At 49.8% G+C, this 51,416-nt stretch overlaps 1 protein-coding gene across 2 annotated transcripts; it reads right to left on the reverse strand.

The window, feature by feature from the left end:
- Positions 1-20,908: 20,908 nt before the first annotated feature.
- CD2 (CD2 molecule) lies at positions 20,909-47,652 on the reverse strand. Of its 2 annotated transcripts, none has more exons than XM_063357950.1 (5): positions 47,547-47,652; positions 35,699-35,995; positions 32,383-32,625; positions 24,795-24,914; positions 20,909-22,828 (listed from the first exon to the last, which is right to left on the reverse strand). In XM_063357950.1, the coding sequence occupies exons 2-5, from the start codon at positions 35,970-35,972 to the stop codon at positions 22,620-22,622; spliced, it is 846 nt and encodes a 281-aa protein (XP_063214020.1). In that variant the 5' UTR covers positions 35,973-35,995; positions 47,547-47,652; the 3' UTR covers positions 20,909-22,619. The 2 variants fall into 2 exon arrangements, with proteins under 2 accessions (XP_063214020.1, XP_063213928.1); XM_063357858.1 differs by lacking the exon at positions 47,547-47,652 and adding an exon at positions 38,997-39,148.
- Between the last annotated feature and the right edge of the window lie 3,764 nt (positions 47,653-51,416).

Consider the following 51,416-nt stretch of genomic DNA (forward strand, 5'->3'; position numbering starts at 1 on the left):
TTCCTTGGAGGAAGTCATGCCCCCATCCCATGGTCCCCCCTTTTTCTACTGGTGACGGGCTGACGCTGCACCTGAATACAACTGGTAATGTTTTTTCAACATAGATTCGGATCTGATGGCACCAAAACCTTCATGGGCTCATCACAGCCTGCATAGCTGTTTATGTAAAAACAAAAAAAGAGTGACCGACCAACCAACTCTTCAGGCAGCCAAGGGTTTTCATTTCAGTAGTGCCAGAATGAAGCATTAGGAACAATTTTTCATTCCTTTGTAAGCCAAAGTCTCAAATCCTCGTAGATGGAATAAAGAAACTGAAGTACACGGCTTTTCATCTTTGCTTTGCCATCCTTTAAGTTAGTTGGTGTTTTCTTAATTTATCGTCCTGCCGGGGGGTTGCCAGCAATCCCCAGTGGTAGCAGGCTCTGCTCAGTTTCCAGTGCGGAGGAATGAGGCGCTCACAGCTTCCCTCCCCATGGGCTCTGCTGCAGTCCACACTGCCCCATCCAGGCAGCCCCCCAGCTCTGCCCAAGTGCTTCTGCCCAAAAAGTGCCATTCTCAATCTCCCGCGGATGCTCTCTGCATCACCAAGGTCCGGCCCCTGCGCGGGGAAGCCCTTTATCCTGTGCTGCGCCGCACGCATATCTCTTTCCTGGGCCGGGGTCCGAGCAATGCAGGCTTCTCTCCTGCACTTTACCAACGGGTCATTTCCACCAGAAGGCTATTCTAGCCGAGCAGCTTGCTTTGCTGGCCTTTTCCTCTGGAAACGACTAGCCATTTGGCAATACGGAGCTGGCCCTGGGATGCCTGGAGGGCACAGCGTCGTAGGTGCTGCCTCCAGGCGCGTGGTCCCTGGCCCAAGGCAGCGGAGTCCTCCTCTGGCCTCTCCGTTGCCCGTAATGGCCGAGCGCTGCTGCCAGCATCCGAGTTGCAAGTTTAGAGCCCGGCTAAATTGCCGTCTGCTCCCCACAGATCTCATTCAGCATTTCCGCTATCACTGGCTATCTGTTTCAGATTAATTGGCCCGAAGATGGGGCAGCCTGCATTTGTCTGGATTATTTCCTGCCCAAGCTGCTAACCTCGGTAGATATAATTTTTTTAAAGGGAACACGTTGGCAAAGCATCAGAAAGGAAAACTCCCTGACGGTGCAATTATAGTTTAATGCGTAATAGCCACCCGGGAGACGCCAGGGAAAGCCCAGGCGTTTTGGGGCGTACGAAATACAACTCGCTGCTGCACACGGAAAAAATGAAAAACCCATCGGAGAGGACTCTGCACCAGCCAGAGGTGAATGGACTCTGTGTGAACGGAGAGCTCATTTCCACGTCCAGCCTTCGATACCGTGGGCAGGGAAGGCTGCCGAAGAGGAATGTAGGCCAGCACAGGGAAGGTGGGGACACCTGGGGGCAGGGAGAGATGTTCCTCTCGGCCACGGGCTGAGCGAGAAAATAACACCAACTTGCCCTGATCTTCGGTTCGGTGACATTGACGGAGGGATTAATTCAAACTGATTGACCACAACTTTACACTTCGCATTGCTGTCACATATGATTAAAGCTGATCAAATTGCTCGGTGCAGATAAATCCTCTGACAAACGCAGCCCCGTTATCTGTCGCCGAATTATCAGCCAGCAGCCTGTCTACTTACAGACGGGATTGCTTTTCGGATGGCTGTGACAAGCGCTTTGCGCGAAGGCATTTTAACATATGGCTTAGTTGGGACCCTTTTGCTGAAAACATCCTACCCCTCGCTCGCCCTTTACGTTATGCCATTGGTCACGTAAGTCATCCTATATCGCTTCTTGCTAGGCGCCATGCTTCATCCGCGGGAGAAACATCCTCTCCTTGTCGCGAGTTATTTGCAATCATGCTGAATTGTTCCGTGAGCCTATTATGCAACTGATAGGGCTCTTCAAAATGGCTTTGAGAATAACGCATTCAATTATATTTATTCACATTACTCTAAAAGATAGCTTGCTTTCGTGAACATCTTTGTGGGTAGGAATTTTTTTTTCAACAGAGTGTTTGGGAATAAAATGGGTCACAATCGCTAAGGAAGACAGTCTGCATGTTTTATTCACAAGCACATTTTGTGAACGTTTATTGCTACATACGCCCAGCTCTAGTGAAGATGGACATCCCTAGTTTTCCTCCTCATTTGCCCTCCCTTGGTTCTTATTTTTGTCTTCATGTTTTAACTGCAACCTATTGACATTTTCAGCTATCAAGTGGAGGAAAAAAAAAAAAAGAGTTTCTGGGAAACTATGCAAAAGAAAAACTTTATTCTCTTCTAAATCTTTTCCTTAAATTCAATTATATTCCTCTCATCCGCAACAGGCTAATGGCCATTTCCAGAGTCCATATCAGATGCAGCCGCACAGTTTCTGCTGAGTGAAAATTTCTCTGGAAAAATGCCACTTCATTTACTGGCGAGTTGGTTTGCTCAGTGCACCTCAGCTTTGACAAATTTTCACCAGGCACCACGCAGGATGAGTCCCTGGCCCAGCAACAGTGCTGGCCCCATTCCTGCCTCCTGGGGGCGCTGCCAGGGGCCCTCTTTGGCACTGCTGACCCCAGGAGCTCTCCCAGCCATTTGGTTTCCCTGGCTGGGTAGCGGCCCCCAGGGTCTTGGGGACATTTCCTTTGTGTAGCATCCTCACACTTCCAGGTTTTTAGGCCATCCTGAAATGTTGGGAGGCAGAGTTTTGCCCTGACCAAACGCAAACATCGCTGGTCACAGTGCAGCTCAGCCACCCTGCTGCTCAGGTGGCACCAAGAGGACTTCTTACAACCCCTGCCATAGAAGACAGGAGAGGAATTCCTTTGTTATGGGAGCCCAGGCTTTTGCTCTTGAAAGGTCTTGAGCCTCAAGCTCGTCACATCAGTTTGTTGGGCCCAGCAAGAGAAAACAGACCAAGAAAATATCAGCCAAAATGTGTGTGTGTGTGTCTGTCTGTCTGTGTGTGTCTGTGTGTGTGTGTCAGAGTCCGTCAATCAGGAAAGAGGACTGAGACAATGCCCTCCTTCCCCAGAAACCAACGCCAAGAGCAAGGGATGGAGGGAGTGAGGACGCCGTGCCCTGGGTGAGGAGGAGGGAGGGGAGGGATTTCTGCCTTACCCAGCCCTCTTCTCTAAAGGCTGTTCTTTTCATGTGCCTCAGGAAGGTCAGTATGGAAAAGGAAATTTATTTTTTAAAAACAGCTCTAAGATAAAGGTAAGTACTGCTTTGCTTGAAGGCAAAATAAAAAGCCTCACTTTTTAAAAAAGGAGGTGGTGGAGGAGGAAAAAATAAATAAATGGTCCCTTGACTTTTACTTTCTGTTAGTATCTGGGGAAATATTCTTATCTGTGGGGACTGTTTTCAACGCACTGCTCTGGGAATCAGCATTTGATGTAGAGCATATGTGTGCAAGGGCAGCTGCAGTTTTCCATGCGCACACTGAGAAACAGATCCAGAAAGCTGCGGGGACAACAGGGCCAGAGAGACCATCCGACAGCCCCCCAAGTGGGACTGATCTCACCTCAGGTACTGTTGCCGCAAGGGCTGTGGTGTGGCCATCGCACAGATGGACACAGGTGGGTCATTCCACTGCCATGTCCCCATCTGGTACAGCAGGACCCCCAGAGGTCCCCGTGTGGTCAGGGGCCACCAAGCATGCTGAGCACCCTGTGCACCATGGCCTGTCCCTCAAACAGGCCACCCAGAATCTCAGTTCCATCGGGTGCAAGGGAAGGAGACAGACAAGCAATGCTCCTGCAATTAAAAACACAACACCCTCCTGCTGTCCCTTCTGGATGAGGGTCTGTGAGCATTTCACAAATCTTAATTTGTTAAGCAAGCTCCACAACTCTTCTTTGAGGTACTGAATTATTCTTTCCATTTTACAGGCAGGGAAACGAGGACGGAGTGAGTGAGGGTGTTTGCATGAGATCCCATATGTTCTCCATTACCAACCACGGCGCTTCCTGGCTGCAGCATGACCTGACTGAAGTGCTAAATAACATCCAGCATTTGTTCTCCTCATACATCCAGACCAACCAGTAGCAGGAAGCACAGTCGCAAACTCAACAAACCTGGGAGGTCTGGGGAAGGGTTTGGGCCCCTGAAAGCAAGGGCTCAGAGACCCAGAGAACTGAAACACTGGGCGCGTTAACCTTCTGCACGACAAGATACACCTCCTACCAAGGGTATAAGAGGGCATGACTGCTTCTAGCTAGCAGGAACATCTGCTTTTTAAAGAGGCAGGTTTTTAAACACCTTCATTTCTTCCCCTGGCTGCAGAAGGGTGGGAGGAGAGGTGCGTAGGACACCACCAGGAGAAGGGAGCACCAGCAGCAAGGCAAAACCACCAGCCACGTGAAGCTGCGGGACATCAAAGGTGGCCTCCTCCCAGCTGCTCTGCTTCTGGGTCCACGCGTGCCTGCCCCGCACACCACATGCCTACCATCCTTTCGTCAGGGGGTCAAAGCAACGTGTGAGGCACCCCTTGTGCTGTTTTCACTGCACTGCCCTATAGTCAATTCAGAGGGGGAAAGAGGCAATTATTTACCCAGCGAAAGCAAGGAGAGCACAACCACGATGACAGGGCGTGCTTTCCCAGCCAGATACGGCAGGGAACAGCGAAGGCAGCTGCGTTATCCATGATGAAGTGAGGGATTGTGCTTGGACCAGCCCCACCGCCCTTCTGGAGGGTGACATAGGCGTACAAGAGTCTGGATGTGATCCACAGCCAAGCCAAACCTCTGACCCCTCTTACATAACCACAAAAGTTCGGCTGAATCCCAATAAGCCAAGATTTATTTCCAAAGTTTCTCAGCTCAGCAGGACAACAATGCTTCACAAGCTGCCTGCTTCATTTGGGGGTTCATTGGCCTAGATGGCCTCCAAGGGGGTCTCTTCCAGCCTCAATTAAGCTTTGATCCTATGATTTTCCAATTTTGAGGGATGAGGTCCGAGCCAAAGCACCACTCGAGTGACAACACTTCTTCCAGCATAATCACTTTTATCCTCAGTGCATCTTTGAGGGAATTGTTCTTGGTTTCAGCTTGAAAAAACAACATCCCTGTGGAGACACAGCTGCAGCTGTGTTAATATGGCTGGTCATCCAGAAACTTCTGAGGAAAACTTGGACCATTTCAACTCACTTCACAAAGAGAATGCTGCCTCACCCTCTGCTTTGAGTCTCAAAGCCATGGCAGTGGTATGAGGGAGGGCTTTCAGTGTGTGAGTCCGGATTGCTCCCAACACGCACACGCAGAGCCTGACCAGATTTCATCAGGAGGCTAAAAAGCTGTGGCCTCCCCATTAGCACCAACAAATCACCCTGCTTATCACGTACATTTCACAGTATCCGTAGTCACATCCAGCCCGGACCCCAAAACATAGATTATGTTTGAAATGACCTTTTCGACCTGAATCACCTCCTCAGGATGCAAGGTGTTGTACAGAAGAGATTTTTCTCTCCTTGGGTAGTCTGGATGCTTATCTATTACACAATGTCAGTCCAGAAGCAACAAGGGAGGAGCTGTGCATCAGAAAGCACGTGCAACTGCCCGCTTATTGGGTTTATGTCTTTCACTGCAAAGATAAAACTGCAGGTGACAGTAAGCTTGTGTGAAGACCCAGTTAATGGTTACAAATAGAAATACACTGCACTATCAGCCTCCCGAGGCTGTGGGGTTTCCAACATCCTTTTTACAAGAGCTGACATCTATGGCTCTTTCAGCTTGCCTTGGAGGTCACTCCTCAAAACGTGGCTGAGCGCCATTCACCCACATCCAGCCCGAGCCACTCATCTTCTCAGCCACAAGACAAATAACGTGCTCCAGCTCTGGCTCGCCTTTCTCCTCCGCGTCATCTGGGCTAACCTCTCGCCTTCCCACGCAGAACAGCTGGCTCCATCCGGGCTCACATGTTTCCTAAGAACCTTCCGGGGGCTGCACCAATTTTCCACTAACACCGCACTTTGTTTATGCCCAGAGGCCTCCAGGTCAGCGAGCCGCTGGGGGTGGGAAGCTGGAGCCATTGCTCTACTGTACGCCAGATAGAGACTTGGCTCCTGTCTTTGGTTTGGCTGGGAACCCTGTGCAAGAGGCAAACCGAGTGGTGGAGCAAAATGAGCTGGAGATACTCCCCACCACGGCAGCACCGTCTGCCATCCATCCCCTGACTAAGCAGATGAGAGAGCTCGCTGAAAAAATAAAACAGCTTACACAAAACCTGCCTCTGTTAAGCATAAATAAAACTGTTGTGACTCACCACAAGGTTGAGATGAAGGGATGAAAAGAGTGAAGCAAGTGGAAGTAGCACTGGTGTCACTGCAGGTAGGAGGTAGGCTGTCCTGAGAAGACCATGCAGGACGGGCAGTACCTCTGCTGGACATTGCTTCCTGCCTCATGTCTCTGTTCTGAACAGAAAAGAATAAATAAGAAAGGGAAAAAAAGTGAAGGGCAGGTGGCTGATTTAGCACTCCAACCCAGCAGGCTGAGGCCGGTACAGGATGAAAACGGGTTCAGTATCAAGGGGGCTGCTGGCGCAGCACTGCAGGGACAAGCCAGTGGAGGCCAGCTTCTCAGAGAGACACCTTTGAATGCATTTCACGCACAGGTCTGCCACTAGTGTCACCCTCATGGTGAAAATACTGCTTAGCACAAGATGCGACCACCCTCAGGGGCACCACAGAGCCTGGCCATGCCTTCCCCAGTAGAGACAGAGGCATCCTCCAACACAGGATGGTCCTCCATCCTCCCTCACACACCACACCACATCCCTTTTTGGTGAGTTAGCATCCATTCATCCTGCTTCAGCGGAGCCTCCCACAACGCATGGATGCATTTAGGGTCAATGCAGACAAGGAAGAGGGAGAGAGGCCACTTGGCCCAGCTCCTTTTCCTGCACATGGCCTTAGCACCGGGACAGGACACCGCTAGCATTCAGGTGTGCAGAGCCAGAAGCTGTTTTCGTACCGGGCAAACCCCACAGAGCCAACAATTCTCAGTGTTGTCTCCACACCTCCTGACAGCCCTGGTCCCTCAGCCTGAGGTGATTCACTCTGAGCAGCAGGAAGCTCTTATTTAAATGCAGAACGCAGCTGGGAAAGCACCTGAAATATATCTGGGGCTAAATCCCTTTCCCCAGGGCTGCAGGGGCAGGGGTACGCCACCCTACCTCAACCCTTGCAAAAGCCCTAGCAAGGCTGGTCCTTGAGAGCACTGGACAAAGCAGGTGCAAGAAACCTCCGCAGGAATGGATGGAGAGCAGTGCTGAGCTCTCAGCATGGAGGTGAGGGGAGAACCTCATCACCTCACCTTCTCCGATGCTGCAGCACAGCACAGCCTGGCTGCCTGCTCCCCTTCCAGCAACAGGGACCCCCTACCATTAGCTGTGCCCTCCTAAAAGCCGCGAGCCTTGGCTGATGACAGCGAGCCACCCTGAAACCCCTCCTGGCCACCCAAGCATCAACATCATTCGCCACCACTGGTTGCACCCTGGCTTTCCGCTGCGCCCTCGACTCCGGCGTACAAGCAACCCATGTGTCAAATTAATGGAGCAGCAGCACATCACCTGGGGCCAAGGTGTGCGGGCGAGCCTAGGCAGGCTGGCTGCGGCCGCCCGGCCTGTCCTGGCACAGCAGGCTGTTTGCGAGAGTGGCTGTTCGGGGGTTTTGCTGTTGCAACAGCGACAGAAGAGATACTGCACCTCCCTGAGAAGGAGCCCGGTCCCTTTTCCCTACAAGATGGAGTGTCCCACCGGGGGGAAAACGTCTCCTCGAAATGCTGCATTTTGCATTTGTTACCCTAAAAACGGGGGCCGGGGTGGGGTTAACTGAGAGAGCACATGTGGAGCCCATTTTAACAAGCCTCATAACGCCCCTGGAAAAGGCCCTGGCCAAGCACCGTTTCAGGCGGCTCATCTGCAGCACCTCGCAGCTTAGCTGACATCCCACACACGCAGGAGAGACAAGCACGAGGGAAAACAGAGTCAGAAACAAGGAGGGTAAAAAGGACCAGAGGGGCAGAGACAGCCTTAGAACAACAGCTTTTTTGTTGCGGAAAAAGGAAAGTAAGCGTGCGCACGTGCGTCCACGCAAAGCAAACGAGTATATTTATACTTAAAGTTGTCTGGACTGTGTGGAAAAGGTGCCCGTATATACACAGTCTGTAGCATGAATTTATTACAGAGCAGTCAATGTCCCTGTGCTTAAAAAGTGGAGATGAACACGTAAGTGTGAGTTATACGTGGGCTCTCTGGGCACTGCTATAGAGCATGAAATGTTTATTGTGCGCACGCCTTGCCTAAGAGAGCGGGGCGCTCACCTGAGGAAGGCAGTTGCAGGGAAGTGATGCAATTAGAGCTTAAGTGTATACAGCAAAGCCACACAGCAGAGCGTGTAAAAAGCATTTGTTGGTAGAGATTTCATGCTTGAATATGCAGGCACCCATGAGAAGCGAGGAGGAAACAGCACGCGTTTTAGGGGCTAGGGAGTGAAAAGAGTGCATCTCCGCCGACGCGAGAGAGGCAGAGGCCACGGGACGCTCACGCTGGCAGAAGGGAAGTGTGGCAGGGATGCTGCGCTGTGACTGCCTGCGTTAAAATTCGCTCCGAACAAACCCCGGGAGCTTTATAATCCGGCTGATATTGGTGTTGCAGCCGGCCGCCCCTCAGCGCAGCTGGGCTCTGTACATTTCTCAGGCCTGACACCTTTGATTTGAAGTCTAATGTGCAAGATCTCTGGCTCAATGTTTCCAGCGTTCGGAAAAAACAGGCTTTTCAAGGAGCAACATTCAACCAGTATTAGCACAAAGAGGGCCAGCGTGCAGTGATGTCTCAAAAAGACAGTCGAGCCCGGCACTGCTTTCAGCTTGACGTTCTTGCTTGCTGAGGTGGCGTGCGTTTTTCCTTCCTCCAAAACCGTGGTTTGAACACAGGTGCTGTTTTAGTGAAATCTGCACGTTTCCGAGAGCTTTTCAAGAAAAAAAAATAATCCCGTTTTGGCCCCCGAATTGCTGTGTGGTTACAATACGCTCGCATGCCGCCCGTGTGCTCTGTAGAGGAGCAGGTTGCCGGGCGCGGGCACGGGCATGTGTCTGGAGCCGGGGGAGAGAATTTGGGGTAAGAGGGGAGGGGAGCGGTGGCTGGAGGCTGGCAGGAAGCGTGGGGGGGGGCGCAACCCGCTGCTGCCCGCACACCGAGGGGGGCTTTGTGCTCTCCTTTCATGCCACAAAGCGGAAAATTCCCAGGAAGATGAAAACGGCTACTCAGGGGTTTGTCCAAAGGAAAGGGGGGGGGGGGGGGGGGGAGAAAAAAGGAGAGGGGGAAAAAAAAAAAGAAAAATAAAAAAGAGGAGGAAAAGCCCAACGGCAGACACGGCCGTGCACAAAACAGTTGTTTGCAGGTGCCCTCTTCTGGCCTTGCTGGGCTTTCTCCTCGGATCGGGCCAGAGCCGCCGTCCGCGTCCGCTCCCGCTCCGCCCGGGCTGCCCCGGGGCAGGGGTGGCGCGGCCGGGGGCACAGGGGCAGCCCCGGACCCGGGCATCGGGCTCCCCTCTGGGGGCGGTGGGGGGGCTGAAATGGGGTCCTGGGCCGCGGGCAGGGGCAGGAGGAGGTGGTGGTGCCCTCACACGGTGTTCGTGGCTCAGTGCCGGCTGCTCTCTTTGGTACAGCACAGTCACGTTTTGGCAGCTTTCGCCAAAAGCAGTCATCTGGGCATGTTTAGCTTGGAGAAGAGGAGGCTGAGGGGAGACCTCATTGCCCCCTACAACTACCTGAAAGGAGGCTGAAGAGAGGTGGGTCTTGGCCTCTTCTCCCAGGTGAATAATGACAGGACCAGAGGAAATGGTCTGAAGTTGTGGCAGGGAAGGTTTAGGTTAGATATCAGGAAGAATTACTTTACTGAAAGAGTGGTCGGGCACTGGAACAGCCTGTCCGGGGAGGTGGTTGAGTCACCATCCCTAGAGGTATTTAAGAAACGTCTAGATGTGGCACTTCAGGGCATGCTCTAGTGACAGAGATTGTAGGGGTTTGGGGTTTTTTGTGTGTGTATGGTTGGACTCGATGATCTCAAAGGTCCCTTCCAACCGTGAAGATTCCATGATTCTATGATCTATGAGCAAATCTGTTTGTGGCTTTTTTTCCCTCTTTTTTTTTCTTCCTGACCCCCATTTCATCCCCATCTATGGAAAGGGAATCCCCCCAGGACCTTCCTCTACTTGCCATCAGCCTGCAACCCTGAGCTGCTGCAGCCACCATAGTTGACAGCATGAGCTGTAATAGTTCACCGCGGGGCAAGGAGTGCCTTACACGGCAGAAGAGAGTAAGAGAAATTAAGCTAGGAGCCCTTTAGAAACTGAATACTTACTGTACTTCAGCAGATGTAACCTGCAGGTTAATGCGCTTCCTGAAAAAGACTAGGAGAAGGGTAGGAAGGAAGGGTAGAAGGGTAGAAGTAAGGGTAGGAAGGAAGGGTAGGAAGGAAGGAATGGGGACCAACAGAGACACATACCTTCATAACTTCAGGACACCAGTTGAGATCATCCTCAATCACACATGAACAGAAGTGTTTCAGAGGTAGAAAGATGAAGGTTTTCAATCTAAACCACAAGGAAGCTACATGGAGAGGACAGGGGCCCATGGGTACAAATTGCACTGGGAGAGGTTTCATCTTGACATAAGAAATAAATTTTTTACAGTGAGAACAATCAATCACTGGCACAACCTCCCCAGGGACGTGGTGGAGTCCCCATCGTTGGAGGTTTTCAAGACACAACCGGACAGGGTGCCAGACAATCTCACCTAGGCTCCCCTTCCCACAAAAGGTTGGACCAGATGATCTCTGAGGTCCCTTCCAACCTGGCCTGTTCTACGGTTCTATTTAAAATACAGTTAAGAAATCCCTGCATCTTTAAAAACAAAAGCACGCCAGTGTTTCTCACTTGGGAGACTGCTTTCAGTTCCCTGTTACCCCCTGCCCAGGCTGCGGTTCGCGTTCCTGTTCCTCTGCCAGAATTAGCAGCATCAGCTTTTCCAGCACTCCCTCTGCTGCGTGCAGAACGAGGAGGCACTTACGGGACAAAGCCATTAGAGGCTGGGAAAGACGAAAGATGATCTGCAAGGCCCTACTCCCACCTCTGCCCTTCCGTTGCCACTCAGTCTTGAACACATCCCAAATCTGAGTCTCTGACATTGTTTTTTGTCTTCCGGAAGACAAGTCGTCTCAATATAACCTCTGGGAAAATTCGGGGCAGTTCACGGGGAGGTTTGCCACGTGTTGTGTAAGTGTCAGAACATGTCTGAGCGGCTGCAAGAGGAACAAAAACTTGAACCTGACTGCAGTGGAGATCACAAAGAGAAAGTAGTGACTGATGTTGTGTTTTGAATACAAATAACAGAAATCGCGTGTTTAAGAGAAGTCTCTACCCTTGACCATTCAGATCTTCTTGGATGCACAACAAGGTCTAAATTAGATGGGCAATTAACCGTTATTCTATTTGCACTGGGCTGATCCCTTTTACAAGCACAAAATACACTCTGCTGGGGGGAGGTACGTGAGGGCCATGAGTTTGGATGAGCTCCCTTCCAGCCCTGCCTGTGATACACAAGCCTGATAAAAACTGTGTACGAAGACTGTAACAATAACAGCTTTTCCGCTGCCTATTCTAGGGAAAAGCCTTACGGACCCAAAATACTCCCAGGCTTATTAGTCAGGATGTAAATTAGCGCAAGGGAGGAGTGAAAGGCATGGGAGGAAGGGCACAGGGCCATGGTCGGGCTGTGTGCATGTTGTCCCACTAGATGACAGCACCAACATGTTCTTGTGCACCCCGCGCTCACACCAGCACCAAGCAGGCTGCTGCAGGCAGGGAACCTGCTGCCGCCACTTCTTGTCGCTGGAGACAGCCCGTAGCGCAGCGGGACAAAGCACTTGGGCCAAATCCTGCAGGACAGGGCTTTGTACAGGAGCTGCTCGGTAGTTCTGGGCTGTAAACTGACTTCCCTGCCCAGAGGTGTGCACCAGAAGCTGGCTAACAGGTGCTGCACTTAAATGAAGCATCCCTAAATTGTTGTCATCGTTGTATGGCTGGCCCACAAATTCCCCTTCTCCTCCAGTGACACCAAGCAGCCACCAGTTCCCTGAGCAGCAATGGGCTGGCTGCCCCTCGAGCACGGGTCCGGCTTTGTGTCCCCTCCTCCAGCCATGCTGTTCACCACCCAAGGTAGAGATTTTAGGCCAGGACGCCTGGAAGGGGCCGGCTCTGGGTGTAAAACAGGCATAGCACAAAATTCCCATGCTTCATGCGCATGAGTTCCCCCAGGGAACACCTTCAGTGGCGTGTTTTAGAAAGGGCATCCACCCTGGCCCACTCTGGGTTGTACCTGGCTAAAGGCTGAGCCTGAAGTGGTGGTAGCCAAAGCTGCCAATAGACCTATGGCAGAGATCCATGGGCTGGGTTCCTGACTGGGAGCCGCACCATCTGCAGACAAGTTTCTGCTTCCAAGAGGCAACTGCTCCATGAGACCATCCACTTGCTCTTCAGACACCTGGATGACACTTTGAGCTGGGAGAAGGTGCAGAGCAGCCAGGTCCCACATGAGAGATGAGCCAAGTGTCTCAGGCACAGGTAGCCATGCCTGTCCCCAGGCTCAGCCCGCAGAGGGTATCATCGGTATCATGTCTTTCACACCACCTTCCTACAGCAGGTTTTTGGTTTTTTTTTTCAAAAGGACGCAGCGTCTTCTTTTTAAACCTTTGAGAAGCAGAGTTTTTTCTTCCCCTCTGATCAATCTATGCCTGTAAACCATTCTTCTGTACAATTTCTTATTAGGGCCTCAGAAGCACATGTCCTTCAAAATTTCAGGAGAGGGAGAAGACCAACAGTTCTCACTGCTTAACATGCATGTGCCTGTGTTGAGTCAGTAGAGACAGCTGCTTTGGTGCCCACTGGTAGTGGTACAGTTTTTCATCTCTAGATAAGACATCACACCTGGATTTGCCACAGGTGTTCTGTCACAGATGTTCTTCTCTAGCACAGATGCTTTGAGAGAAAGGAGATTCACAGCTACTTCCTCTACAGTTGCCATCTTGAAATGCCCTCTCCTCACTTGTCGACATCCCCTCTAACCCTGGCACCGTCTGTGGCTCTTCAGAGCTGCAGTTTGGCCTTTTTCCTAAAGCTGACCCAATTTTCCTGATGTGATGTTCCCGACATCAACAGAGAGGGCTACTGCAGGTAACATCTGATATTAAGAGATGTACATATCCAGCCTCTTTTCCCTAGAAGATATCCCAGGCAAGCCATCCCTGTAGTACAGGGATGCCAAGGAAGAGGGGTGGGACAGGCAAGAATGAGTCTGGTAAGAGTCTGGTAAAAGTGTACTTCAGCAGCAATAGCCAGGGACACATTTGCTGCCCTCAGCAGCATGAGACCAGGCAGCCCATGTGCGTCCTGAATTTCTAGGAAAGGTGAGATGTCTGATAAAGAGATAGGATGGGGACACCATTTATTTCCATCCTTTTTTCCTTATTAAACAGACCTTCCTTTGGAGACCTGGGATTCCAGACAACTCCTCCAAACAGTATTCAATTTCCACTACAGGGCCTAAAGGATCCTACAAGACACTTGCTGTGCAGACATGTTTCCTTCCTGTCAGCTCTTTTTAAAAAAATTCATGTTACTCAGTTCCTCTTTTGCAATGGCTAACTTTTGACTAAGCTTGTCTTTTTTTAAATGGCTAAAAGAAAAATAGAGTCTAATAGATCCCATAGAAACTGTAAACTCAGCAAAAAGGTGTTGGAAGTTTTGCTGGTTGCATTTTGGGTTTGAGATACAGACATTTCCCCTGCAATAGGAACCACATCCTCATTCTGCCATTCACTCACATTGGCCCTGGCTACTGAAATCACACTGATGCCAACTAAAGTTGAAGTTTTGGCTACGGGTGACCAGTGTGCCTGCAGCACACGGGCCTTGCAATCACCCTTGTGTTGTAGAGCCTCTTGGCTGTAGAGCCATTCCCAGAGAGAGAGCTCCCTCAGGTGGTGCATTTAACAGCTGTAAAACGTTCAGGAAACGAGGTTTTGGGAGGTTTTTTTGGAATGGAAAGACACGTGTTCTTCAGGAAGGACAGGCAGGAGGGCGTGCCTCCCTCTATCTCAAGGACCAGCTGGAGTGCACGGAGCTCCACCTGGAGAAGGATGAAGAGACAACTCAGAGCTTATGGGTCAAGATTAAAGGGAGGGCAGGGACAAGTGACATTACAGTGGGGGTCTGCTACAGGCCACCCAACCAGGAAGGTGGGGTGGAGGAGGCCCTCTATAGACAGATAGGAGCAACCTCGTGTTCACAAGCTCTGGCCCTCATGGGGTATTTCAACCACCCTGATCTCTGTTGGAGGGACAACACAGCAGGGCATAAGCAATCTAGGTGGTTCCTGGAATGTGTCAATGATAACTTCCTTCTCCAAGTAATAGAAGAGCCAACGAGCAGAGGTGACATGCTGGACCTTGTTCTCACTAACAAGGAGGTGGGGAATGTGAAGCTCAAGGGCAGCCTTGGCTGTAGTGACCATGAGATAGCGGAGTTCAAGATCCTTAGGGCAGCGAGGAAGGCGCTCAGCGAGCTCACTACCCTGGACTTCAGGAGAGCAGACATTGGCCTCTTCAGGGATCTGCCTGGTAGAGTACCATGGCATAAAGCCCTGGAGGGAAGAGGGGCCCAAGAAAGCTGGCTAATACTCAAGGATCACCTCTTCCCAGCTCAGGAGCGATGCATCCCAACAAAAAGGAGATCAGGCAATAACACCAGGAGGCCTGCATGGATGAACAAGGAGCTCCTGGACAATCTCGAACAGAAAAAGGAAGCCTACAGAGGGTGGAAGTAAGGACGGGTAGCCTGGAAGGAATACAGAGAAATTTTCCAAGCAGCCAGGGATCAGGTTAGGAAAGCTAAAGCCCAGATAGAGTTAAATCTGGCCAGGGGTGTCAAGAGCCAACAACAAAAGCTTCTATAGGTATGTCAGTGACAAAAGGAAGAGTAGGGAAAATGTGGGCCAATCACCTCCTTATTTTCCATGTGCTTTAGCATGGTTTCCAGCAGGATCTGCTCCATGATCTGGCTGAGCACAAAGGTGAGACTGACTGGCACGTACTTCCCCAGGTCTTCCTTTTTTCCCTTTTTAAAAATGGGGGTTATGTTTCCCCTTTGTCCAGTCAGAGGGAACTTCACTGGACTGCCACCACTTCTCAAATATGATGGATAGTGGCCTAGAGTGATACAATGAGGGGTAATGATTTTAAACTGAAAGGGGAGATTTAGATGAGATATCAGAAAGAAATTCTTTACTGTAAGGGTGGTGATGCACTGGAACAGGTTTCCCAGAGAGGTTGTGGATGCCCCATCCCTGGAAGTCTCCAAGGCCAGGTTGGATGGGGCTTTGAGCAACCTGGTCTAGTGGGAGGTGTCCCTGCCCACAGCAGCAGGGTTGGAACTAGATGATCTTTAAGGTCCCTTCCAAGCCAAACCATTCTATCATTCTCTGATCCTATGAGAAGAAATGGAATAAAACAGTGATGCTGGTGTAAATCAATATCTCATGAGTACTTTCTTCTCAGACAAGAGGAGAAATCAGGTCCCTGTCCCCAGCAGGAACATGAACAGGAGCACCACAGTAGCATGCCAAGCCTACAGACTGCCCTTGCTCTCCCAGGTTTGGCATCTGCATAGTGCTGAGTGCAGGGAGAGCCATCAAGGGATGGGACACACCACCAGTGTGAGACAACAGGTCAGGAGTAAGAACAGAGTAAGTAAGCCCCCTTCCTCTGGCACAGAGCTCCTTTGCAGGGCAGGGTGCTTAGTGAGCTTCTTCCTAGCAGCACAACCCAGGTCCTCCAGTGAACCTGTCAGCAAACACGGGGGCGCTCTGGGACATCCAGCCAAATGGGGGAGGGACTGAGGCAGGCTTTGGGAAGAGCCCATCATGGAAGCAAGTGAGCTGCATGTATGTTTTGTGGAAGAAAAGCTGGAGACCAGGGCACCCTTACATAGGCACTTGTTGGCAAACAAGCACCCCTTTACTTCATTCCCATTCTTCACAGGAAAGCTCACCTTGCCTGTGACAGAGGAAGAGGGGTCTGTCTGCCTCCAGCTGCGGACAACGGCGGTCCCAGACTGTCCCAGCAGGCATTATATTTCAGCGTGAGGTTCTTCAAGGGCTAGTTGTCCTAATGCACTGGCCTTACTGCCTGTCCCCATTTCACCGGTGTCCGGCCAGGGAGTGGGAAGCCGAGAAAAGCAGTTTGGGGATGCTCGCAGACAGTTTCATTTCAGAGCTGTTCCCTTCCAGTGGTCAGCAGTGCCCGTGCCACGCACATCTCCATTCGCACACACACCCCTGCGCCTTTGCACCACGCTTGTTCGGCTGCCCCACGGCACCCAGAAGGGCTGGAAATTGAAAGCGGGTATTTGTGTGGGAGGGCAGGCAGCAACCTGAAATGCTTGCCTGCTGTTGCTCTGTAGGCAGAGGAAGCGCGTGGGAAATGCAACCAATGAGCACTACTATGCGGAGAGCATCTCTGTTGTGGGGTTATCTCTTCCTGTTATCTCAAAAGCTACGTTTCAGAGGCACCGAAGGCAGAAACTGTCTAACAATATCACCCAAAACAAAGGCACGGGAGGCACCGTGTTGTGGTCACTGCTGCTGAGAGCCAGGTGGGCAAAACTAAACGCCGCCTTAGTCACTTGTCTGCCCTAGCCTTTGCCCTCTCCTCCCCTCTGCGTGTACTTCGACTGAACCGGCAACTTGCACCGGCGATGCACGTGCCGAGGGAGGGAGAGCAGGGCCTGATGGCACCACGGGCTCTGGGTGGATGGGGCTCACCGTGTGCCCAGCAAAGACGCGGAAAATGGGGAGTCAGCATCAGCTGTCACCTCCCGTGGCAGGAGACAGCAAAGAGGCGTACCCCTCTTCCATCTTTTTGGAGCCAGGGATCGTTCCCAATGGTACCGGCAAAGGCTGACAACAGCAAAGCAACCTGGAGAGGGCCCCCCGCGGCAGGCATGGTGAAAAGCAACCATGTTCTGAAGGCACAGTGGCGCCTTGGAAGTCCCCTCTCCTCCCTCTTGACAGGCACGCTGCCCTTAAGGCTGATGTGTGCATAGGTGGGGTACCGAGGTGTTATTCAAAGCGTAAAAATAAACCACCCAGAGTGGGTGTTTTGTAGGAAAGGAAAGCTAGAATAGAAAGTAACACTGCAGCAGTGCTGCCCAGGGAAATGTCAGAGGAGGTGAGAACAAGGCACCTGGTCCTCGGATCACAAAACAAGGGGGAAGCAGGAGGCCCAGCAAGGCATCCAATGCATGCCCCCTGCCCAAAGGGTAAATCGCAGTTCAGATGAGAGCTCTGCATGGAAAAAAAAGCCCCATCCCAGGACTGCGAGCATGAGAAAGTTACGTGACTCAAATCCTGCTTCCTGGTCATCCAGGCCCTCCTTCTCATGCAGCCATTTCTGTGCCTGCCCATCCTTCTCCACCTGCCCTGTTGTCCAGCATGCCACACGCATGGAGCCTGGCTCATTCCCTGGGCCAGCTCAGCTGGTCCCTGCCCTCCTCTGCCCCAAATCCCAGCTGGGAAGCCCTGTGCAGTAGCTGGCAGATGCTCATACTGATCCTGATTTGAGGTAGCTCCTCACCCACCTGCTCCCCACAGCTCCCCTTCGCACCTTCCCATTTCCAGCAGAAGGTCAAGGGAAGCAGCAGCCATGTTGTGCTGCTCTGCCGCTGGCTTTGGGAAGGCTCCTTTACCCAGGTCCCTGGGGAGTTCTTGGGGAGGGAGCAGCTCCCCTTCACCAAGGAGGAGGAATTCTTATGAGGGGGCTGTAGGTTTGCACCCTCACCAGCTTGGTGTTCTTTGCCTTTGCCCTCACAAAGGGTGAGAAATTTTGCTCAGTTTCTTACTTTCACTGCAATCCTCCCCACCAAAAGGGAACTGGGAGGCAGTCAGGGTGTCAGCTTCTTTCTGGTCTTTCAGGACAGATATGTCAGGGGTGGCTTCCTCCTTGGCAGAACATGCTTGGAGCCCAGCTGTGGCAAATCAGCCAAACGACTTCACCCGCTGCCTGTGGAGCTGCAGCTCTCCCCATCTCCAGCAGCAGAGCAGAGAGGAATTTTAGAATTTCAGGGAATTTCAGGATTTGGCATCCCTCCTCTGAGACGAAGGTGGGAGAGGAGGCCAGGAGGTCACTTCATTGGCACAGGGTCCCTTACTATGCTCGCCTTCAACTAATTCTTATCTTCCTTCCCACAGGATGAGATAAGACTCCCAGCAGGGTTATTTCACAAGCTTGATAGCTACTAGAAATTGATCTTATCCAAAAGTCTGAGGCCAGACCTTTTACATTATCACTTCCAGCACATGAACAAGCCCCTTGGTCCTTCTGGGCCCAGGGTGACCATCAGCCAGTTTGGGGATCAGATGGCGACAGCCAGCCTGCTCGCTGCACGGCCAGCACCTGCAAGGAGCACTGGTGGAGCACCTTGCCCACCTAGCTGGGCTCTGCTCCTGCCTGTTGCCCGTAGCACACCCCACGGAGGACTACAGTTTGAAAGACAAATCCAGCATTTCTTAAGCCTTTTGCAAGGCTTCAGCATGGCCGAGGAGACAATGTCTGCCACAATAGAGCAGGGAGCTGATGGGCAACGCAGTCCCAGCTGGGGTTTATCTCCACATCAGAGCCTGAAGATTTGTGGCAGAATAAGGACAAAATCGGTGTCTTTTCCCCATAGCATTATTTTAGCAAGCATCCCAAGAAAGACATTTGAACTAACCATGGTTTCCTACTTGACCTTTTACAGGCTCTGAGTCTTATTTAGAAATGAAACCATCTAGCTGGCTGTAGCGCTGCCTGTGCCAGAAGCAAGCCTCCCCCTGGACTGGCTAATACCCAGCTGAGATACAAGCAGGTCTTGTCTACTTTACTAGAAAGGCCACGTTTAGGCAGCAAGTGCTGCTGATGCCGCACAAGTTAAGACTGGGGTAGAAGATTTGCATCTTCTATACAACCAACCATTGCTCTTTTAGGTGCCTACTCATAACCGCATAACCAGCGAGCACTGCAGGACCACAGCACCGCTACTGACCTCCTTTGATCACGGGGCTGCACGTTCCTCTCATTCCTTCAGCATCAGCTCTGCAGCACATCGCCAAGCAAAACTGATCCCTGCTACCACCCGGGCAGCATAATCTCCATCTCTCCAAGCGGGGAGGACAAGGCAGCATCCTTACAGAGCACGGCTCAGCACGTCAGCCCTCTCGTCTCATCCCCCTTAAGAAGAACGGGGAAAAATGCTTCGTGTTGTGTGAATCACTGGTAGATGTGTCTACGAAAGAAGAACCAAGAAAGGTTGTAGCAAGTATCACCAGAGCCAAGCACTTACTGTTATTTCTCAGATCTTGCTGTCAGCTCGTTTTCCAGAACTGAAACATCCCCTACAGCATAAAAACCCGACATCTGAATGCTCCATGACACACATTCAGAAAAACCGCTGATTTCTCAAGTAGGCACAAAGTAGAACTAGGGACTGTACGAGTATCATCCGTTGCAGTGCATCAGGAACAAACACAAGACTTCGCACAAACAATGGTGACTGTATCAGAAAAGGCATCAATCAAAAATAAGTATTGCCCTGATGAGAATCCCATTGCGTGGGGGAGTGCTTGTACTCTTTCTGTGCTCCCTGTGCTCGTAGTATTTTCTTGTCTGCCTGACGGAGGACTCTTTTGGTGCAAATCCACCCAACAGGGCTAAACGCAGCTCTTCTTACTTAGCCTTGAGCCTCTTAGCACGCAAGAGAAAAACGTTTAGCTGAAGAGAGTCTAATAACCCAAAGGAGACCTCAGTGAATTGGGGGAGGCTCATGGTGCTTCTCTCAGCCCATGGTTACAGCAGCCAGGTGGAGGGCAGTATTAAAAGACACACCTCCACACTTCACTCATGCCCACTGTGGTGGCCTCTGGCCTGCCCTGTACTTAGGGTGCCTGCTGGCAGCCCCACTCCCCAGGAAGGGGACTCAAGGGCAGCTTTCGGGTGTCCTTTGGCCCTCACGTGCCTTTAACTGAGACAACAGAGGTTTTCACAGTTCACAGCCCAGTCTTGAGCCCAGTCTTGAGGGCAGGTTTGCACCCCGTTTGTGACCAACAGCAGAAAAGCTTCTTCCCTCCCGTTCCTATCCTGGGCATGACTTAGCTTCGTGCTGCAGTTTCTTGCCAGAAGAGCAAGCACACCTCTGTGCTGGGCCAGAGTCACCCTGGCACTACCTCGTGCACGCACTGGTGCTCCCCTACAAGGAGCTGTGGCAAGTGTCACCCCACCAGCACCAGCCCCAGGCACAGGAGGGCCCTGGGCAGCAAGCTGGTGGGATGCCCGGGAAGAATCTCACCGAGCCTCAGCCTTGGGGAAGGAGCATCTCCAAAGCATTCCTGCAGCTCTGTTAAGCCCATGGCACAGAGAACGCTAATCAGTGGTGGGGGTGGGGGTGTCCCAGGAGGAGTCCACCCTCGTCTTCAGGTCCCAGTAACACTCCCTCTTTCCCAGGAAGGACCAGTGCCCCTGTAACGACAGAGGAGTCCCAGTGCGGCTGCTTGCTCTGGAGAGAGCACCAATAAAGCTCCGGCCATGCAGGAGAGGCAGAGTGTGCTGCCACAGCAGGCAGGTGGGCATGGTGGCTGCGCTCACCCACACCGACCTGAGCCCACCAGCACTCCGGTGGCAGCCGGTACCTCCCAGGGATCAGTGTGAAACCTCCTGCGTCCGTGTTTCTGTAGCTCAGGGACCAAAATGTTTTTCTTGCCTCCTTTGTACCAGAGATCCAGCTACTGAAGTACCAGCACAGGTGTGAAGTAAGATCCTCTCCACCCACTCTTACATTTATTCATTCACTACAGGGATATAGCATGTATTACAAAATAAACCATGAAACGTTTACTAAATGCAACTTTAAACAGCAAAAGCCCTAAAACAAGCTGCAAAAAGCGAAGGAGAGAGCAAGTAACACTCCCAGGGCTGTGTCCACCATCAGAGTTCAAGCAAAGTGACTGAGCTCTGGAGGAGGCAGAGACCTTCTTCCTGACAAGTTACTTCCCTGCCCTTGTACCAGAGGATAAAAATAGTCACATTTCTGAGGAGAAACAAAGGATGGCTGTTTTATCTGCACTGGCACGTGCAGGATAGTCAAGCCTGAAAGAGGTACTGCACGTTCTTCTGCCTAACACAACAACATGGTATCTGGATGTCTCGTGCTCTCTGGCTCTCACAGCTCTCTCCTCCTCCACCTGCGCTTCCTCTTACACCAGACAGGCCAGTATACCCATTTTGGCATTGCTCTAAAAAGGCCTGTTCTCTCTTGGCGCCTCAGCTGTCCTGTAGAGGCAGTTATGAACATCTCCAAGGACCAGAGGAGCGAGCAGAGTTTGTCCAGGACATGCAGGGTGATGCAGGCAGTTATTGTAGTCCAATCTCTCCCTTTGGGAGGGAGATCCCCCAGCAGTTCTCTGTCACCACCTGGTTATATATGAGGTGCTTACCATCAAAATCAAGGGACACGATGCCTCACCATCAGCAGGAGGTCCTACAGTGGAAAGTCACGACAACTCAGACAATGCCACTAGTAATCAGACTGCCTGGCATGAGCCAATGGATACCAGACCTCTTCTATGAAAAAAAAAAAATTGTCTGGATAGCCATACAGACCTATGCTGAGAATAAACTTTCATTGTATTTGCCAGCAAGGAGTTGTGGAAAACTGAGCTGAAACAGTCCCTGGAGAGGCCATGTAGGACGTTCCCCTGGCTCTCAGCAGGACGAGGATGCCTCACAGATGGCTGCCTCCTCTGCCCTTGGAAACCCCAAGTGCTGGAGATCCTCTCCCAGAAATCTACTTCAGTGCTTCGTTTGCAATAAAAATAAATCCTGGCCTAACTCTCATTGCTACAATTTAAGCCTGTGAGTCTTGCTCTAAACATGTTAGAGAAAGTGAAAAGTTGACTCCTTTCCCACACAGATGCTTCAAGGGTCTCACATCTCCTTTCAGTATTTTCTTCTCTCCATTAGATGACATCAATTCTTTCAAATTCAGACAAGCATTTAATTACATACAGTGATTTTTTTGATCCAGGAGGTCATGCATTTGATGCTGAAGCCAGAGGGCTGTCCTAATGTGTGGCAGGAGAAAGGAAAGATACTTGACAAAACCCTCTAAGATCCCTAGGCCCATGTTGTCTCACTAGAGCGTTAGCTCCTTCTTGATATGATCCATCCGAAAAGCACAAAGACAAGGTGTGGTAAAAACAAGTGAACCGCAGAAAGACACAGGTTTCAAGGCTCAATGCTCCATACCCAAACACGGAGACACTTGAAGAAAAATGGCCGCAGGGATGAATGCCCATCACCTTGAATCTCCTCCACTGGCTCTCTTCATCTCCATTTGATGCTCTAATTTCCTGCAACGAAAGCTGACGTTTCCTAGCTGAGCGTTACACGAGGCTGGGTGGGAGGAGTTCCTGACTATCGGAAACTTTCTTTTCCCAGTGAACGATGGAGCAGAGAGGCCACCGTCCCTCCCAGGGCAGATGTTCAAGGTCTTTCTCTCGGGTGGTTTGGAGTCCGCTGCTGAGTGCGGGGCCTGGGTCGCGGGGGCAGGGCTTGCTGATGGACCTGGGGCTGCGGCAGTGGCCGCTGCTGCACTCGCAGCTGCTTTGGGGTGGGATTGCACGGCGTCTGAGGGAGCTCCCGCACCACCATTTCACAGTCCACCTGGCGACCCCGCATCATTCCCTCCTCGTCTGCAAGGACAGAAGGATCACACAGTCAGGCACATGCTAAGCAAAAGTCGAGCAGACACGTAAAAGTGATTGGCCCAAGCAAGAAAAAGCCAAATACTGGTCTTACCTGGAAGGCCACTGTCACTCTCAGATGTTCCTGATACTCCACTGAACAACCAAAATCACCTCCACCTGCGCATCCCAGGCCGAGGTTAAGGTACCTAGGAGCATTTGGGGCAGCTCTGCCCTCTCTGTGCTGGGGGAACTGACTTTGCCAGGGAGGCCCCAGCAGTCACCGATGGACACCCGCAGCCTGAGCTGCTCTTTTGGAAATGGGCCACTGAAGGGAAAGTGAGATGTAACCCCAGGAAGCAACACCAAAGCACTCTGCCCTGCCATTATCCGTGCTGCGATCTCCAGGCACCTGGGAGCCAGAGGTCCATTTTCCCAGCACGAATTTCGCCACACACAGAAGAAGTAAATTCATGCCAGCTGACTTTTGATCACTGACTCATCATTTCTGAAATGTCAGTCAGCTTATTTTAGGGACTGAGGGATGTACCTCTTGGGACACTCAAACACAGCCCACACCAAACTGTTTCAAAGGGGCTAGTCACCCTCTTATATTAGTTCTCATTTTCCAAGATTTCTCTTTTTCTTAATTCTTGCTGAATCCAGACCCAAGAATTGAGGATATGCTATCACTGTACAGTTGAGGGAGTAATGTATCCCACTCAAACAAGAACAGCCATAATGTAAAATAACACTCAGATGGCTACACTCACACCAGCGTTGCGCTCACGAGCTACGGCAAGCCTTCTGAGATGACATCCTGTGGTTGCACTGTGGTGAGCTCTCCCAGCGAACGGGGAAAGCTTCATGGTTGTAACTTCGGGGGAAGCAGGAGGGCCATGGTGAGTTACCCACACTCAGGTGTGGAGAGGTTTCACTCCCCTCAGCTATGGGACTGGTCATGCTCAGCCTTGTTGTCAGCCTGACCACTGGCACCTTTGAGGTATGAGCTGAGGTTTCCTTCAGGCATTGCCCCCTCTATTTTCACAAAAGGTATTATGTACAAAGGAGCTTTTACTCCCATTTTGTCACTCGAGAACTGACTCACACAGAGACTCACTGTTATTTGAGACCACACAGGAAGCCTGACACAGCGTGTGGGGGCAGGACTCTGAAACAAGCCTTTAAACAAGCCCTGCCAGGACGACCTTCCTTCTGCTTCAGCCTCCCCTTCCAGGTGGGCCAGACGACTCTTCTGGAGTGGAAGCTCTGTATCCTCTGTCCACCCAAACTAGCAGCAACACCCAGGTTGTAATTCAAGGCGACCTCTCTGTCCAGACTGAGAGCCCACTCTCAGAGAAGACTCTGGCAAAGTATTTCCTATGGTCCTAAAGAGGCATGAATTTTGGACAACACGTGAAATGTCTGCCCTGTCTGAAAACCTCAACTCTTTAAAGTGCCCCAAGTTGGACCTCCAGCATTGATAGGCCTCCAAGGACATTGTTTTGTAGAGAGGACAAGTTCTGTGAGATGCGTGAGGAAACTTACAGAGAAGTTGAGCTCTTCTTGCCCCGTCTCACTATCTACGATGTTTCAAATGTGACTAATGATTTCAAAGATCATAATTTTACACCATATAAATTTAATGAAAAAATCTGCTGACGAGATATCTAATTGTATATTTTAGCATCATGGATGCTCAAGACAAGTGGCCCTGGCCAAGCTTTAGAGGAGCAATTCTTCCCCCATGAATAAATAAACAGGCTTGAGAGCAAGAAGTTTTTTGTTCAAAGCATGTATCAGGGACCGAGACAGGCAATGCCAGCTGATCTCCCGAGATTCACCATATGCCAAAACCAGGTTATTACTCATGCCAAGGCAGAGAGCACGCTCCTGCCCACAAGGCTGCTCTCAGCAGGAAGCTCTAAGACTTTAGGTGGCTGGATAGGCAACATAAAGCCCCTTAAACACTTACCTTCATCTTCAAGCCTTTCTGCTTTCTTCTTCCTGATACAATAAATAAGCAAAATCACAAAGATGACAAAGAAGATTGCACCTCCTGCTATGCTTAAGATGAGATAAAGGTCCAGCTGGCCTAGTTAAGGAAATGAAAGAGGATGTTAGCGGGAAAGAAATAACTTGCACAATGTCTACCTAGAATTCTGTATTTTCTTCCATTGACTGTAAAGGCAGCCCTAGTGAGACAGCCCACCCTTTGCCTTTTCTCTGTACACACCAGAAAGTTGCTGGTCCTCATTGTGGGGAATTTTCATAGAATCTTAAGAGTCACAGAATGGTCTGGGTTGGAAGGGACCTTAAAGATCACCTAGTTCCAACCCCCCTGCCATGGGCAGGGACACCTCCCACTAGACCAGGTTGCTCAAAGCCCCATCCAGCCTGGCCTTGAACACTTCCAGGGATGGGGCATCCACAGCTTCTCTGGGCAACCTGTTCCAGTGCCTCACCCCTCTCACAGTAAAGAATTTCTTCCTGATATCTAATCTAAATCTCCCCTCTTTCAGTTTAAAACCATTACGCCTCACCCTATCACAACACTCCCTGGTAAAGGGTCCCTCCCCGTCTCTCGTGTAGGCCCCCTTTAGATACTGAAGGCTGCTATAAGGTCTCCCCGGAGCCTTCTCTTCTCCAGGCTGAACAACCCCAACTCTCTCAGCCTGTCTTCACAGGAGAGGTGCTCCAGCCCTCGGATCATCTTCGTGGCCCTCCTCTAGAATCACTCCAACAGGTCCACATCCTTCTTATGCTGAAGGCCCCAGAGCTGGTCGCCACTTGGACATCAAGCCATTGACCGCAACTCTTTGAGTGCGGCCAAATTCCTTATCCATTGAGAGGCCCATCCATCAAATCCATGTCTGTCCAATTTGGAGACAAGGATGTCATGTGGGACAGTGTCAAATGTCCAGCATACCTGCATAAGTCCAGGTAGACGACATCAGTTGCTCTTCTCTTATCCACCAACACTGTAACACCATCATACAAGGCCATCAAATCTGTCAGGCAAATTTGGCCCTTAGTGAAGTCATGTTTGCTGTCACCAATAACCTCCTTATTTTCCATGTGCCTTAGCATGGTTTCCAGCAGGATCAGCTCCATGATCTTGCCGAGAACAGAGGCGAGACTGACTGGCATGTTTTTTCCCAGGTCTTCCTTTTTTCCCTTTTTAAAAATGGGGGTTATGTTTCCCCTTTTCCAGTCAGCAGGAACTTCACTGGACTGCCACAACTTCTCAAATGGTGGCTTAGCAACTTTATCCGCCAGTTCCCTCAGGACTCATGGATGCATCTCAGCAGGTGCCATGGACTTGTGCACCTTTAGGTTCCTTAGATGTCTCGAACCGGATCTTCTCCTACAATGGGCAGTTCCTCATTCTCCCAGTCCCTGCCTTTGCCTTCTGTGACTTGGGCAGTCTAGCTAGAGCCCTTGCTGGTGAAGACCAAGGCAAAAAAGTCATTGAGTATCTCAGCCTCGTCCATGCCCCATGTGACCAGGTCTTCCGTTTCCTTCTGGAGAGGGCCCACATTTTCCTTAGTCTTCTTTTTGTCACCAGCATAATATAGAAGCTTTTGTTGTTGGCTCTTGACACCTCTGGCCAGATTTAACTCTATCTGGGCTTTAGCTTTCCTAACCTAATCCCTGGCTGCTCAGAAAATTTCTCTGTATTAATCTCAGAGAGATTAATAATAATGAGAGAGCTGGCAGATGTTATTGCTGGACCACTCTCCATCATCTTTGAAAGGTCATGGGGAACAGGAGAGGTGCCTGAGGACTGGAGGAAGGCTGACATCACTCCAATCTTCAAAAAAGGCAAGAAGGAGGACCCAGGGAACTACAGACCAGTTAGTCTCACCTCTGTCCCTGGGAAGGTAATGGAGCGACTCATTCTGGATGTCATATCCAAACATGTTGAGGAACAGGAAGTTATTGGAAGTGGTCAGCATGGATTTCCCAAGGGTAAATCATGCTTGACCAATCTGATAGCTTTCTATGATGTTATAACTGGTTGGCTGGATGAGGGGAGAGCCGTAGATGTCATTGACTTTAGCAAGGCTTTTGACACTGTCTCCCATAACATCCTCCTTAGGAAACTGAGGAAGTATGGGCTAGATGAGGTGACACTGAGGTGGATTGAGAGCTGGCTGTGTGACAGAACTCAGAGGGTTGTGATCAGCGGCACAGAGCCTAGTTGGAGGCCTGTAACCAGTGGTGTCCCCCAGGGGTCAATAGTTGGTCCAATTTTGTTTAGTATATTCATTAATGACCTGGATGATGGGACAGAGTGTATCCTCAGCAAGTTCGCTGATGATACCAAACTGGGAGGGGTGGCTGATACTCCAGAGGGTCATGCCGCTATCCAGCGTGACCCGGACAGGCTGGAAAGCTGGGCAGAGAAGAACCTAATGAGGTTCAACAAAAGCAAGTGCAAGGTCCTGCACCTGGGGAGGAAGAATGCTAAGCACCAGGATAGGTTAGGGGTGGACCTGCTGGGAAGTAGTTCTGAGGAGAAGGATCTGGGGGTCCTGGTAGACAGTAAATTATCCATGAGCCAACAATGTGCCCTTGTTGCCAAAAAGGCCAATGGAATCCTGGGCTGCATAAGGAAGAGTGTGGCCAGTAGGTCAAGGGAGGTCACTCTCCACCTCTGCTCTGCACTGGTGAAGCCACAACTGGAATACTGCGTCCAGTTTTGGGCTCCCCAGTTCAAGAGGGACAGGGAATTGCTGGAGAGAGTCCAGCGTAGGGCAACTAAGATGATTGAGGGACTGAAGCATCTCCCTTATGAGGAAAGCCTGAGAGAGCTGGGACTCTTTAGCCTGGAGAAGAGAAGGCTGAGGGGAGACCTTATTATGGCATACAAGTATCTAAAGGGTGGGCTGAAGGAGGATGGTGCCAGACTCTTTTCAATGGTTCCCAGTGACAGGACGAGGGGCAACGGGCACAAGTTAGAACATAGGAAGTTCCGTTCAAATACACGGAAAAACTTCTTTACGGTGAGGGTGACAGAGCACTGGAACAGGCTGCCCAGGGAGGTTGTGGAGTCCCCTTCTCTGGAGATTTTCAAGACTCGCCTGGATGCAGTCCTGAGTGATGTGCTCTAGGCAATCCTGCTCTAGCAGGGGAGTTGGACTAGGTGATCTCTAGAGGTCCCTTCCAACTCTGAAGATTCTGTGATTCTGTGATTCAGGCTACCTGTCCTTACTTCCACCCTCTGTAGGCTTCCTTTTTCTGTTCGAGATTGTCCAGGAGCTCCTTGTTCATCCGTGCAGGCCTCCTGGTGTTTTTGCCTGACTTCCTCTTTTTTTGGGATGCATCGCTCCTGAGCTTGGGGGAGGTGATCCTTGAATATTAGCCAGCTTTCTTGGGCCCCTCTTCCCTCCAGGGCTTTATGCCATGGTACTCTACCAGGCAGATCCCTGAAGAGGACAATGTCTGCTCTCCTGAAGTCCAGGGTAGTGAGCTTGCTGTGTGCCGTCCTTGCCACCCTAAGGATCTTGAACTCCACTATCTCATGGTCACTACAGACAAGGCTGCCCTTGAGCTTCACATTCCCCACCAGCCCCTCCTTGTTAGTGAGAACTAAGTCCTCTGCTCATTGGCTCTTCTATTACTTGGAGAAGGAAGTTATCATTGACACATTCCAGGAACCTCCTGGATTGCTTACCCCCGGCTGTGTTGTCCCTCCAACAGGTATTGGGGTGGTTGAAATACCCCATGAGGACCAGGGCTTGTGAACGCGAGGTTGCTCCTATCTGTCTATAGAGGGCCTCCTCCACCCCACCTTCCTGGTTGGGTGGCCTGTAGCAGACCCCCACTGTAATGTCACTTGTCCCTGCCCTCCCTTTAATCGTGACCCATAAGCTCTCAGTCGGCTCCTCATCCATCCCCAGGTGGAGATCTATGCACCCTCTCCTCGTCTCCCCTGCCTGTCCTTCCTGAAGAGTCTGTATCCTTCCATTCCAACACTCCAGTCATCCCACCACATCTCCGTGAAACCAGTAAGACCATAGCCCTGCAGGCGTGTGCATATCTCTAACTCCTCTTGTTTATTCCCCATGCTACATGCGTTTGCATAGAGGCATTTAAGTTGGGTGCTCGATGAAGCTGACTTACTGGGCAGAGCAGCTGGAATTCCTTTGTACTGCACTCCAGGTGCTCTCCTGTTGACCTGCAACCCTTGTCTAGGTTCTGGGCATCTATTACTGGTATTTGGCATCATACTGGTGGTAGGAGTGGGATGGATGGAGGTCCCCCTCCCCCAGCAATTTTGATTTCTGCCTGATGGATTCAAGTTCTGCAGAAAATTGGAACCAGAGCATTCATGTGTGCCAGCTCATCTTATTTAAATTACCACAAATACCCTGTTCCTGCTAGCAGTGGACCCTTTTAAGGACTATAAGCATCCAGGCAGTACTCAGCACCTAACAAAAATAAACTTTTAAAGTACTTCCTACTGAAACTAGCTTGCTTCATACTATTTTGGTACTTCCTCTTCAATTTTTGGCTGTATGCAAATTAAAAAAATAGTGAAAAGGAAAAAAACATAACCAAATATTCCACAGTCTCAAAATGAGAGTTCTGTTTGCCTGGTGAGCAAAAACTTATATAAGTGTTCCTTATTTTCACCAGATAAGGTTTGTTGGATGCTGGCCTTCCTTCGCCACCTCCTGCTTGGGCTGTTTTCCCAGCCTTCAGTGTTCACGCTCCAGCACGGGCTCATCCGTGGATCCGAACCCAGCAGAATTGCACCTTCTTTGGCTTCTTGGGGGACAAAGCTCCAAAGGGGACAACACCACTGGTACCACCCTTAACATTCACTGGGCATGCACAGAGGGATGACATCAAAGTCGAGATGTCTACAGTCTAGAGGCCACCACCAGCCTGGGCTGCCCCAGTGGAAAAAAAGACAAGTGATATAGTTCCTCTCACCTGTTTTAGCTGCCTGTGTTATACCAAGGTGTATTTTGCCCTTTCCGTGCCTGTTTCTCCCAGATGACTGTAAGGTGAGCCCAGGTAGATTCACGTGTAGTCACGCTTATATGAAAAACGTTAGTTGAGCTGAAGCCCACCTGAAGCACGCCTTGCCTGCTAAAGGTCAAAATTCAAGGTGATAGGCCTCGAATGCAGGACCAGATGTTCACGGAAGGCAGCAGGGCTGGAAGGAGGTTCGACTGCAAACCGAGGGATTTTTAATCTGCTGTGGAGCTGACAGAGTCCTGCCACCACACAGAAAAGTTTGAGGGGTTTTTAGTTTGAGTAGGAAGGGTAGTGCTACATGGTTTTAGTGGGTGTCTCAGAAATGCTATACTTGCACCTTAAAGATCAGTGTGGGAAACCTTTTGTTTCTCTGTTAATGACTTGAGAAAAAACAAACGGTCACAGCCAACTCACCCTGTGACAGTACAGCACTTCTCAAGGGTGAGAAGTGAAATCAAAATATCTAGCTGATGGCTAATATCTGCCTATACCAGGCAGGCCCCACACTTGCCTGGCTTGCGCCCTGGGATGGCCAGCTTCAGCCAGCGTTTCCTCATTAAGACAATGTTTTGGGTGAGTTTACCCTGCCTTAAACAGACTTAATCCAGCGGCATGTTTTCATACCTGGCTCCAAAGTCCATGCCACATCCCACTCCTCCGCACCCCAGCCCCTTGGAATGCTAACACCAACAGGACTGCGCAGCCCATCAGGTCAGGCAGTTCATGCAGCAGAAAACAACCCTTTTTTGAGCTATTGTAGGCATCAAGGGGATCACTCAGGAGGCAAGGGCTGCACAGGAGAGCAGAGGCCACCCTGTCCCTCATCAATTTTCCCTTCGGTCAGCCTCATCAGACCTTAGATTGCTTCAGTAAGGCCTCTACACCGTAAGACTTCTCCCTCCCTTCTCACACCACGGGCTGGTCTTCGGACTTGGACCTTCCCTAAATTTGCTACAGCAGAAATAACTGGAAATTGGAAATGCTGAGCCAGCTCTTGTGAGCCCCCCACTCTCCACTAGCTCTAGTGGGAATCTAGAGCAAGAAAGCGCTTTAAACCAAGTACTCGTAGTTAGGTGGGATGAGCCCAAGCCCAGAAAATTCAAGGACTTTTCCCCAGTGCTGCACTGGAAAACTGAACTTTGAACTGAACACCACATCCAGTGTCATACCAGTATGATCTGTCACTTGTTTTTGCCTTAATTTTCAAAACTTTTAGCGGGGGGGAACAATGACTTCTTTTGCCTATCTCATCATTTTCAGCATGACTCTGCCCATTTAGAATAGTTACTTCAGTTCTTTTGCTGCATCTGTGGTTTAGAAAGATGACACATCAAGTGACTAAGAAAATCCATGGTACGTTTGAGCCATGCAACCCCAAAGCTCAGCTAAATTCTCAATAACCTCCCTCCTGATTTCTAGCCTAAGGTAGAGAGTACAAGCAGCTTATTTTTCCCCTTGTGAGCGCACCCATCCACAGCCACAGGTAGCGGGCAACCACCACCTTCACAGGCATAATCATGGAGAGTAGAAAAATAATGTGCAGCTGATTTCCCCACCATGAGGATTTAAATCAAGAGCAAATCCCCTGAAATCAATGCCATGACTTCATATACTTAGGAGAAGATCCCAAGCTGTATTTTTCCAAAAAATAAGCTGTTAATTTATGTCATGGTAGCTTGGGTAGTTTTATACTGTCTTACTGAATGGAGTCAACTCTTTGGATTCGGACTGGTGGACTGAAGTCCTTTGGGAATTTCCATAAGTTTTAAAAGAATAAAGGAGGATAAAAATGAGGGGGAAAGTGCTTTCTGCCTTTTGCAGACTGCTGCGTTCGATTAAAACACTTTCAGGCCTGCTTTCTCCTTTACTTCATTGGTCTACCACTAGTGACAGTTGACACCACATGAGTCTATCAGGATGCGGACACCAAAAAGTCTGTCACGATACCTCTGGCAATTTTTGGAAGAAGAGTCAGCAGTGATGGAGGGAAGGAGAAAATGAGCAAGAGTATCTGTCTCGTTCACTCACCTCGTAGACAGCCTGATCTCGCTGGCAGCCTGCAGCTTTCTCCAGAAGACCTCACCCCCAGGAGAAGCAGCATCTCATTGCACCCCAGGCACCTCCCTACCATCCACAAGGCTCTTGACTACAGAAAAACCTCTCCCCCTTTTCCAGAGACCCCTAGGACTCACTGAGCGGAAAACACCTCTGGCCGTGGGAGGAGAGGAGGAGCATGGCCCACCTCACATCCCACCGCCCCTGGTTTGTCCTCCCTGCTGTTAGAGCAGGGACGCCATAAGGGTATCAGTGGGGCAGGGAGCAGCAGGGCGGGGAAGGTGGAGATGCGACAAGGCTGGGGAATGCCAAGCAGAAAGCATGACTCGCATCCCAGCTACCACAGCAGCATCAGCTCCCAGTAACTGCAGCAGTGGTAGACTCGCGACACTGGGTACCAGGAGCAATCGATGCTCCTGGCACCTGGGCAAGTCCCACAGATGCATGCAACTGCGTTGCAACAGGCGTTGTGGGTCCACCCTAGCAGATTCTGGCAAAAATTGAATTTTTTTTACCTGAGCACTTAATTACTTCTTCAGCCATTTTTTCACTGACTTGGTTCTTAACAACACATCTGAACGTCCCAGAATTCCGCGCGTGCATTTCCAACTTCGTTGCATTCTTCTGGATTTTGTTAGTTTTATCTTGTGTCAGTTCTATTGTAAATATTTCGTCTTTAGTCTTCTGCTTCACTTCACACTTGACAAATACAGTTTTATTCCTGCATTCAGCAGTGAGGATCGGCTGAGGGACACGCTCTGAAAAAGAAGAGAAGGGACAGGCACATCTGAGGTGGTTTCTCCTTTTGAAAACCTCCATTATTAAGCAGAAGGGAATTAGCCCCCAATAAGCAGTAAGGGAGTAACACCAACTAATGAATCCAGAGAAGAACAAAGAGCAAATTAGACCTCTACTACAGAAGTAACATGGCAACAATAGACAAAATGCAGTATATTAGCCTACATGTTTGGCGTAGCAAAGCAGAGCTGCACCCCCATGGCCGGACTACTTTCAGGCTCAGCCTGGCTCACAGCCAGGCAGGCAGGCGAGGGGAGGAACTGTGTTTTTGGGGAGGCAGTGGATGGGAGTGACTCATAGCCACAACCTGCTCTGACTCTGGCCCCAGTGTTTTGGTGCAAATGAAGTTGGCTCTGATCTGCCCCCGCCCATCAGGAGAGACTTCCTCCAAGGCGGGACAAACGGCTACTTACGATGCTTTATGTGATGCTTTAGGTACTACCAGCGGCAGCCAGGTAGCATGACAGCCACAGCATCAAAACAGAATGGAGAACGCAAAACAGACACCTCTTTGCTCTCAATGAGGTTATGACAGAGAGAACTGATTTCTGTCTCTTTTTATGTCCTGCAAACAGCTAGCTACGTTTTTGGTTCCAGATTCGCTACCACTGGTGGCGCTGAAACAGCCAGAAAAGGCTGCGGGGCTTTCCTCAACCAGGGGCAACTGGAAAAAATTTAATTTCTACCTTTTAGACCAGGTAAACAAAAACATGCCAGGGCCACCTCTAGTTACAGGCAGCGTAAGTTATAGAGGTAATAAACTTTTAAGCCAATAAGGGCTGCTCGTAGTAAATGCAGTCTAGGTTCACGCTGTGACATCTGCAGCCCCCTCAGATGTTAAAGCCCACTCGGTAAGCCCACTCCTTTTCTGCATGCTGCAACCTGTCATTCAGGGGAACATCCCAGCGTGAAACACTGGAGTCCAGGTACCAGTGATGGAGCTGTGTGACGGTATCATTTAAACTATTACGTTTTTGGAAAAAACTCTTTGTCCAACCCTAGTGACAAAGTATAATCTGGCTGACAAATGACTCTAGCACCCGACAGCTACTAAAGGACTTGACTTGCAAAACCGCCTATGGGAGGTAAGGCAACCTCTCTGCTGCGCAGTAGCTGAAATGATGCAGCACATCGCTCGGTTGGAACCTTAACCTGAAACTGAACCCAGGACAGCCCAATGACAGCTCAGTGGCTTAAACCATGAGTAAACAGCATCAGGCCCTGCTGACTTCCTGAATCTGTAGACAGTTCACAGTAACAATTCCTGAAGTAGTGAGACACCCTCACTGCTCAGCAGCCTGTTAGCCACAGCCAGGGCGGGGGGGGGCCTCCCACGGTGCAGAAGCCTTGCTAAAACCATTCCAGCTGTCATTGCTGCCTCATCAAGGCATGACTTCTGCAGTGCCAGCTGGTGCCCACAGACTCAAGAGGCTGGCCGAGGTGTGTATGCTGGCTGAAGAAGGACAGAGCAAAACCATCCTCTTGCTGGGAAAAAAAACCCTTGCTGCCCTACAGCTTGGAGGTCTGGAGACATGGCAGCAGCCATAAAGGAACAGAATAGCCATCCCTATCTTCCCTGCTCATCCCAAAAGCTTTGGGCTGCTACCGCCCTGATCTCTCAAGATAAGATACAGCACAGGAACGGAGGCTGCCTTCATCCTTTGAACCCGTGCAGCTGAAATCCCCAGGAGTGTGCTTAAGTGTGCTTTGTACAGCATAATCTTCATATCTGTTGTGTTATGCTATGCAAGGGCAGGGTGCAGCGTCCTTCTTCCCCTGCAAATTCAAGGCCTATTGTGGTGTATCTCAGGGGAGGTGACTGCTGACTATTTTTTATGTTAGAGCCAAAAATGGAGTGAGATCGCATTGCCTAAATACAGGCATTTAGTGCCCCCCGGGCTCCTGAGCTCTTCTCAGGACGTTGGCAGATGCAAGGCAAGGCGCCCGCCTTGCTGGAGCAGCAGCTAAAGACCAGAAGTCATAACTCGGTGCCCGTAAAATAGCACCAGAAGTGCCAGAGGGGCACAGTGCATCACGCAAAGTACCTCACGTAGGTTGCTGCACTTTGACAAGAGGTTTCTGGAACCACCTCGCGTGGTGCTGCCCTGGCTCAGGGACCGAGGGGTCCTGGCACCCCCGCGGGTGCTGCAGCAGGGTCATCCACGCTTACCAACACCAATGCATTCACGGCTGCTCGCTCGGGCACACATAGAAACCTGGCGGCTGGCAGGGAGGGAAGCCAGAGGGGAGCCAGAAAGAAGCAGCGGACCAGAGGGCATCAATAGGAGTGAGAGAAGAGCAGCAGACTGCAGGAGGGAAGAAGTACCTCTCACCAAAGTCCCCCCAGAACAAAAAGAGGGGCAATGAGGAGGAAAGACTGTAGGAGAGAGCGGGAATACGAAGTCTTATTCAGCTATGCTGGGAATGCGTCGTGGTTTCAGTCGGGATAGAGTTAACTTTTTTACTAGCAGCTGGTATAGTGCTGTGTTTTGAATTTGGGACGGGAAGAGTTGATAGCACACTGCTGGTTTTGGTTGTTGCTAAGCAGTCAAGGCCTTTTCTGCTCCTCACACCACCCCACCAGCGAGTGGGCTGGGAAGGCACAAAAAGTGAGGAGACACGGCCAAGACAGCTGACCCCAACTGACCAGAGGGATATTCCATACCATATGGCATCATGCTCAGTATGTAAAGCTGGGGGAAGAAGAAGGAAGGGGACGGACGTCCAGAGTGATGGCGTTTGTCTTCCCAAGTAACCATCATGCTTCATGGAGCCCTGCTTTCCTGGATATGGGAACACCTGCCTACTGATGGGAAGCAGTAAATGGATTCCTTGTTTTGCTTTGCTTGCATGCATGGTTTTTGCTTTACCTATTAAACTGTCTTTATCTCAACTCATGAGTTTTTCCTCCCTTTTACTCTTCTGATTCTCTCCCCCATCCCACTGTGGGGGAGTGAGCGAGTGGCTGCGTGGTCCTAGCTCCCAACTGGCATTAAACCATGACAGAATGGTACAGGAAGAGCAAAAACTCACCCTGAACGATGAACGCTGTATGTTCTTCTGCCTTCAATTTTCCATCCGGCTCATAAACAGTCACCGTGTACTTTCCACTGTCCTCTTTCACCACCTGCTCTATTTGCAGAGTCCCGTTTGGGAATATCTTACACCTGCACCGCACCTTGTTCTCATAGTACTTAACATGCTTATCTTTAATCTGAAGCAACCTTATACCGTTTCTCACCCACGTTGCCTCATGTATGCTCCCAGTAGCAGTGACGCTGAGAAGAGCCGTCTCATTCGCAGCCATGTAAATCCTGTTGGTGCCGGAGCCTGTAAAGGGAACCACAACCAGACCATCAGCGTGTCTCCAGCAGTCCCCGCTACCATCCTCAGTGGCCACAGCAGTGACCCAAAAGGTTGTCACTGGCCGCCCCCCCTCCGAATTGCCTAAGCCTCTCCGCATTACTGATGCTGTCCTCCTTCCCCAGCTCCAAAGTACCTCTTGATTGTTCATTAGATAAATGTCAGCACCCTATTTAATTTTGAGACATGAGGAAGAGACGAGTCTGGCTTTCAGAATCTGGCGTTACACTCCGGCTGACTTATTTGGAGTGATTTTGGATGCCATGATTCATGGCTGCCCATGAACTTAACCCTTCCAGAAAATAAGGTCACTTCGGTGTGTTTTGCCTGTGGAACAGGCTGGTACTCAGAGCGCCCACCACTGCAAACATTACTGAGGACAGCAAGAACACAAACTAGCATCAGCCCTGGATAGGAGGATCAGTTCAGCAATAACAGCGATGGCAATAATAATAATAATAATAGTGGGCCATGTCAAGCAGTGAGTGAGTGTAAGGCATTGAACTTGAGGCAGACCCAGTGCTGCCAGCTTGCAGTGCCCCCTCCTCACCCATCCCAGGCACCCTGCCCCTCTGGAATATATCCACTTGATTTTTCTAGCACAGGATCATGATGGGGCAAGTAAGGCAGGAAGAAACAAACAACTAATCACATCCTGTGAACTGAGCAGGCAATGGAGACATCAGGAGATAAGCAAAGGCCAAAAAAATCTTTTCTCTTTAAAGGTCTCCTTTGGTGACAGGTCCCCTCTCCAGAACAGGTAGGAGTAGGTGCTTCCCAAACGTGCTACCAGGACTGAGCAGCATGTAGTGTGTGGCTGCTGAAGGTGATATTCAGGAAAGCCAAGGCTGCTAAGCATCACTCATGTTGCTACCAATGGAGATGATGTACTCGTTGGGCTGTGCCCGGGTGGTGTGCCCTCTCCCCCTCCCACAGTTTGCTTCACAGCCTTTGCAAGGCCCATCTCTGGTGAACGGGGACCTCAGAGTGCAAAGTTTGTCAGAAGGTCACTTAGAATGATAGAATCGTTTAGGTTGGAAGAGACCTTTAAGATCATCGAGTCCAACCATTAACCTAACACTGCCAAAACCACCACTAAACCATGCCCCTAAGCACCACGTCTACCCGTCTTCAAGTAAGGTACCGTCTCCACCCCTGTGGCAGCTGGAAAATTTGCTGGAGGAGGTAGAAAAGTGCTGACGAGTGTCAGGTGGGACAAGCTCACTGATAACCAAATGTGCACTCAGAGTCACAACGTAATTCATCTGCCATTTTCTTATGTTCTTTCCTCTTCTATTTACAGGATAAAGCTGATAAGCAGGAGGGGATTTCTCTTCACATCACCAGATAGAGCTGATTCTGCTCTAATTTTACATATTTTCAGCACTTCTTCCCCCCAGAGAGAAAAAACTATGTTTATGTGTATTTTTATTGCAGTCCTTCCTTCCTTCCTGGTATCTAGGACAATGATAAAACTGTATCACAGAGGGGAAACTGAAATCTAGTTGCTATTCCATGAAACTGACAATACTAGAGATAATCAAAGAACTGATATAGTGTGCCCCTCCAACAAGAAAACTAATACTGAAGTGCTTTCGGCAATTCACCCCCAGTCTAAGGAGAGGCTGTTACTTCACTTGCATTTCTTACAAGGTATTTGACATATCTAATGAAATATTCTCAAATCAAGAGATCAACCAGTCTTGGAAGCAGCTATCCTCCATGCAGATGACACTGCAGATTATACCCAAGTATTTGAATTCTGGTACTTGTTTCTGTTCAGTCACACACAGGTATTTAGAGCTAGTAGAGCTCTGCATAACACATACATCTATTTTTTTCTCTCTGGAAGAAAAAAAAAGAACAAGTTTTCCAGGATATTTCAATGGCATCTCTACGGACAGACCACCTAGGCACATCTCTGGATGTTTATCTGATTTCCATAGTCTTGCTAATGGAAAGCTGAGTATCCCACACGTATGATACTAAAAGTCTGTTTAGCTAATGAAACAGCATTTCCGCTAATGCAAACTGAAATGCACCCCAAGGGGCAGAAAGAGCCACACTGGCAGCATAGAGCTCACTCGCAGTCACAAGAAAGAGTGAAAAGGAAAAGCTCCCATAGTAACTTTAAAGAAGCAGGGAAATCTTTGAAACAAGTTTTCCCTTTGAAACATTCAAGGGAATAATCTTCACTTCTGCTGAGGAATATGTTTTATATATCACATTAAAAAAAAAACAACCTTATTTATCTATTAATTTTGTTCTGGAGGAAAAGAAAAGCATTAAACTGCCGTACATAAAATCTGTAGTGAAATGATCAGAGGAAAAAAAAATAAATCTGTGCATGATTGTATTGTCTCCATCGCTTATAACCTTTCTCTAATCTATGAGTTAACACCTTAATTAAGTTTTTAGATTAATATTTTAAAAAATAATGAGAGCAATAATACACAAAATATAAAAGATGTATGTATTTGCTTGCTGTTTTCGCATCTTAGACTTCTTCAACTCCACTGAAGACACTGAGAAATATCACTCTCTCTGCTAATATTTATGGAAGAATATAATTTGCACTTTGAAAAGATTTGCTCATCTTTGATAAGAAAAGGAAATTACATGCGATAATGCACCGTGAACTGGATCTCTAATGTACTACAAGCTACCTCGAGGGCAGAGGAAAAACTACACCCTGACGTTTCTTATTATACATGTGTCAAATTAAGGCTCATTAACTTCAAACCAAAACTGTTTACAGCTTATTATAACTGGAATAGGAAACTCAGGTCCTGCCCTCCCCCAGCTGAAAATTAAATCTAATAATAATAGCAATAACCCAAAGGTCTTCACTCATTGGGAAAGTGGAACTAGTTTCTTATCAATAACACCCCACCAAATTGTAAATGGTTTAAAATGCAATTTTAACAACGCTAGCCCGACTGAGCAAAAAACAGTACGAAAAACTCACATTTTACACTGGGAAACAAAAGCAGCAAGCACTTGACTAGGAAAATCCTCTTAAAGTTCATTTTCAGGTCAAAAAAATCCAGTGTCTCCTTGTCTAATGACAGCTCCTGGGAGGTGGAAGGATTTTCTGCTGTGCGCAAGCGGTGGTGGGATGTGTCGGTACAGCCCTCGTGCCCTCCTCCTCTCCTCCCAGCTCTCACCCCACCACTTCTCGTTTCTAGCACAAGCACAAAAACGACGGGCAGAAATCCCTCTCGATGGGGTGTTCTATCAGGATGGGGACAAAGCGCCGTGACAAGGAAAACACACGCTAAAATGCAGGAGTGCCCTCGAGGTCTGTCTGCCCAGCTGGAGGGCCAGCCAGGGCCCTCATCCTCTTCAATGTTCACCCAAAGAGTTCGACTCCAGCATCTGCAGGCCACCACCCTAGTGGGACAGATGTGGTTTTTGGGCTGGGTGGGGGGTGATGGGAATACTTCTGCTCCCCCATTGCCCCATCAGCAGTGAGGGGACGGCAAGCCCAGGGCCCCCAGTGGGTAGCAGGTGGCCGGTGGCTGTTGGACAACGTGTAGAAAGGAGACGCACTTGCTTCAGAAACCATCAGGATCAGCTTCGCATCAACATCTGATCTACGAGGGGCTGGCCGGCGCCACACGAAGGTGTCCTGCAGGCATGGCCAGCTGTTTGAGCAAGCTGCGGAAGAGGGATGAGCGTGGAAGGGGATGAAAAAACACTGCTTTGGGTCTAGCCAGAAACTAGCCCCGAAGCCGTTTGGTGTGGGAAAGACGGTGAGGAAAGAAGCTGGGAGGAGGCATGGGAGCTAGGTCCAAACACGCATGAGAAGCTAGCAAAATCTTTATTCCTGATTCCAATACAAAACAGACGGGGTGGTGTGGATTTTGAAATCACCATACCCAGCACAATTCCTCTGCTACAGTGGCAACTGAAATCTTCCAGCTTTTTATCGCAGATGTAGTCCAAGAAAGTCGACAGAAGAAAAGCTGTGGCTCAATATTAGATAAATCCTTCTCATTCATTCACGTCGGTCTTCTTCCTTGAAGTTATAGGGAAGTTTTATAAGACACCTCCCCTTTTCCGGCTTTGTCATCTTCTAACTGGTACTAACACTGGTAAAAACTACCCCTTCTTGCATAAAAGGAGAAAAAGTTACCTGAGGTAAAACACACTAAGATCGCAGTATTGCTGCCTCTGCTCATCACAGGAAAACCTAGCTCTTCTTCCTTCTTTTTGTTACTGTTTCTTTACAAAGAACGCACAAGGGAGGCACACGCAAAATAAGAGAGGAAGCAACAACAGGGAGATGACATTTCTGTGCCTGATCTCTATTCTCTGTGGAGAAAAACCAGCTGAGGGCAGGGGCTGCCGTGCCCAGGCATCTCCCCAGCCAAGCGGCCTGTGCCAGCCGTGACAGCTCTGGGGGGCTGTGGGGACCTCTCTCCCTGGCCACGCCGGCAGGAACACGCAAGGTCTGCACGCTTGGACACATCTGCTTCCAACCCGAGTGCCTACAGGGCTTTGGGCAAAGGCAGCAACCCCAATCTCTCCTGCTTTTGGGTTTTTTTTGGCTGGGTCCATAGAGCGGAGCGGAGGGAGACCCCTGGGCATGCTGAAACCACTGCCTGCACTCTGCTCAACCTGGTCTCGCTTCTTCCTCAAGGCAACATCCCCCAAAGCCACCGCCTGCTTCCAGCGTCCTCCTGCCCCTTGTCTGTTTGTCGGCACACTCAGACTGCAAACGCGCTGGGGCAGGGACCGTCCTTCTGCTCCGCGCACAGAGAGAGCCTGCTCCACGCCGTCCTGCTCACCGCGTACTGCAGGCAGGAACTGGGATTGGTACAAACTAAATACAAATGAAAAGATGCATGCGTGTGCAAAGGTGAGAGAGAAAAGAGAGGTAAAGCTCCACAGCAGCAGATCAAGGCTTACAAGGATGCCACGTATTCATAATGAAGGCCACCTACTTCCATCTAGTCCAGTTTGTTATGCCCACATTCCTGTAAGATCACAGCTGAAATAACTCAGACTGGAAGCCCCCGTGCTCCATCAGACCAGTTATAGCACATCAAACATGGCATCCTTTTCCCTGTAACGGGTAGACAGGAGCGAGAAACTACTCCTAAATTATACGAAAAGCCTGTTCGAAAACGAGTTGGCTGTGAGCAGTGAAGAGGCACTCAAGAGAGGCGGCGAGGGCCCAACACCTGACGTCCCCTGCCCACCGTGCACCACAGAAGTGACACCAGACCTTGGTATTTCTGAGTACTTGGGTACGTGTGCGCAAAGTCAGCTTGCTTAGAGATTTTGTATAAAAAAGGCACAGCCGACCCAGCAAAGGAGCACACCACCCACCTGCAGCAAGGATTCCTCATGAGATCCTGGCATGTGCGTGGTCCATCCCACTGAGCAGACCCTTTTCTAACCAGTGTTGGAAACCTTCTGCACCATCAGATACGGCTGGAGATGGAGAAAATACCCTGCATCTCTAACCTCAGCCTTCCTGCCAGATGAGAAGTAAGGAAACAGCAATACCTTGGCAGCTTTACCCTTTCTCTCTTGATGGGCAAGACAATGTCGTGCTGCAGTCCTGACCGGGCTTTGATCCCCATTTTAGAAGAATGAAGGGATTTTCTGGATGTTACTGGGAGGGAAGCACTGGAAGTCCCTGCTCTGTCATCCCTGTTTCCCCCCAAGGGAAGGCATTAAGGAGAAGGTGTCCACCAAGGCAAACGGACATCTCTAGAAAGCACAGAAGCTTTGGGCTACTGCCACAGAGGAGCTCTGGAGGCTGTAGGCATGTACCTACAGCAACACCGCGTGGGACGCACGTCCTGAAAACAGCTACAGCAGGGAGCGCTTGGCAGAGCAGCCCCCACACCAACCAGCAATGCTCCCCAAGCAGCGGGGCGGGCACGGCGAGAGCTGCTGCTCGCAGCTGCGTGCTGCCTCAGCCCAAACACCGTCCCAGGTTGTGCTGGGCAGGATGAGGTCTGCAGATAACCGTGCCCTCACACTCCTCTGCTCGCTGCAGACACCCTCTCTCCTGCCCGTTACACAGGAAGTAACGCTGCTGGGCTAAACGCAAGCCAGATGACAGAAAAAACAGGGCACTGACAGAAAAGGAGATGTCTCCCCGTGTGGTGGTGCTGGGCCTGTCTTCAGCAGGCCTGTCAGCCCATGGCTGAGGATGCTTGGCCTCTGGTTAGCCCACTGCATTGCTAGACATCTCCGTTTCCTGAGGCACAGCAGAGCAGCGGACTGAATGCAGCCACGACTATGGGGTTGTTTCTTTGCAGCCGCTGCTATCTCTGTGGTATTGTTTCCACTGCAAAAGCCACAAAGTGCTCTAGTCACATACATTTGCTTTTGTTGCTTGCTCTCTCTTTTACTCTTCTGTTCTTTGTAATACACTAAGCAGTTTCCTCACAGGGAATGTAAGTATCATACTTACATTTCCATGTAAAGGCGACAGACTCCCACACATCTGAAGGCAACGTCTCAACAGACAATATGTAACTGTTACCAGCTCTAAGTCTTCAACTTAGTGATGAGCCAATAAACACTCATGCCTAAGGTTCATTAAAAAAAAAAAAAAAAAAGACTGTTATTAGATCTAGTAGAGAACGAAGGGTACAAATACACTTGGCGTGTTCTTCTCAGGGAAGTCAGCATGCAGTACGCCAGTGTGGATTTGTAGCCCATCTGCTAATTCACACTATCTCCTCTGTATGAAGCTTAGGTCGTATTAAATGGCATCTGCAGGGGATACTCTTCCCTGAAAGAAGAGTTAGACACACTGCACTCACCACCACCCGAGACCCTCACCATGAAAGCTGACAAGAGTATTGCAAATTCACACCTCTAAATTTCTCACAAACACAGGCCTTTGGCGAGGCACGGTTTGTGGGGAGAAGAGTGAATGTGATCTTGATTGGAACACCAGATGTGTAATATCACGTGGAGGGGAAGTTTTGGATAAGGCTAACCTTATTCTTGGGAGCCCTCCTGGGTTTGCACCCTAGCCTGCAAGACTAACAGCTGGGCCCCATCTGTGTCGCCCTGCATGGTAGCCGAGGGTTTCACGATGGCACATTGCCTTCCCCTTTACTGTAGCTTTTTTGCAGGATGGGGGGAACTGTGGGCAGTGGCTGGAACGGGGAAGAAGCAAAGTCACCCCTGGCAGGAGGAGTTGCCCCTGCACTGTGAAATGCCGAGGAATTGCTGGCTTCCACACACAATTTCAGCCATTTGAATGATGAAGGCAACTTACCACCTCCCCTTCACTTCTGCCTTACACAGAGACAAGAAAGGAAGAAATCCGGCTTGAATGAAGCAGTGCAAATATGAAGATCATGAACTTAAAGCTTTGGCCAAGGGTTTGGCAGGGATGCAGACTCAGTGGCTTGGAGCCTGTTACATGCAAACCAAGACCGCTGCTTTGCCTGTACGCAGTGGAAATACTCCAAAAATAGTGACACAAGCTGTCAGCATTGAAACGGCTAGCTGCAGAAACTTTTTAATCCTGCTCTAAAAAAAAAAAGGTAAACTGATGCTTTGAAACCCTGACTTATGCAGATTATTTGAAGAGAAATGGTACCCCTGTGATGTCTGTCATACCACATCATCAGCCCCAGGTGTTCTCTCTCTCAGACTTCTTTTCTTCTTTTCCACCTGTAAGCATGTGCCAACAACCAAACCTCATAAAAGACACCCAATTTAAGCCTGGTCTGAAGGAATGTAAGCTCCTTAGAGCAGTTTGACAATCTGTGGTTCACAACGACGACTGAGGCTCGAGCAGATATCGGCAACCCATCAGACAGTTATTCTTGCAGACGGTGCATTTCAGGCTTGCTTGTCTGACACTGATTTCCATCATCTATAATGATCCCAGATTTAGGATCTAACTTTCAGCATCTTATTCTAGTAATTTCAGTGACATTACTACTGCTGCAAAACATGTTGCAGAGCAAGCAAAAGTTTGCTGGCATGATGCAATCAATTTGTCTTACACAAGAAGCCAGATAGATGAACAGAACAGCTTCTTCCAGTCTTAGCAGTGATAAATACACAAAGACGTGTAATAACTACGATACACCCCTTCATCACCAGAGAGGGGATGGACTAGCTACCCAAGGAAGACAGAAGAACAGCCACTCTTAGAAATATATCCACAAAAGACAACTTGTTACTTCCATCTAAGTAATCTTTTGGTCAAGATCTGACACTCTCCAGAAATCGTCAGCTTAACAAATGCATGAATAACTGATGTCTTGTACAGTGTTTTATACTATTATAACTCCAGAGAGGAGCGAGGGACGGGGTGGGAGGATAAGAAGTGATCCAGGAGACTGAGCACAAACAACCGGGTAATACATTTCAGTACTAAAGGCATTTATTCCTAGGAGGGGCCCTGAATGGCCTTTATACAGTTCCCACACACAAAGAAAGGTCTTAACTTCAAATGCAAGCCATCAGCACAACTCTCTTGATAAACTGCAGAGTCACTGCAGGGATTTGTCCTACCAGCGCAACCCCTGGGATGCGTGCATGCAGGCACAACATGTCCCTTCTCCTAGAAGACCTTGGATAAGCCTCTCTGACATGTCACTGTGAAAGTCCCAAAATTGCTGTCATCTGTGACTCCAATTTATTTATTAAATGGTGGATCTATGACAGCAAACAAAAGTCCATTATGTGGCCCTGTACATACACGGAAGGAGGTTTTGGCCCTTATCAGCAGGAAATTAAGAGAGAAACTTCTCAGGAACTTCTGAGTGACCTGTCAGCACAGCCTTGTTGCTGCACACTGAAGCAAGAAGAGGATCCTGGTGTCTTTCTCATCCCTTATACAGATGCTCTTTGAACACGTACGTCTGCGGGCAGCACAGAAGCCCTTTTGCTGCCCAGTGTGGATCCTGACTTAGCAGCTCGGTTTCCCCTGCTCCTTCTCTGGTCTCACAAGTTTCCTGTGAACCTGCTTTTGGCCTCTCTGATATTTGCCTGTTCCTATATACAGCCATTTCAATGCATCGACTCGTCTAGCAAGCTGTGAGGACAGCAAGTGGGCAGAAAACAGGAGCTGAGACCCTTGCCACGGCAAGACAGGTTTTGGCTAGTTGGCGTGGCAGGACACCTTGCTTTTCCCTGAGCAAGCAGCGGTGGCAGACTGGGACCAGATCCCAGTCTGGCCAGACCGGGCAGCACCCTCCCTCTCGCCTGTGTGTCCCAGCCCCACATCAGGGCTGAGAAGCACCAGCAGACCCAGGTGGGCTGCTCCTCGGCATGCAGGGACAAAATGGTCCCGACCACACTCAGCTCTGCTGCCAACACGGCGCGCTTGCGCAGGAGGCGCCAGGCGGCCGCAGCAGGGAGCTACGCGAGCATCAGGAAAGAGTGGGCCTTTTCCACAGCAGGGGAAAGTACAGGCAACAGAGCTGCCCGTGCTTCTCAACGTTTACAGCCCACGGCTCCTGCTCTCAGCCAGGAAGGGTAATGGCTAAGGTGCTGTGTCATTGCATTTCTGAGAATTTCTGGGGTTTAAGATCTCAGTGAGGCAGGCAGGGGATGCTCTGCGTAATGCAGCTGAGCACCGGGGGACTGGAAGCAAGCTGTGGCTTTTCACAGTAATTCTACCAAGCCAATACATGAGGCCCAACTCCCTCTGTCACACTCCTGAGAGTCAGAAGGAAACCAGCATCTCGCAAGTTAGCAAGGTTAACAAGAGAGGCACCACCCGCCATAGCCTCCTGCCTCATGTCCTGGGCAGCCAGACATCCCGTGGCAGCAGGACGCCAGCGCTCGCCGTGGACAGACCTCCACGGGCAGCGTCCCACAGGGTCTCCCAGCTGTCGGCCACACCAACATGCAGGTGCAAGGTGCTGCTGTGCATCAGCAAGGCTTAAATTTTACAGAGGAGGTCTATATGATCACCCCAGTATCACAGATGGAGAAATGAGGCAGAAGAGGATGAAATGACTTGCTAAGGTCAGCCAGCCAGTCCAAACAGGGACAACAAATGGAACCAGATGCTCCTGTGACCCCAACTCCTGGCTCCCAACTACCTGTCTACAAGGCACCATTTAAAAGCACCTTCCATTCAGAGCATCTGTTGCCACAAGCAAGGTCTCAGTGGTCAGGTTCAGGATGGTGTCACCATTCTTTTCAGCCATCCCTTTTTGTCATGGAAGAGCGGGCTTTTTGTTGACTACATTTCCTTCGTGTCCCCCACGTACACACTGTTTTCAGCAACTCAGCAACATTGGCTGAACCTTAGTGGCCACTTTGCAGAGCTGCAAGTTTATAGTGTGGCCTCAATGGAAAATTACCGTGCATGCCTCGTGCCCACACAGGTAAGATGCACTGGGTTGGAACTACAGCTGCAGCAGTTATTTGTGTTAGCTTGGAAGTTCCTTTAAGCTTCGCAGCATCAGTAATTCGGTATCAACACAGGCATCTACTTTCCTCCCTCACTGAGGCTGTTTAAGCATTGAGGGGTTTTTTAAGATAAATGATATCAAATTCATGGCAGTGTTGACTCCTACTGATCTTCTTTGCTTTGAGCAACCTGGTCTAGTGGGAGGTGTCCCAGCCCACGGCAGGGGGGTTGGAACTAGGTGATCTTTAAGGTCCCTTCCAACTCTAACCGTTCTATGATTGTCTCCAGCAAAGAAGGGTCTCTCCATCTACAGCTGGTTCTCCAGAGTAAGCCATAAACAGGCATTTCTATTTGCCAAATAACAAAGTTTTAAACTCTCAGCAAAAGGAAACAGAACTCCTTACCAGAAACTAAATCACCTGAAGAAAAATAACCCCAAATCCTCAACAGCTGGGCAGCAATAAGTACAAGCAGAAGCTTAAGTTGCACAGCTTTCACCATGGCCTCCGATGGCAGCAAGAGAAATCCTGACCCAGCTCGTGCACAGGAAGGAAAGGGGACAGGGAATTTCTTACCTGTATTCAGGGTACCTAAAAAGCTGGCTGGGGTCCTGCCTTCCCACCACCCTTCTCCCATCTCATTGGGCAAAACCCATACCAGAAAGTGAGGTCAGGAGAAAAATCCTGAAAGGGACGGCTAGAACTAGAGAATGGGGGGGGGGGGGGGCGGGGAGCAGCAGAGAAATAAAAGAAAAGGTATTTCCCATTTGCTGCTATGGCAAGATTTCTGTTTCCTCCCCTCCTTGGGCTTATCCAAGCTAGCACAGCACATTCCCTACAAATGGCTTATGAGATAGGCAGAGAGGAGTACGGAGCTCCCGGTGCCCCAGGCTGAGCATCGCCACAGGGGCTCGGAGGATCCGTGATCTACCACCGGGAGAGAAGAGCATCCCTCTGGGAACACGATTCATGCCAAATGTCAGGGAGAGTAGCCGTGAGGAGGAAGTGGCAGCAACTACTGCTTTCTGGAGGACAACATTTTATATTGCCTAAAGAGTTTGCAAGGATGATGGAGGACAGGCCTTGCTTGAGACCCCTGCAGCCTCCCCACCCCTTTGAGGGAAGAAACAGCATCTATATATAAAGTGCCGTTACTCACCATCGCTTCTGGACCCTCAGTCATCCAGTCCTTTCTTCCTCTTGCATCCTCTGCAGCGGTCACTCTGCTCTCCGCATCCTCTTCCTCCTCCTCTTTTGGCCCTGCCACGGTTTGTCCCGTGATGACAGAGACACCAGCAGCAGAGGCTGTCCCACCCGGCAGGCAGGTCCTGCTCCAGGCTCCATGCGCCACCTCTGAAAAGCCTCCACCCACCCCAGCTTCTGTAGCCGGCTCAAGGTGAATTGAGACTGACTGCCAGGCAGTTGGCTACCCATTCACACACGTCACTGAATCCCATCCCTGCTGTCCCCAGTCCCCTACCCACAGGTTTGCCTGTTGTTTCAGAGGAGAAATCTCCGAGGCTTATTGCTCCGTGATGGAAAACTTTCACAGGAGAGCAACACAAACTCTTAACGCTCTTTGCTTCAAGTCATGCATTCAAAGTCACTGTTGCAATTGGGATTTCGGATTTGGATTTGGGTCTCTTCAGTCTGGAAAAAAGATGGCTGAGGGGGGACCTTAACAACACTTATAAATACTTAAAGGGTGGGTGTCAGGAGGATGGGGACAGGCTCTTCTCAGTGGTGCCCAGCAACAGGACAAGAGGTAATGGGCACAAACTTGAGCATAGGAAGTTCCACCTAAACATGAGGAGGAACTTCTTTACTTTGAGGGTGGCAGAGCACTGGCACAGGCTGCCCAGAGAGGTGGCGGAGTCTCCGTCTCTGGAGACATTCAAAACCCGCCTGGACGCGTTCCTGTGCAACCTGCTCTAGGTGACCCTGCTCTGGCAGGGGGTTGGACTAGATGATCTCCAGAGGTCCCTTCCAACCCTATGATTCTATGAATTCTTCTCACAGAGTCAAAAATATCATCACATCATCCTTTTCTTTCCTTTTTTATTTGACCGCGTATTTCTTATTACATTTAAAACTTTTAAAACTGCTTCACTCCTTGGTTTTCGGAAAATATGTTTTGCCTTCAAAGAGGAACTTGTATAAACCAACGCTGAGACAGCAATGCCTACAAGAGGATAGCCACTAAACTGTATTTCTTTGTTCCATTTGCGTATAACACGGGAACAGATAATAATTCTCTTAAATGTACTGTATTTGCAGTTCCAAAAGATTCACTGAAAATTGCCTCCAAGTAATTCTTGGTCTGTAATACATCTAGCTTCTGTAGTGTTAGACAATACTAAAACTATCAGTAGCTGCCATCAGTTTAGGTGAGTTTTAAAAAATCCGCATGGAATTCAGGTTCCAAGTTTTGCTTTTCCCCCCCCATTTCTAATATTAACTGTATGTCCTGGTCTCAGCTGGGGTAGAGTTAATTTTCTTCCTGGTAGCTGCTGTGTTTTGGATTTAGTATGAGAATAATGCTGATAACACATAGTGTTTTAGTTGTTGCTAAGTTACGCTTATATTAAGTCAAGGACTTTTTCAGCTTCCTGTAGAAGCTGTGAGGGAGCACAGAGAGGACAAGTTGGCCAAAGGCGTATTCCACACCACAGATGTCACGCTCAGTATATAAACGGGGGTTGGCCAGGGGACAAAAATCCACAACTGCTGCTCGGGAGGGGTTGTGCAATCGATAATCGGGCGGTGAACAATTGCATTGCGTCATTCATTTTGTGCATTCTTTTTATTTTCTCTTCTATTACTGTTCTATTAAACTGTCCTAATCTCAACCCACAAAGGGTTTTTTTTTTTCCCCTTTTTCTCCCTCTTGTCCCTATGGGCAGGAGGAACCACTGAATGGCTGCGTGGTCCTAGTTGCCAGCTGGGGTTAAACCACGACACTATAAAATACACACTATATACTATAGGCCCATCCAATATTTTATCATGGATATTGGCCAAGTGTGACACGGTATATGCTAACCAGAAAAGTAAATCAATTAAAAATAAGCTGACATTAGGCACCTGTATTTGCTACCTCTACAGATGGGAACCTTTCCTTACCATTAGTGTTCAGCACAACAGCATGATGGGCAGACTACAGATGTCTCCCCGTGCTCCAGGACCAGCTCCTGCCCCAAAACGCCCATAAACCAAGTGGGCATAGGCCAAGTATTCCCATCTCCCAGGAGGCAAAGACTCACCCCATCTTCAGAACACCAGCCCCTAGGGACCACATGAAGGGCGAAGGGAAAACCCACAAATCACTCCACTCACTGCCTCCAGACCCACAGCCAGCTCCAGCTGGGATATCGAGCATCCCTGCTCACAGCTCAGCAGGTGCAAATGCAGCTCCCGGAGCGAAGGGGAGGCACGGTGCTGGCTGACGGCCCCTTCTCCAAGCAAAGCTTGAAGGCGACAGCAGGTGTGGACTGTAGAAGATGGCCTCATTAGCTCCTGGGGTAGGAACCAAGCTGCCACGCATGCACCTGTAGGTGCGTTGAGAGGTGAGGGGAACAGTCAGGTACCTAAACTTGCAAGTGTAATGAACGATTTGATGAAGTCAGGCCCCTCACGCCCTCGTGGCTGATGGGAGGGTGGGGGAACCCCAGGGACAAAGAGCTGTTTGCAGCTGAAATCCCACCTCCTGGCTGAGGTGGGGAACACCCCCATGAAGATGCCGACTATGTCGTCAGCATCCACAGGCAGAACTGCTCAGGGCTCTTCCCATGCTACTTGAATGTAATTGCTATCCAGCTCCTGAGGGGTTTAGCCATATTTGAACACTTTAGGGGGGTGTCTCTGGCCTTACCCTCTTCACTCTCGTCTTCCTTATCATTAAACATTCTTTGCCCTCCAGGCATTTTTTTTAGACCCTATCAATAGTGGATGGACATGTGATTCAGTCACATTGCTTGCTGGTGACCAAGAGGGCTGAAGGTAAGAGTCTCTCAGTCCCAGAGTTGGCCAAGAGCTCCACTTCAGCCCATCAGCCAGCCTGGAGCTGGAGCCACACAAGAGACATTGGAGGGAGGCCAGCCAAAAAGATGCCACACTTCCCAGTGGTCCTGCACAGCCCACAGACATCTCTTAACTGACCATATCCAAGTTAAATTACTCTGGATATAAATAACACAACATCTGCCATCATTTGCTTGCTGGAAAAGTACAAATATTTAGAAGGGCTTCATCTAAGGGCCTTCTAGGTTCTCAGTAAAGACTCCGCTGCTGTCTCCAGCCACGTCCCCTGCCTGAGAGATGAGTCACATAACGTTGTGTAAAGGAAACGCAGCGCTCATTGTGAACAAAACCTATGCAGGATGCAGTCACTGGTTGTCAAAGGTCACAGTGTCCCCACTGGGTGATGGATGTTGTTTCCCAGCCTGTTTTACACCAGAGGACAAGAGGGGAGCATTGCATATGCTCAGGAGGGACTTCACCACCGCCAGCCTCGTACAGGCAGGGTTTGATTGCAGCCGGGCACTGAGCAGCCTGGCCGAAGGCACAAGCACTACCCAAATGCTTATCCAAGCCTCTGCAACGACACATCACCAAATTCTGCTTCCATCTCGGATAGAAATGGGCGATGCTGCTCTTCTTGCCCACTTCTGTTACCGGTTCTGTGTGTTTACCTATGGAAGTCCGTGGAGCACCTCATTCCTCCCCACCTGGTGGTAGCAGTACCTACTCTTCTGGATCTTATATCACCACCAGAATTTGTTGGCTAGAGTTAAGGAAACAGTTTGGAAGATACCTATCCGTGACATTGTATCCTCCAGCTGAGTTACACACGAACTTTTCTTGTTTGCTGATTTTGGAATTAATTGCAGTAACTCATAAGAAGTGCACGTGCCCAAAATCTAGAGGGTTTTTTTTTTCAACTACACCGAGATTTTCATCAGAAGTTAACAAAACCACTGCTCGCACGCCTCGTCAGTATTTACAATGAACGTTTCATTTGCTATTGTAA

This window comes from Chroicocephalus ridibundus, chromosome 1 (genome assembly GCF_963924245.1).
Source record: "Chroicocephalus ridibundus chromosome 1, bChrRid1.1, whole genome shotgun sequence".
Classification (NCBI taxonomy): domain Eukaryota; kingdom Metazoa; phylum Chordata; class Aves; order Charadriiformes; family Laridae; genus Chroicocephalus; species Chroicocephalus ridibundus.

Excerpts from the sequence above, each read along its gene's own strand:
- CD2 (XM_063357858.1), bottom strand. The coding sequence starts at position 39,057 with ATGAACTTTAAGAGGATTTTCCTAGTCAAGTGCTTGCTGCTTTTGTTT. Across the intron at positions 35,996-38,996 it reads TTTGTTTCCCAGTGTAAAAT|GCTCCGGCACCAACAGGATT; the intron begins GTGAGTTTTTCG and ends TTCCCTTTACAG. Across the intron at positions 22,829-24,794 it reads AGAAAGGCTTGAAGATGAAG|ACGAGGAGGGAATGATGCGG; the intron begins GTAAGTGTTTAA and ends CTGTCCTTGCAG.